Raw genomic sequence first — 62,739 nt, 5'->3', positions numbered from 1 at the left:
TTCATTGTGGTTTTGATTTGTATTTACCTATTAGCTAGTGATATTGAGCATTGTTTCTATGTTTTTTAGCCATTTGTATTTCTTTTTTAATTGTGTTCATCTTTGTTGTTGAGTTGTAGGATTTCTTTATATATTCTGGATATTAAACTCATTGGATATGTGGTTTCCACATATTTTCTCCCATTCAGTAGGCTGCTTTTCACTTTCTTGGCAAAGTTCTTTGAGGTACAAAAGTATTTAATTTTGAAGAGGTCCCATTTATCTTTTTCTTCTTTTGTTGCTTGTGCTTTGGGTGTAAAATCTTAAAAACTACCTTCTAGTACAAGATCTTGAAGATGCTTCCCTACATTTTCTTCCAATTTTAAGTCCTAGCTCTTACATTTAAGTCTTTGATCCATTTTGAATTAATTTTTTTATCAGGTGTGATGACATGGGGGACTGCTTTCATTCTTTTGGATATGGATAGCCAGTTCTACTGGCACCATTTGTTGAAGAGACCATTTGGTCCAAATTGAGTGGTTTTGGCAGCCTTGACAGAAAGGATTTAAACAAAGAAAAATGCATTTATTTTCTATCCTAGGTGTCTTAGTTTCCTAAGACAAACACCACAAACTGGATGGTAAACAATAGAATTTTGTTTTGCAGTTTTGAGGACTGGAAGTCTGAAATCAAGGTGTCAAAAGAGCCTGCTTCCCCTGTAGTCTTGGGAAGAGTCTGTTTCTTGCTTTGGCCTGGCTTCTGGTGGGGATTAGCAATCCTTGGCATTCCTTGGCTGGTGGCAGCATAACTCCAGTCTCTGCCTGTGTCTTCATATGCTGTCTCCCCTTTCTGTCTTTGTGTCTTTTCTTCTTTTCTTATAAGGACCAGTCATTAGGATTAGTTCAGTATGATGTCCTCTTGATTACTTCTGCAAAGACCTTATTTAAATATAAAGCCACATTCATAATTATGGGGGCTTAGGACTTCAGCAGGTCTTTTGGGGGGGACAAAATTCAGCCAATAACACCAGGAGACTGAAGAGGAAAAAAAAAAAGTTGGGTATAAAAGTTCTGGAATGTTTACTAGAAAAATTATTTACAGTCTAATCATGCCCTTGTAAGTATCCTCTACAGGCAATCAGAGTTTCAATAAGCTCTACCTTTGAGGGCCTGAGAAGTGTCTGGACTATCAAGAGTGTCTGGAGCCCTAGAAATTAAACATTAAAGTTGTCACAGTTATACTCTTTCTACTTCTACTATGTGGAAGCAGGGCTCAGCATGGTACCATTTGAATTTTATATATGGGATTTGGTTATTCTGTTTCATATACAACTTTTAATTCTAATGTAGAGACAAAATGTTACAAAGGGTGAAATGGAAGTAAGGGATGAAGAGGTCAGTGTGGAAAAAGACTTGGTTACAACTGGAGAAATGACCACAAAAACCAGGCTTCACCTAAGTGCTTCGGCAGAAGAAATTACTCCTTTGCAGCCTAGAGCAGTGTTTCTCGTAATTTAATGTATATATGAAACACCTGGGGATCTTCTTAAAATGCAGATTCTGCTCCAGCAGGTCCAGAGTAGATTCTGAACTTCTGCAGTTTTAGTAAGCCCCCTGGTGTTGTTGATTGTTTTGAGTAACAGGGCCCTAGGCCCTAGAGTTCTAGGAGGGAAGTTCTACCATCAGAAACAGCAGTCCTGGTAAATTTAGTTAGCAGGAAACACAAACTGCACATCCATTAGTAATTGTAGAGGGCATCATTGGTTTACAGTTGAATATAGTAAATATATTTAAATAATGACCTTTAGTTCCCCTGAGGAGATTAAATTAGGTTTGCTAGCTTGTTTACTGATGTAGCCAAATACAAGTAATTTTAGAATATTTATATTCAAAAGATTTTAATTGGTGCTATAAAACGGTTATCAATTACCAGATTTATTCAGTTGGACCTCATAATTTCAGTGGTTTGCTTGCATAAAAAAGTTGCTGATAAAATAGAGATTAGGGATCAGTAGAAATGTCTCTATAGAAATATGTTTCAAGCAGCGTAAAACAGACATCGCTCTTTTCTACTCTTATTTTTCTGGTTTAGAAGTCACACATACTTTTAGAAAATTGGGAAAGGAAGAAAAGCAAAACATAAAAAATAAAACTTTTTTTATCTCACCACTTCAGATAGTGATCTTAAATATTCTAGTATATTTACTTCTAAATTGGAGGGAAAAAACACCACTTTTTTTTCCCCTGTATTTTACAGTTGACTATTTGGCATCATGTCCCATCACTCCACTTTACATTTTGAGCATTTTTCCTTTATCTTTCAATGGTCTTAAGAATAAGAATTTTGATTAATAGCATACTATTCCATAATTGGGTATTACATGTGCTAGTTAGACCTGGAGAATAAGACTCTTTCCCTCATAGTGTGATCTACCTCTGGCAAATATTTCAAGCAACCCTCTTGCCTGTGCCTTTTCACCTCAACCTCCATCCTCTGGCAGATACATTCTTTTGTGGTGTACTCTCCTTACTCAATAGCCGTCCTCTGGCAAGTACAGGCAGCCCACAATTTTCATTTTGCCAGTGGAAAACTTGATCCCCTAGTTTTGAAAGCTAGCAAATAGAAACTTACCTAACCTTTGCCTCCAACCCTCCAACCTTCAGCCATAAAAACCCTATCCCCTGCACCTTGGTGCCATTTCCCTCTCTTGAAATGCTGCCTGGGCAGCTCTGTTTCTTCCTGAAATCGAGCCTTTGCCTGAATTCCTTTGTTCTGTCTTCTTCCTGGTGAATTTGCCAAGTTTGCCTTTCAGTATGACTATTCAGCCAATATTCTATTTTGTATATTTAAATTGTACCCCTTATTTTGCTCTTATGCTACTCTATCTGACTTTTCTAGTTCTTTGAGTACTAATATGCCAAAATACATCCCTACTCAGAAACAGAAGTCATTCTAAATTTCTTGACCCTAAATCTGGGAATGGACAACCTGGTTCTGGTCTTTGATTTGTAATCCCATCAGCATACACTCTAAAGCACCATGTGGCAGGTACCTGGAAAATGTATGAGCTAATCTTATCTGCAGTTATATCTATTTTTCTGTTTTCACTAGGTCGTCTCACAATGCAAAAGTATTAAAGTTTTGACTTGGGTGGCATCCATTTTCAAAAGTACTCTCTAAAATTAACTTGTGATTCCACAGAACTCTACAATTAATCTTCACTGTCCAGTAGCAGACTGCATTCGAAGCTCTGCTTTCAATCATGAAATAGCAAATTCAAGATTTTGAATGCTGATGCAACACTAATCATATGCTGTCCATTTTCAAATTTCACCAATATCCCAGTAATGATCCTTAGAGCAATTTCAGCCTCTGATCTAGGATCCCATCCAGATTCATACTTTACATTTAGCAGCCATGTCTATGTTAATCTCCTTTACTCTGGAACACTTCTTCAGTAACTTGTATCATTCAAGGAATGTGTTCATTTCATCTAAATTATTGAATTAGTTTGGATACAGTTCATGTTATTCTCTCATTTTCCCTTTGTATCAGGTCTGTAGTGATAAGTCCTCTCTCATTTTCAATTTTGATTGTGTACTATCTCATTTTACTTGATCTCTGTAGGTAGGAGATTATCAATTTTGTTGGTCTTTTCAAAGAACCAAACTTTGTCTTTTAAAAATTTTTCTGTTGTTTTCTATTTTATTGATACCTGCTTTTATTATTTCCTTTCTTCTATTTACTTTGCATATTCTTTGCTCTTGGTTTTCTAGCTCCTTGAGATAGAACCTTTTGTCATTGGTTTAGATCTGTCTTTTCTAATATAAGCCATTGTGGTAGACGGAGCTATGAATTCCAGAAAAAAACATGTTCTTAATCCCTTTCTTGTGAATTTGAACCCATTTATAAATAGGACCTTTTGAGATGTTATTTTTGGTTAAGGTGTGGCAAACTGAGTCAGGGTGGGCTTTAATCCATATTACTGTGAGGCCTTTTAAAGAGAATCCAGAAGTCACAGAAGCCAGAACAGAGAGGATGTCACTATGTGATGGGAAGCAGAGAGACAAGCCAAGGAACCCCAAGGATAGCCATTAATCAGCACAAGAGCGTATAGACTCCAGGAGAAAGTAAGTCTTCCTGATATCTTGTATTTTGACTTCTAGCCTTAAAAATGTGAGCCTATAAATTTCTGTTAAGCCAAAACCAGTTTGTGATGTCTGTGGTAGAAGGTCAGGCAAACTACGACAGCCATTATCATTATAAACTTCTCTTTTTAGCTTTAGCTTTATCCTATGTTTTTTGTTTTGTTTTGTTTTACTTCCATTATCATCTAGTTTAAATTATTTTCTAATTTCCCACATGATTTCTTTGGTCTGAGTATTATTTACAAGCATTTGACTTTTAAATATTTGGAAGTTTTCTAGATATCTTGTTTTTTATTGATTTCTAATTTAATTCTATTGTGGTCAGAGAATATATGATTTCATCTTTTTATATTTATTGAGATTTTTTTAATGGCACAGGTTATGGCCTATCTTGTTGAGCATTCCATGTGCATTTGAAAAGAATGTATTCTGCATTCTGCAGTTGTTGGGTTTAGTATTCTACAAATAGTAAATTATGTCAAGGTGGGTGATAGTGTCTAGAACTATATTTTTACTGATTTTTGTCAAGTTCTATCAAGTGCTGAGAGAATGTTAAAATCTCCAACATGATTGTGGAATTGTCAATTTCTCCCTTTACTTCTGTCAATTTTTGCTTTCATATATGTTGAAATCCATTATGAAGATTTATGATTTTATAAGCTTGTCATCATTCTGGAATGTCTTATCTTTGATAAAATTCTTATGTTTCAAATCTGCTTTATTTGATATTAAAATAGCCACTTTGGGTTTCTTATGCTTATTGTTTATGTGTATCTTTCTCTCCATTTCGTTTCAGTCTGTCAACATGAACTACGTTGATAGTATTTTTACCACATTCCTGACTCTTGGTAATCCTTTCCTCACTTTTGTTTGAAGTTTTACTCCAAAAATATATTCTATAATTTTACTTCAACATATGTTAGTTTATAAGAGTCATTTATACTCATTCATCTGCAACTAGCTTCTAATGCTAGAAGAAGTATTTTGCTCCATTTCTGTGACAATATTTGTAGGTCCCAACTGGTATGGCCTCAGGAAAGAGCATTTACCAGTTTAGAGCCCTTTGGTAGTGATCTTAGTTTCTTTCTTTATTTGTAGAAGAATGGTGGCAATAGATATCAAGCAACTGCTTATCAAGAAAGTTAGTAAGATATGTCAATAAAATCTAGGGGCTATCTCTAAGAGGGAGAGACTTAGAGAGAGTACAAAATGAAAAAAGGGAAAGTAGGTGTTTTAGTTTCCTAGGCTGCTCAAAGCAATATCATGAAATTGGTTTAAACAATGGGAGTTTACTCGCTTATGGTTGAGGCTGGGAAAATGTCCAAATCAAGTCATCATCAAGGTGATGCTTTCTTCCTGAACACTGGCTGCCAATGATCCTTGGCTCTTCTGCCACATGGTAAGGCACATGGCAGCATCTGCTGGTCTCTCCCTTTTCTTCTGGGTTTCCTTGCTTTCAGCATCTTTCTTCGTGGCTATTTTTCTCTCTCTCTGTACTCATTCTGTTTATAAAGGACTCCAGTAATAGAATTAAGACCCACCCTGAATGAGGTGGGTCACACTGCAACTGAAGTAGCTTTATCAAAAGTTTATAATGGTTCTACACAACAGGGATGGATTAGATTTAAGAACATGTCTTTCTGGGTACATTCAACTTCAGACCACCACAGTAGAAGATTGAGTTCTATGCATTTTAAGATTGTATTATCTTGTATATATGGTAACAATAAATACATATTTTAAAAATAATCCTTGGAATTATACTATACAATGAACCTTAAGTTAAACCATGGACTATAGTTAATAATACAGTTATAAAAATGTGCTATCATCATTTGTTACAAATGTTCCACACCAGTGCAAGGTGTTAATAAGAACTTCCGATACAGGTATTGAAATCCCAAATTTTATGCATAATTGCTCTGTAAACCCACAACTTCTCTAAAAAAAGTTAGTAGAAAAATGGAGCAAAAATTGTGTGGAAAGCTGGCTCTTCTCTTACTTAACTCTGTTAGACTGCAAACGTCATTTGTTGTTTTGCCCTTCCGAACAGTTCTAGGTATAATGTAGTGCTTCTTTTACTGCTGGAAAAGAAGGCTGTGGTAGTTTGGAGACAGTATGTACCCCAGAAAGGATCATGCTCTTAATTTATTCCTGTGGGTACAGACCTTTTGTAGGTGGGACCGTTTAATTCTGTCATTTCAGTTGAGGTATGCTCTGGGTGGGTCGTAATCCTCTTACTGGAGTCCTTTATCAGAGGATAGAACACATACAGAAGAAGAAATGAAATTAAGAGAAGCTCACAGAAAAAAAAAAAAAACCCACAGAAGTTTAGAGAAAAAGCCGCAGATGAAGAAACCAGAAGCTGAAGCAATAAAACCCAAGAGTGAAGGACCAGCAGATGTCGCCATGTGCCTTGCTATTCAGCAGAGGAGTCCAAGCTTTCTACTGGTGTTTGGAGAAGGTATTGTCCTGTTGATGCCTTAATTTTGGAATATTTTCATGGTCTCAGAATTTAAATTTGTAAGCTAATAAATATCCGTTGTTAAAAGCTAGTCCATTTCTAGTGTATTGTGTTTCATCACCATTAGCAAATTCAAATAAGCACAAGACGTAAAATCTACTCTGGCTTGTAATCAGGGTTATCTCTTCTGGGCTGAATAGATACAGGTTAAAATCTCAGCAGATCAGTGATAAATCAGTTATTAATTCTAGTGTTTTGACTTTATCCATTGATAAGGACAAATTTTCTGCTCATTTTTATCATCTAGAAATCTATAGAGTTCTCAGGAGTGCTCAGGTAAGTAAATGCCTTTTCCGTGGGATTTTGCTTAGAATTTTTTTTTTTTTACAATAGATGTGTTTATTGATGGGTCCGTTTTGTCAGTGATTTACATGTAATTCATGTACAACCTGTGTCAGCAACAATAGTAATACCACTTTAATTAAAAACTAATAAACTGTTTTCCATTTTTATATGCTGTGATTATTTCATAGTCATCAAGTTTGTAGTCCTTTACAGGAAAAAAAAAAAGCCATCGCAATAAGCTACATTTGGCCACAACACACCGAATCTTAGGTAATATAAAACACACAATAAAAATTTTTTATGCACTCTGCTTTTATAGAATAACCAGATTTATAATTATTTTATTAGATTTGTCAATATACATGACAGCTTTCTCAAATCTCAGAGTAAATTCCAAAAGTGTGTAATTTTAAAAGTGAAAAATCATTTTTGTTTAGATGTCGTATTCCTAGAGAACTATTAAGACTATAAACAAGAATAATTGATTAACTTTATAAATCAGCATTTTTTAAATTAAAATACTTTTAATGAATACAAGTTGATGTCTTTTTGATTAACTATCATAGTTAAATTTATCACACAACAAAATGGCTTATCCTCATTAATTTCTTGAGTAGGTAAAGTCATTGGGTTTTACACTTATTATAGTTTTAAATGTGATTACTAGATGATAATATTTTATCAATTATAGGAAATATTCATTTATAGGAATTTCCTCAAGTCCATCAATCTGTTTAGGCCAAGTTTGAGCCCATGTCAGTCTTCAAGGTTAAGTTCAGTGTAACTAACCTACCGGTCAATTTAAAAATCTCAATTTTATTGAAAATAAGGGGAATAAACAATGGCTAAATCACTGTTCAACTGACCATAAAAGAAAAAAGGAAAAAAAACCCAAAAACTAAAAGCAAATGGCACAGTTTCAAAGAACTAATCAATTAAAAATTAAAACAAAAAAATTTAAATAGGAATGCCCAATGACAATAGGGTTTAAAATTAATGGGACAACTTTAAAACAAACAAAAATCCCATTTAGAACTAGTGAAGTCATCACCTTATTAATAAAAAAATTGAAGTTTAATAGTCATTGAAAGGGCGATAACCACTTGCAGTCTACAATTAAAAGGAATTTCAATCGTAGCTAAGAAAGATTAAAAACAATTCTATTAAGAAATAGCAAAATGATAATAAACATTTAACAACTCCTAAAATGTAGATATTAAGATCCCAAATGAAAATATTAAAGGTAAAGGGCCTTGAAATATTTTTCCAACAATTCATCTTATAAAATCAGTTTCTAAATAGCTCATATCCTTTACTTGAGTGTTTTGTCTGCTATCAACTAAACGGTAGTACTGTAGAAAATCACTTACATTCTTTTCAAATGGTTGGCATTATAACGCGACCTCATATCTTTTCTCAAATTACGTTTTGCTGTACTTCCATATGTTTACTGATGAACATTGATCGATGTGCTACTCCAACTGTTCATTGTTTGGGAATGTATGGAAGCAGACCTGGCATATAGTCTCACCATGAGATAAATGAGAAATCATGCCTTACATGGTCATGTTTTCTGAAGTTTCCTTGTTCACCAATGGAACAGATATACCTGGCCATGCCTTTGTGCATATCATTGTGCAGTCACAGTTGACGTTCTCTTAAAAACTTCTTTCCACATATCTGACAAACAAACGGTTTTTCCTTAGTATGAACAGTATAATGTTCTCTTAAATGAAATGACCGATAAAATCTTTTCCACAGAGATGCTTTCTTCTGTGATTCCTTTCATTTTCTTCCATGATGGCACTCTTAAACATCTTGGTCTAGGCAGCTGGACATATGTTCAGCTACTAAGTTTTCAGTTTCAAAACGCTGGCCACAATTAGGACATCAAAATGAACAGGTAGAATGTTTAAACTGCTCTTTTTGGATGTTGTTTATCTGGAAATGATTGTCCCTAAAATCATCCAATATTTCAGTGCAAACATATCTCTTATTTCAGAATGCTCATCAGAATTCTCTTCCATGTTCATTTTCTACTCGACATTTCTTAATCCATTCATTGTTAGATCTTGGGGTTCTCCACATCCTTGAACGTGTTCTAGATGTTGTCTTCCCTTGATAAATATTTGTCCACATTTGCCATGTGCACAGATATTTTCAGCGGGTTTGACTAAATAATAAGAAAACTGGTCCTCTTCCATTATAAGTTATGAGTCCACACAGTTCACAGGATGCATTTTCAGCATCTTCTTGCACTGAACTACTGTTATTAGGGGGCTTCATATTTTCTAAACCACCTCTTTAATCAGTACTTATTGACATCCGTAGTTTTAGAGTTTTCCTACCAATTTTTTTTTTTAATACTGACATCTTCAACATAATATCTAAAAAATGGCTCTTCGGGTTCATCTTCTAATTCATCATTGTCAGTGGATTCATTACAGTCTTTATCAGTAACTTTAATGATGTTAAAATCTTTCAATTCATCTATAAGAATATCTTCTGGCTCCATCTTGACAATGATTCTTTTTGTCTAAGCAGCTTTGCTTTTCTCTTCACTGGCTATTTCTGATTCCGTTCTGCTACTTTTTCTGCTTCCAGTGGTTGAAGTTGAATTAGCATCAGCCTGGTTTGTTTCTCATCTGTATTTGTCCATTTGTGCAGAAAATGTTTAGAAGAATCCTTTTCACGAAATTCAGCTTTGATGTTACTTTGTTTCCCATCTCTAGTATCAACTATTCTGTGATAGGCTCTTGTGTTTTTTTTCTTTTTCAACGAAAAAGTTTATAACTAGGAATGTAGTAGGGGAGCAAATAGCCCAGTGACCCAAAGTCTCTCTACCCAAACTGCAGTAATTTGGGTAAAGTTTTATTAGAGAAAAGATGGGTAGGGTTTAGGATAATGAGCACAGGGTACCAGATGATATAATTAGGGATGATCTGATTATTGAGCATGCACAGATTGATTACATTCTTAGTCACAGAATGTATGAAAGAAAATGCAGAATGAGGTATATAGGTGACTTGTAGGTTAAAGTCTAAGCCATTGTACATGTCCGGTACAGTTAGAGCCAGTCTTGGTGATCAAGATAACCTTAGATTTGGGGTGGGTTAGTTCTGAGCTGACTCAAGACCCTTCATTAATAAACATTAAGGGCTGTTTTTAGCAATTACAAGACAATGAAGTTGAAAAACTGGATAATTGGGTACAAGTGAAGGTTAGCCACAATGTTTTTACAATCACAGGGGCTGAAGATAAGGACTATACAACCATTATCAGAGATCAAGGCTGGATTACAATTTAGAGATTTCAGGAATTTCCCTCTGTCTACTCCAATATACCAGAAAGCAAAAAAGAATATCTATATAGTGATTCAGTAATCAAAATCATCCTTTAAATCCTAATTTCTCGGTTATAATTCCTCCCTCTCATTTGATAATTATCTCTCAATTTTAAGGGATATCTGGGCGACGACTCTAATTGCTTCAAGGCATTGTTATTCAGGGGCAAAGGGATGAAATGATGAAACCAGTTGTTGTTCTCGGAGAGTCTAGTATCTGAGTTTCAGAGCTCCTCTGGCATTGAAACAATCTGGAGGTTTCAGGTCTCTGAAAAACAAAATTAAAGTAAAATTTTATAGAGCACAGGATTTCAGGGTTTCCAGGAAAACTGTCGGTTGGGGTTTGCCATACTGTGGCAGTTTGCAATATCTGGCTGAAACTTGCATAAAAGTAACCTCCAGAATGTCCTCTCAACTCCACTTGAAATCCCTTAGTCTTAGAAACTCTTTTTCCCCCTTTTGGTCGGTTAATCCCACCGCTATGCTCATCCCTGGAATTTATGTCTCATCATGACAATGCCAGTTACGTCCCATGATGCCAGTGCCAGGAAATTATGTCCTACATCTGGGGGAAGCTCAGTTTGGCTTAGAGAATGCATTTGAGCAATAGCAGAGATTTTCTGGAGATGGCTCTTAGGCACTAATCCTAAGTAGGTTCAGTTTATTACAACAGAAATAAATTTCATGAGGGCAAGCCTCAAAATTGAGGCCTTGGCTTATTAAATTGGGAGCCCCTCTTGCTTAAGAAAAATGTCAGGAATTCCCCAGGTGGGGAAGTTTAATAGTTCTATTTTTTCCAGCCCCTCAAAGGATTTTGCAAATACTTTTTCATTTTCTTCCCCAAATACTCTGTGTGGTAGTTAGATTTAGTTGTCAACTTGTCCAGGTGAAGGCACCTAGTTCTCTTGCTGTGGACTTGAGCCAATGGTACATGAACCTCATCTGTTGCTAATTACATCTGCAGTCGGCTAGGAGGCTGCCTGCTGCAATGAATGACATTTGACTTAATTGGCTGGTGCTTAAATGAGAGAGCACAACCTAGCACAGCCCAAGCAGCTCAGCATACCTCATTTCAGCACTCGCAGCTCAGCCCAGGCCTTTGCAGATGCAGAAAGAAATCACCCCGGGGAAAGTTGTTGGAACCTAGAGGCCTGGAGAAAAGGCCAGCAGAGACCATCCTGTGCCTTCCCACGTAAGAAAGAACCTCAGTGGAAAGTTAGCTGCCTTTCCTCTAAAGAATTAACAAAGTAAATCCCCTTTTATTAAAAGCCAATCCATCTCTGGTGTGTTGCATTCCAGCAGCTAGCAAACTAGAACACTCTGAAATGAATCATTGCATAACATTAACTTGCACAGAACATTAAGATTTCATTCCTTATTCCAGGTTCTCTGTCAAACAAAGCTTAATTAGGTTGTTTAACTGACCAGACAGATTAAATTAGTGTAAATTTTGGACAAAATAAACATTTTTCTTTTTATCTTACACAAAAGTTAAAGCTTTAAGATACAGACAATATTATTCTTTACCTTGTATATTGATTTACCTTAGTTTTAACCAGATCAGTTTCATCACATCTTTACTCGGCGTTTGATCATTTTCAGTTTGTTTTTTTGAGCAGTTGCTGTATGGACTTATACTGACTTTCAGGGCTGGAGAACTATATCTGAATCTCAGGTGTCACACAGATGCTTAATGTTCCAAGTTACTACTAGGTTATATGAAGAGGAAATTCTTTCAGAATTTAAAGATAACAGTTAATGTTTACAATCTGAGCTTTAATTTTTATATGCATTTTTAAATGAGGCTACTTTCAGAAATAAAAACATTAGACAGTTGTTTTATATTAAGAAACCATAGGAGAGGTTTTGTTCTATTTCACTTTTACATATTTACCAGTTATGTTAATTTACAGATAAAATATAATATATATATTTGTCCTGCCTTTCTTTTAATGTGTTTCCTTGGTACAGATGGAGCTCTGACCTATAGCTGACCACATATACTTTTAGAGAAGTATAAGAGCAAAATAGTGCAACTGACAGTTTAGCTGTTTCTATGATCTGTAGCCTTTTAAGAATGACTAAAACCATGACTAACTGCATCATACCATTGCTTCAACATCATAGAGATTAGCATCAGGATGTAACATGGACAGTGAGAACACTGTTGAATTTTTAGGAATTTTATTAATCTCTAAATACATGAATAATATTTTACCTATACAATTTTAACCAGCAACTGGATAGAACATCCCTTTTAACCACTGTAATACTTCCCAAACACCTCCTAAGTAATAGGTTAAACTATTTCAGCACCTTATTTACATAAGGTGAAGGAACAAATGATTTGCCATAGTTCTCCCCTTAACAGTAAGTGAGAAGACTTGTATTCTGAAATAAAGGAGGAGGCTAAGGATATTAACAAGGGTATTATTTGGATATAAAATCTTTGTTTTGTACACAGAGTACTTGGATGATTAAGAAAAGCTTTTTTGAAAAAACTTTGCATTAAGAACAGACTAACAATCCATGTTATTTTTTTAATTTATTTTTTAATACAAAAAAACACCAAATAAACGCAAACATTCCCATTTTGATCATTCAGTTCTACATATATAATCAGTAATTCACAATATCATCATATAGTTGCATATTCATAATCATGATAATTTCTTAGAACATTTGCATCAATTCAGAAAAAGAAATAAAGACAACAGAAAAACAAATAAAACAAAAACAGGAAAAAAATTATACATACCATACCCCTTACCTCTCCCTTTCATTGATCACTAGCATTTCAAACTAAATTTATTTTAACACTTGTTCCCCCTATTATTTATTTTTATTCATATGTTCTACTCATCTGTTGACAAGGTAGATAAAAGGAGCATCAAACAGAAGGTTTTCACATTCACACAGTCACATTGAGAAAGCTATATATATATACAATCATCGTCAAGAAACACGGCTACTGAAACACAACTCTGTATTTTTAGGCAGTTCCCTCCAGCCTCTCCATTACACCTTAAATAACAAGGTGATATCTGTATAATGTGTAAGAATAACCTCCAGGATAACCTCTCAACTGTTTGGAATCTCTCAGCCATTGTTACTTTCTTTTGTCTCATTTTGGTCTTCCCCCTTTTGATCAAGAAGGTTTTCTCAATCCCTTGATGCTGAGTCCCAGCTCATTCTAGGATTTCTGTCCCACATTGCCAGGAAGGTCCACACTCCTGGGAGTCATGTCCCATGTACAGAGGGGGAGGGCAGTGAATTTGCTTGTCATGTTGGCTGAGAGAGAGGCCACATCTGAACAACAAAAGAGGTTCTCTGGGGGTGACTCTTAGGCCTAATTTTAAGTAGGCTCAGCCTATCCTTTGCGGGGTTAAGTTTCATATGAACAAACCCCAAGATTAAGGCTCAGCCTATTGCTTTGGTTGTCTCCACTGCTTGTGAGGATATCAAGAATTCTCCACTTGGGGAAGTTGAACTTTCCTCCTTTCTCGCCATTATAAATTCTTTTTTATTCACTGTTCAAATCACTCTGGGATTTATTGGGACACCACTCTGGACAAACCTACAAAATATCATGCCCTACTTAAGGTTCCTTGTACTTATGGTGTTCAATTAAGCTGTCCACATAAATTATATTAGGAAATGCACTAGTCAAAATATAAATTATGTACCAAATAAACATTTTTTTTGCTTTTTTCTCACACTTAAAGTTTTAAAATATTAATTACCATCTATTTTCAACACCCTGCAGTATTGGCATTCCTTTGTTCTTCCTCATGGGAAAAGATTTTTAAATTTGTACATTTAGTAACTATTATTATACACTCTAGGCATTCCTAGATTATACCATCTTGGTCTTTATTGTCTATCTTTCCTTCTGATTTCATTTACGCCCCCACGCCTCCTCCCTCTATCATTCTCACACTCACCTTCATTCAGTGTTCTAGCATTATATTGCAATTGTGTTATCCATTTCTGAATTTTTACATTCAGTCCTGGTACACAATCTGTATCCCTTCAGCTCCAGTTACCCAATATTTACCTTATTCCTATCTCCTGATGGTCTCTGTTCCCAATGAAATTCTCCAAGCTCATTCACAAATGTCAGTTCATATCAGTGAGACCATACAGTATTTGTCCTTTTGTTTCTGGCTAATCTCACTCAGCATAATGTCTTTAAGGTCCATCCATGTTGTTACATACTTCATAACTTTATTCTGTCTTATAGCTGTTTAATATTCCATCATACATATATACCACAGCTTGTTTAGCCACTAATCTGTTGATAGACATTTTGGCTGTTTCTATCTCTTAGCAATTGTAACTAATGCTGCTACAAACATTGGTGTGCAAATGTCCATTTGTGTCTTTGCCCTCATGTACTCTGAGTAGATACCTAGCAATGGTATTGTGAGGTCATATGGCAATTCTATACTTAGCTTCCTGAGGAACCACCAAACTGCCTTCCACAGCAGTTGTACCATTTTACATTCCCACCAACAGTGGATAAGTGTGCCTCTTTCTCCACATCCTCTCCAGCACTTGTCATTTTCTGTTTCATTGATAATGGCCATTCTGGTGGATGTGAGATGATATCTCATTTTTGTTTTGATTTACATTTCCATAATAGCCAGGGAAGTTGAGCATCTTTTCATGTGCCTTTTGGCCATTTGTATTTCCTCTTCTGAGAAGTGTCTGTTCATGTCTTTTGCCCATTTTGTAATTGGATTGTCTGTCTTTTTGTTGTTGAGTTGAACAATCTCTTTATATATTCTAGATAGTAGACCTTTATCTGATATATCATTTCCAAATATTGTCTCCCATTGTACAGGCTGTCTTTTTACTTTCTTGATGAAGTTCTTTGATGCACAAAATTGTTTAATTTTGAGGAGTTCCCATTTCTTTCTTTCTTTAATGCTCATGCTTTGGGTGTAAGGTCTAAGAAACCGCCTCCTATTATAAGATTTATAAGATATTTCCCTACCTTTTCTTCTAAAATTTTTATGGTCTTAGATCTAATGTTTAGATCTTTGATCCATTTTGAGTTAATTTTTATATAGGGTGTGAGATATGGATCCTCTTTCATTCTTTTGCATGTGGATATCCAGTTCTCTAGGCACCATTTATTGAAGAGACTGTTCTGTCCGAGGTTTGAGTTGGCTTGAATGCCTTATCTAAGATCAATTGTCCATAGATGAGACGGTCTATATCTGAACACTCTATTCAATTCCATTGGTCAGTATATCTATCTTTATGCGGGTACTATGCTGTTTTGACCAGTGTAGCTTCGTATTATGCCTTAAAATCAGGTAGCTTGAGATCTCCAACTTCATTTTTCTTTCTCAGGGTATTTTTAACTATTTGGGGCACCCTGCCCTTCCATATAAATTTGGTTATTTGTTTTTCTGTTTCTGAAAAGTAAGTTTTTTGGATTTTAATTGGTATTGCATTGAATCTGTAAATCAATTTAGGTAGAATTGACATCTTAACTATATTTAGTCTTCCAATCCATGAAAATGGTACGCCCTTCCATTTATTTATGTCTCCTGTGATTTCTTTTAACAATTTCTTGTAGTTTTCTTTGTATATGTCTTTTCTATCTTTTGTTAAATTTATTCCTAAATATTTTATTCTTTTGGTTGCAATTGTTAATGGAATTTTTCCTCGATTTCCCCCTCAGATTGTTCATTACTACTGTATAGAAACACTACGGATTTTTGAGTGTTGCTCTTGTAACCTGCCACTTTGCTATACTCATTTATTAGCTCTAGTAGTTTTGCTGTGGATTTTTCAGTGTTTTCAACATATAGTATCATATCATCTGCAAACAGTGAGAATTTTCCTTCTTCCCTTCCAATTTTGATGCCTTGTATTTCTTTTTCTTGTCTAATTGCACTGGCTAGAACTTTCAACACAATGTTGAATAACAATGGTGATAGTGAATGTCCTTGTCTTGTTCCTGCTCTTAGGGGGAAAGTTTTCAGTTTTTCCCCATTGAGGATGATGTTAGCTGTGGGTTTTTCATATATTTCCTTTATTATGTTGAGGAAGGTCCCTTCTATTCCTCTTTTTTGAAGTGTTTCCAACAAGAAAGGATGTTGAATTTTGTCAAATGCCATTTCTGCATCAATCGAGATGTTCATGTGGTTTTTCTGCTTTGATTTGTTGATACGGTGCATTACATTAATTGATTTTCTTATGTTGAACCATCCTTGCATACCTGGGATGAATCCTGCTTGTTCATGGTGTATAATTCTTTTAATGTGTTGCTGGATTTGATTTGCAAGAATTTCACTGAGGATTTCTGCATCTATATTTATTATAGACATTGGTCTGTAGTTTTCTTGTAATACCTTTGTCTGGCTTTGGTATGAGTGTGATGTTGGCTTCATAGAATGAGTTAGGTAACCTTCCCTCCTCTTCAGTTATTTTGAAGAATTTGAGCAGGATTGGTACTAATTTTTTCTTGAATGTTTGGTAAAATTCACATGTGAAGCCATCTGGTCCTGGACTTTTCTTTTTGGGGAGCTTCTTAATGACTGTTTCAATTTCTTTACTTGTGATTGGTTTGTTGAGGTCGTCTATTTCTTCTTGAGTCAAAGTTGGTTGTTCATGCCTTTCTAGGAAGTTGTCCATTTCATCTATGCTGTCTAGTTGATTAGTATAAAGCTGTTCATAGTATCCTCTCATTACCTCCTTTATTTCTGCAGGATCAGTGGTTATGTCTCCTCTTCCATTTCAGATTTTGTTTATTTGCATCCTCTCTCCTTCTTTTTGTCAACCTCACTAAGGGTCCATTAATCTTATTGATTTTCTTATAGAACCAACTTCCGGTTTTGTTGATTTTCTCAATTGTTTTCATGTTCTCAATTTCATTTATTTCTGCTCTAATTTTCATTATTTCTTTCCTTTTGCTTGCTTTGGGGTTAGTTTGCTGTTCTTTCTCTAGTTCTTCCAAGTGGACAGTTAATTCCTTGATTTTTGCTCTTCTTTTTTGATATAGGCATTCAGGGCAATAAATTTCCTGCTTAGCACTGCTTTTGCTACATCCCATAAGTTTTGATACATTGTGTTTTCATTTTCATTTTCCTGGAGGCATTTACTGTTTTCTCTTGTAATTTCTTCCTTGACCCATTGGTTGTTTAGGAGTGTGTTGTTGAGCCTCCATACATTTGTGAATTTTCTGGCACTCTGCTTATTATTGATTTCCAACTTCATTTCTTCATGATCTGAGAAAGTGTTTTGTCTGATTTCAGTCTTTTTAAATTTATTGAGACTTGCTTTGTGACTAGCATATGGTCTATCCTTGTGAATGATCCATGGGCACTTGAGAAAATGGTGTATCCTGCTGTTGTGGGGTGTAATGTTCTATAAATGTCTGTTAAATCTAGCTCATTTATTGTATTATTCAAATTCTCTGTTTCTTTATTGGTCCTCTGTCTAGATGTTCTGTCAATTGATGGGAGTGGGGAATTGAAGTCTCCAACTATTATGATAGATGTGTCTATTTCTCTTTTCAGTGTTTTCCTCATGTATTTTGGAGGAGTCTGGCTTGGTGCATAAATATTTATGATTGTTATGTCTTCTTGTTGAATTGTTCCTTTTATTAATCCATAGTGTCCCTCTTTGTCTCTTTTAACTATTTTACATTTGAATTCTAATTTGTTGGATATTAGTATAGCCACTCCTGTTCTTTTCTGATTGTTGTTTGCAATGAAATATCTTTTCCCAGCCTTTCATTTTCAACCTATGTTTATCCTTGGGTCTAAGATGCGTTTCCTGTAGACAACATATAGATGACTCCTGTTTTTTAAATCCATACTGCCAGTCTATGTCTTTTGATTGGGGACTTTAAGCCATTAACATTTAGTGTTATTACTGTAATGGCAGTACTTTCTTCTACCATTTTGCCTGTTGGATTTTCTATGTCACATCTAATTTTTCTTCTTTTTCCCTTTACTGATAGTCTTCATTTCTATGCTCTTCTCAACACCTCTCTCTACTGTCTTTTCCTATCTGTCTCTATTGCTCCCTTTAGTATTTCTTACAGAGCCAGTCTTTTGTTCACAAATTCTCTCAGTGATTTCTTGCCTGAAAATATTTTAATTTCCCCCTCATTTTTGAAGGACAATTTTGCTGAATATGGAATTCTTGGTTGGCAGTTTTTCTCTTTTAGAAACATAAATATATCATCCCAGTATCTTCTCACCTCCATGGTTTCTGCTGAGAAATCTACACGTAGTCTTATCAGGCTTCCCTTGTATGTGATGGATTGCTTCTCTCTTGCTACTTTCAAGATTCCCTTCTTCTCTTTGACATCTGACATTCTGATTAGTAAGTGTCTTGGAGTACATCTATTTGGGTCTATTTTCTTTGAGGTACAATGCACTTCTTGGATCTGTAATTTTATGTCTTTCATAACAGTTGGGAAATTTTCAGTGATAATTTCCTCCATTAGTTTTTCTCCTCCTTTTATCTTCTCTTCTTCTTCTGGGACACCCACAATGCATAATTTGTGCACTTCATGTTGTCATTCAGTTCCCTGAGACCCTGCTCATATTTTTCCATTCTTTTCCCTATATTTTGTTTTGCTTGTTGGATTTCAGATGTCCTGTCCTCCAGTTCACTAATCCTATCTTATGCCCCTTGAAACCTAACATTGTAGGTTTCCATTGCTTTTTTTGTCTCTTCTACTGTGCCTTTCATTCCCATATGTTCTGTGATTTGCTTATTCAGACTTTCAATTTCTTCTTTTTCTTCATTTCTTGTCTTCTTTATATCCTCCTACAATTCATTGATTTGATCTTTGATCAGATTTTCCATTCTGTTTGAACATTCTGAATTAATTGTTTCAACTCCTGTATCTCATTTGAATTGTTGGTTTGTTCCTTTGACTGGGCCATATCTTCAATTTTCCTAGTATGATTCATTATTTTTTGCTGGCATCTAGGCATTTAATTTCCTTAATTAAATTTAATTTCTCCTTATTGTATTCTGGAATTGTTTTCACTTTTTTTTTTTTTTTACCTAGGATTTTCTTGCTGGATGACTTTGTTATTTATCTGTTCTTTGACTTTCTGTTCAGCTTATTCTAGACCTCTAGTTTAGGTTTTATTTAATAGATCAGAATATTTCAGTTCTTGTTTTCTTGTTTCTTTCCATGCCTGTATGGTGCCTTCCACCACTCCCCTCTTAGGAGAGTCTACTTAAGTATTATAGACCCCAGCCAGATTTTCCCAGACTAAACTGGCCTCTTCTCAGGAGGAAAGAGTCACCTGCATTAATTTTCCCTGAGGGTGAGACTCAGCAGATTGAAAGGCTTTCCTGTGAAGCCCTAGACTCTGTGTTTTTTCCTATCCTGCCCAGTATGTTGTACTTTTCTGCCTGTGGGTCCCACCAGCATAAGGTGATGTGGCACCTTAACTTCTGCAGGCTCTCCCTGCTGGGGGTGTGGTGGAGACAGAGGAGAGGTTGTATGCTGGCTTTAATCACTTCAGTTTTCCAGACCCTGGGTTCTGAATTCCTTGAAGGAGGGATTCCATCTGTGCTGGGCCCCACCCCTCTCCTGGGGAAGGCACAGACTCCAGACAAACATTCAAAGAAGCTTAATTCTGCCTATGTCTGGGTCAGTTGGAACCTTAGAAGCCCTACAGCTGTATCCAAAGAGTAGTCAAGCCTTAGAAACACAGCCACAAAAAGGAAAAAGAAAAATCCTTTTCAGAGCAGGACCCCATTCCTTGGGTTTGACAATCAAGATTTTAAGTTGGCATGTTGCTTTGTGTATCTACAGGTCCCATGTGTCCCCTCCTTTCCTTCAGGGCCCAGACCCTTTCAAGTATTATGTGCTATCCGATCCACAAAAACCTCTTTTTTCTTTTTCCATCAGCCCTGCCCCTTCTGCATGGGGGCAAAAACTTGCAGCCTCAGCTTTTACTGGAGGTTCAGCTGATCTGGGGGCCTATTTTTAGTAGTCAAAATTTGTTAATTCCAAAATTGAAGCTTGGTTACACTCAACCCCTGCTGCTGGTAAAGTCTCTTTTCTATCCCCTCTAGGAAGCAGCCTGTGGGGATGGGGTGCCAGCCACTGTGGCTTGGGGAACTTACCATTCTGGGTGGGCTTGCAGCTGGTCCAGCTTGTCCAGACTGTGGTCAGGTCACTGACATGGCCCCAGCAGGTGTTCTGTACTGTTCCTGGCTATTTACTGCCTCCTCTGGAGGACGAACTAAATCCCACACCTCACTAAACCACCATCTTGGCCTCTTCATGTGCTTTTGAGCCATCTGTATTTGCTCTTCAGAAAAATGCCTATTCACACCTTTAGCCCATTTCACAATTGGGTTGTTTGTTCTTTTGTTGTTGAGCTGTATGATTTCTTTGTATACATAGGAAATCAAACCTGTGTCCTATATGTGATTTCCAAACATTTTTTCCCATTGAGTTGGCTGCATCTTCATCTTTTTGACAAAGTCTTTTGAAGTGCATTAGCTTTTGATTTTGAAGCGTTCCCATTTATCTGTGTTTTCTTTTGTTGCTTGTGCTTTGGGTGTTAAGTTTAGGAAGCTACCTCCTATTACTAGGTCTTGAAGATGTTTCCTTACATTTTCTTCTAGAAGATTTATGGTGCTAGTTCTTATATTTAGGTGTTTGATCCACTTTGAGCTAATTTTTGTGTAGGCTGTAATATAAGGATCCTCTTTCATTCTGTTGGGTATTGATCCAGTTCTTTCATGCCAAATTATTGAAAAGACTATTTTGTCCTAGTTCAGAGGATTTGGGGACCTTGTCAAAAATCAGTTGACCATAGATTTGGTGGTCTTTTTCTGCACTCTCGATTCTATTCCATTGTTCAATGCTTCTATTTTTGTGCCAGTACCATGCTGTTTTGACCGTTGTGGCTTTATAGTAAGTTTTAAAGTCAGGGAGTGTTAATCCTCCCACTTCATTCTTTTTTTTTTTTTAGGATGCTTTTACCTATTCAGGGTCTCTTTCCCTTCCAGCTGAAATTTGGTAGTTAGCTTTTCCAAATCTTCAAAGCAGGTTGTTGGAATTTTGATTGGTGCTATGTTGAAGCTGTAGGCCAATTTGGGGAGAATTGGCATCTTAAATATATTTAGCCTTCCTGTCCATGAGCAGGGACTGTCTTTCCACCTGTTTAGATCTCCTTTGATTTCTTGTAGCAATGTTATGGAGTTTTCTGTGTACAAGTCCTTTACATCTGTAGTTAAGTTCATTCCTAAGTACTTGATTCTTTTGGTTTGCTATTTTGAATGGATTTTTCTCCTAAACTGACTCCTCAGCTAGGTCATTGCTTGTGTATAGAAAGGTTACTGATTTTTGCACATTAATTTTATAATTAATTCACCTTGCTGAATTTTTTCATTAGCTCAAGTAACTTTGCTGTAGATTTCTCAGGATCTTCCAAGTATAGTATCATATCATCTGCAAATAACAAGCGTTTTACTTCTTCCTTTCCAATTTGGATGCCTTTTATTTCTTTGTCCTGTCTGATTGCTCTAGCTAGAACTTCTAGCTAGAACTTCTGGCACAATGTTGAATAACAGTGGTGACAGTGGGCATCCTTGTCTTGTACCTGGTCTTAGAGGGAAAGCTTTTAGTCTCTCTCCATTGAGTACAATGCTGGCTGTTGTTTTTTATATATTCTGTTTATCATATTGAGGTAGTTATCTTTGAGTCCTATCTTTTGGAGTGTGTTTTTTTTTTTAATCAGAAAAGGATGCTGAATTTTGTTGAATGCTTTTTCAGCATCAATCGAGATGATCATGTGATTTTTCTCTTTCAATTTGTTAATATCCTTTGTTAAAATTTTCTTTAATTGAGTTTCTTGCATTGAACCATCCTTGCATTCCTGGGATAAACCCCACTTGGTCATGGTGGATAATTCTTTTAATATATTGTTGGATTCGATTTTCTAATATTTCATTGAGAATTTTTGCATCTATGTTCATTAGGGAGATTGGCCTGTAGTTTTCCTTTCTTATAGCAGCTTTACCCAGTTTTGATATTAAAATATTAGCTTCATAAAATGAGTTAGGTAGAGTTCCTTTTTCCTCATTTTTTTTGGAAAAGTTTGAGCAGGATTGGTGTTAGTTCTTTTTGGAATGTTTGATAAAATTCCCCTCACCCTGGGCTTTTCTTTGTAGGAAGATTTTTGATGACTGAGTGATTTTCTTTACTTGTGATTGCATTGTTGAGATCTTCCATTTCTTCCTGAGTAAGTGTAGCTTGTTTGTGCATCTCCAGGAATTTGTCCATTTCATCTAAGTTGTCTAGTTTGTTGGTGTATAGTTGTTCATAGTATCCTCTTATAATTTCTTGTATTTCTTCAGGTCTGTGGTAACGCATCCCTTCTCATTTCTGATTTTCTTCATTTGTATCCTCTCTCTTTTTTTCTTTGTCAGTCTTGCTAGTGGCCCATCAATTTTGTTGATTTTCTCAAAGAATCAACTTTTGATTTTATTGATTCTTTCTATTGTTCTTTTGTTCTTCCATTCATTTATCTCTGCTTAATTTTTGTTTTTTCTCTTCTTCTATTTGCTTTATAGTTAGTTTGCTAATCTTTTTCAAATTCCTCCAGGTGTGCCGTTAAGTCCTCAATTTTTTCTTTTTCTTGTTTTTTAATATAGTCATTTAGGGCAATAATTTCCCTCTCAGCACAGCCTTTGCCACATCCCATAAGTTCTGATAAATTGTATTCTCATTTTCATTCATCTCCAGATAGTTACTGATTTCTCTAGCAATTTCTTCTTTGGACCACTGGTTGTTTAAGAGTGTGTTATTTAATCTCCATATATTTGTGGTTGTTCTTGTTCTTTGGTGGTTATTGAGATCCAGCTTCATCCCATTGTGATCAGAGAAAGTGCTTTGAATAATTTCAGCATTTTAAAATTTATACAGACCTGTTTTGTGCCCCAGCATATGATCTATCCTGGAGAATGTTCCATAAACACTAGAGAAGAATGTATATTCTTGTGCTTTGGAGTGCAATGACCTATATATGTCTGTTAGGTCTAATTCATTTATCAAGTTATTTAACTTCTCTATTTCCTTGTTGATCTTCTGTCTGATTGTTCTGTGTATAGAGGAGAGTGGTGTATTGAAGTCTCCTACTATTATTGTTGAAACATCTATCACTCCCTTAAATTTTGCCAATGTTTGTTTCATGTACTCTCGAGCTCCTTAATTGGGAGCATAAACATTTATGATTGTTATGTCTTCTTGGTGAATTGACCCTTTAATTAGTATATTATCTCCTTCTTTGTTTCTTATTATGTCTTCATATTTAAAGTACTTTACCTTATATTAGTATAGCTGCTCCTGCTTTCTTTTGGTTACATCCTATGTGGAACATCTTTTTTTCTATCCTTTCACTTTCAATCTATTTGTATCCTTGTATTTAAGATGAGTCTCTTGAAAGTAGTGTATAGCAGGGTTATGTTTCTTAATCCATTCTCCCAATCTATATATTTTAATTGGTAAGTTTAGTCTGTTAACATTCATTATAATTATTACTGAAAAGGTGTTTCTTGATTACACCATCTTATCTTCTTAATTTTATTTGTCAGCTCTTTATATTATTTCCCCTCTTTCTCTTTGTATTCTTTAAATTTTGTTTAGTGCTACTCTTCACTTCTGTGTCTTCCTCCAGACCTTCCTCTCCTGTCTTTTTTTTTTCAGTTGGCAGGACTCCTTTTAGTATTTCTTGTAGGGCTGGTCTCTTGTTGACAAATTCTTTCAGGACTTCTTTGTCTGTGAAAACTTTAATCTCTCCCTCAGTGTTTGTTTGTTTGTTTGTTTTGCATGTGCAGGTACCCGGGTCTCTGGCATTGCAGGTGAGAACTCTGCCTGCTGAGCCACTTGGCCCACCCTCTCCCTCAGTTTTGAAGGATAATTTGGTGGGGTACAGAATTCTTGGCTGGAAGCCTTTCTCTTTCAGATACTACTCCCTTCTTGCTTCCAGGTGCTAATTGAGTAGTCTGAACTCTATCTTATTTGGTTTCCCTTGTATGTAGTAGTTTTTTTTAACCACTTTCAGGATTTTCTGCTTCTCTTCAATATTTAACAGACTGACTAATATGAGCCTTGGGGAAGTCCTATTTGTATTTATTCTGTTTGGAGTTCGTTGGGCTCCTTTGACTTATATATTTATGTCCTTTATGAGGGTTGGGATGTTTTCTTCTATTATATCCTCAATTACTGTCCTTAGCCCTTTCTTCCTCTCTTCTCCTGGGACACCAATGATTCTTATATTTCTGTGCTTTTTTGTTTATCATTTCCATGAGTTCCCATTCAGTTTTTTCCATCTTTTTTGCCATTGGCTGTTTTGTGTCTTCAAAGTCAATTATCCTGTACTCTATATCACTTATTCTTTCTTTTGTCTCTTCAAATCTAGTGTTGTGTACCTCTGGTATATTTTTTATTTGGTCAGCAGAGTATTTAATCTCTGCGATATATGCTATTTTTTCTATTTATTCTCTCAAATTCCTCTTTATGCTTTTCTACTGTGTTTTCTTTAATTAATTGATTTTATTTATTTATTTATTTTCAATTTACTATTTAGAGCCATTTTAGGTTTACAGAAAAATCAGGCAAAGGGAACACACATACGGCTTTTCTCCAGCGTGGATTCTCTTATGAGCCCACAGGTTGGTTTTGTGACTGAAGGACTTTTACATTTACTGCACATAAAGGGCTTTTCTGCTTCATGAATCTTATGGTGCACATGTAGGTCTGATGTTTGATTGGTTTTTATAGAAATGTTGCTGAAACCTTTTATATTCATATCCTTGTCCTGTTTGAAGAGGAATATCTTGGAGATTCTGGAAGGTGGTCCTCATGCTTTCTCCTCTTGGGGTTCCTGCTGATATTCATTCCATGAGATGAAAAAGAACTTCTCTTAAGGGTGTATTCCAAGAAGAGGGCTTCCTGTCCCTTCATGTGGACATGGACAAGGCCAGGTGACTTCATAGAATCATTGGTGAGATCTTCCATGAGTTTCTCCAGGTTTCGTCCATTTGAGTCCCATTTCACTATCAAAGTGTACTTGTTTCTTCAGTGTCCATTCATCACACACTGTTCTAGGACCAAATGAGAAATAATTTCTTTCTTGCTGTCTTTTTCAGGCAGAAGCCACAAGTGAAATATCTGATGGAATCTTTTTAAACTTTAAAGCCTTGCAAATGAGCCATTGTTGGTTTAATGTAAGCTGAGCTGAGGTTCCAGGAACTTACAGGTTGTCTCTCCCTCCTGGACACCAGGTTCTTGGGTGGGTTCAAACTGTAGAACATCTGACCCAGGATCACTCCTTGCTATAGTTTTCTAGCTGCTGAAATGCCATATATCATAAATGGAATGGCTTTTAAAAAGGGGAATTTAATAAGTTACTAGTTTACAGTTCTAAGGCTGAGATAATGTCCCAATTAAAGCAAGTCTATAGAAATGTCCAATCAAAGGTATCCAGGGAAAGATACCTTGGTTCAAGAAGGCTGATGATGTTCAGGGTTTCTCTCTCAAGTGAGAAGGCACATGGTGAACACAGTCAGGGCTTCTCTCTCAGCTGGAAGGGCACATGGCAAATATGGCATCATCTGCTAGCTTTCTCTCCTGGCTTCCAGTTTCATGAAGCCCCTTGGGAGATGATTTCCTTTTTCATCTCCAAAGGTCACTGGCTCATGGACTCTCTGCTTCGTGGTGCTGCAGCATTCTCTGCTCTCTCCAAATCTTCTTCCTCCAAAATGTGTCCTCTTTTATAGGACTCCAGAAACTAATCAAGATGCACCCAGATGGGTGGAGACATGTCATCACCTAATCCAGTTTAATAACCACTCTTGATTAAATCACATCTCCAGGGAGTTGATCTGATTACAGTTTCAAACATACAGTATTGAATAGGGATTATTCTGCCTTTACAAAATGGGATTTTGATTAAAACATGGCTTTTCTAGGGGACATAAATCCTTTCAAACCAGCACAGTCCTGGATGGGTCACGTTAAAAGTAGGTTCTTTAGATCTAAAGCTATGCCTAGCCTGATTTCTCAGAGAGACTCAACTTTGAGGATTCAGACTCTGCTGACTTGTATCCCTAGGGATCTGCTTTAAACAACTGAGGGATAGTTAAAGACTGCAAGCTCTTCCTGGGTTGACCCTTCAGGCTAAGTGATCCCAGGCTGAGTACTGGTCAGAGTGTGACTTTGTGTCTGCACTGGGTTCATCTGACCAGATAGTATTTTGCAGCTAAAATTCAAGTATCAAATACTGTTCAGTGCAGGAAAAATTCGTAGCCCATTTGTCTTAGATCCCATGGTGAAGGCCTGTCAATTTTGTGTCAAGAATAAAACTCTTACCTTTATTTATGCTATTTGTGCCCACAAGAAATGGAATATATGCTTGTAATTACACAAATATGTTTAGATTTCACATGTTTTTGCATTTTGTGAGCTCCTTGAAGCCTGAGCCAGGTCTTATATGCCTTTAAATTCTTGCAGGTAAGCACAGAACCTCATCTTTTCATCAGCAACAGCAAGAACAGTAGGCACAGCAGGTATGGCATATAATTCCTGAATCACTTATTCCAGTTTTCCCCATCTTCACTGAAGAAAGACCAGTGAAGTTCAGGGTTTCTCTTTCTACTGGAAAGGCACATGGTGAACGTGGCAATGTCTGCTAGTTTTCTCTCCAGGCTTCTTGTTTCATGAAGCACCCCAGGATGTTTTCCTTTTTATCTCCAAAGGTCTCTGGCTGCACAAGTTCTGTAGCTTTTTCCAAAATCATTCCCTCTTAAAGGACTTCTACTGTCTTCTTAATCTCCTTTATGTCATTTTCTATCCCACCTATTTTATTAAGTAGAGTTGTATGAACATCTTTGATTAGTAGTTCTGACATCTGTGTCTCCTCTGGTGTTTTAATTTGGTCATTAGGCAGGGTTATATCTGTCTGCATGGTGATATATAGTGACCTTCTGCTGTCTTTGTGGCATGTCAATATCTTGATTGATTTACTTTGGGTGTTGATTTCTTTCAGCGGTCTAAGGCCTTGTTTTTGCAGGATGGTTATACAGCAGGGAGCAGGGCACAGGGTGGGGCACTCAGTGCGGTGATTTTTCTCAGGGCAGGTATAGATGCAGGTTGGGGATGTTATGCTGATGCTTGTGAATGTGGGCGCCCAGCAGCCAGGGAAGATGTAGCTGTGCAGGTGCACCGGTCTGGGGGTATGTAACCCTGGTGTGCACTGGTCTAAGGCTCAGGGCCCTTTGTGTGCATGTGTAGAGCTGTGGCAGCAGGTCAGCATTATGCTTTTGTGGATTGGAGGCAGATGTGACCTGGCTGTGCAGATTTGCCCTTTCTCAGAGCTGGGAAGTGAGGCTGAGGGCCATGCACATGCGTGGGCCTGGATTCCCAGAGCTGAATGATGTGATTGGGGGCCTGTGCACTTGCTTGGGCCTGGGAGTGCTGCAAATGGATGAGCAGAGCCCAGGGGATTTGGAGTGAGGCTGTGTGACACTATGGGCAGGGTTACAGGAATAGCCTAGTTATGGAGGTTAGTGTCTGCAGCCTTTATGTGCTGACAACAGCCTGCAGGGAATAGGGAGGGGGCAGTAGTGCTCAGGAGAGGTGTAGGAGAGGGTGGGCTGGGCTGCACTTGGGGTGGGGGTATGCGGTGGGTATATGCACTGGGGGCTGGTGGGGTGAGGGTGCCTAGAGCATGGGGCTGCTCATTCTCTGCAACCAGGTCTGCCCCATGTGGTGTAGAAGGCTCTCCCAGGTCAGCTGCACACCCGAATCACTGCCTTAGTTGCCCTCCTGTCCCTTCTCTAACTTTTCTGTGGAGCAGGGCTGATCTTGAGCTACTCTATTTGGCCATCTTCCCGGAAGTCCCCACATTATTTTAACGAGGACTAAAACTAAACTTTAGTTTTGCATGAATATCAAGTCTGACCACAAAAGCTTTCTCTTTTTTAAATCTTTGGTACACAAAGCTTTTGAACCTGCATTCTTCCTTCCAATAACAATATTCATGAAGGGAGAAAGAGACAGAGATACTACAAAGTAATGGAAGAAGGAAGAAATCTATGCTTGGGTTTAGAGCACAGCCAGGCATCTATATACTTTATACTCAGAACACAAATGATTATTTACAATATGCCCAAAATCTCTCAGTCTAATTCAGCATTATCCTCAGAGGTCAGAAAGGCCCCAGGTTTGAAATATCATCAGTTTTTTTTATATTTAAGAGATTTATATCCAGGAAAAAACTCAAATTTTTCTCAACATTCTTTCCAAATGCTAAATAATAGCAGGACTATGTTAGTTTATAAAATTAAATTATAGTTTCTAAAAACTAGTTAAGAGTTCTATTTTTATTTAACTGCTACTTTCTTGCAAGAGTCATCTCTTCCATGAGGTCTTCTTAGGTCATTCTTTATCTGCTTTTTAAATTTTTGCAGCATTTTATTCCTTGTTATCACTGTCTTATATTATACCCTGGTACAAATATATTCTAACTGTAATATAAACTCTTTGAAGTAAAGCTTAGGTCTTTCCTATCCATGACAGCATTTACTAACAACAGTACACGGGTTGATGTTAGCGGAGCCACTACAAATTCAAATTCCTTCACATACTGAGGTAACAAATGACTAAGCAACAAAAAGCCAGATTCTTTGAAATCCAGGAAATCAAGGTTATTTAAAAATCCATTTATATTTCTTACTAAACTTAACCGATTTCTTAGAGTATATCTGAAGCATTAGCACATTTTTAAATTTTGTTATACTTTATATAAGTGTTATTATCAGGTACATTGCTCAGTTTATGTAATTTAACCTATCTAATTAGGCTAGCTTACTTTATCATTAAGCTTGTATAAATTTAGGGAGAACATATCCACGCAGAATAAAATCACATTTGTTCAATTCAAAATTTATCATAAAATTCCTTTTATCAGAGGTTGAAAAAAATCTTAAAGTTACAAGCAATTTTAAAAGTACATTGACTATTAAGTTCTGGAAAATATGCTGCAATTGTTTAATTTGTCCCATGCCTAAATCCTGGGAAACTTTTCTATATCTCTCAAGGATCTTTCATTTTACTTACTGAAATTTGGTAATTAGATTTTATTCAGTTACTTCTATCTCAAGGCTATTTATATATTAATAATGATCTGATTACTACAGTTACCATTGCAAAGGTATTATTGAAAAAAAATACTTTTAACAAACATAGCCAGTTTACTCCAGGCCCAGTGAAAAGAATTCTAAATCACACCTGGCCATATCTTTCTGTGCCTAGCCCTCCCCCATAACCACTTTAGGTGGCTGGGCCTTAGGGCAGGGATAGGTTGCCAGACAAGAAAGATACCAGGCTTGTTGAGTTTGGATTTGAAAGTTTCAGGTGAGGGCCCTGGAATTTTGAGAGTTCTTATGGCCTTCTTTAACTATTTCCAATTATTATATTTCTTTTAAAAAGCTGTGACCAGGACCGTTGGAAAAGGTCTTTGCTTTTCCCAGAGCCAGCCCTTGGCAGTTATTGCTGCCTTAAGGAAATTCCAGTGGTGGTTTCTTTTTAATGTCCAGGTTTGCTTACAGTAATTACAAACCATATTAAGATGAGATTTTGTTACAGAAATAAACCCTTTTTTAAATAGACTCATAACCAAAATCTTTTTAGTTTTCAATACAGTCCAAAGGTTCCCTTTTTAAAAGAATTTCCTTTATCAGTAACCTATTAGGAATATTTGATCAATACAAATGCAGGAACATACCAATCAGCAAATTCAAACAGGCACTTAACACTTATATTTAAGTCACACCAGCTAATAACTAGATTAAACACACCAACTAACAGGCGTTAAATGCTTAACACACCAGTTAACAATTAAACAAACATCAGCTCTTACTATACCCAGGTAACACGCCAACTAGCATTTAAACAAGCTTACTTAACTTCATTAAATACCAATTAATTGTTGGATTATTCATTTTTTAGGAGTATAGTCAACAGACAAATTTAGGCTGGGGCCTCAAATCCTGTACAGAACATACAACAAATACATCAGTTAACAATTAAACAGGCATAAAACATTGAACACACCAATTTAACAATTAGCCAATACCTAGGTAACACACCGGCTAACACTTAAGGCTCCTTAGTTTCATTAAACACCAGTTAACTGTTGGATTATATTTGGGCTTTAATCTCGGTACGGTATGGTACTCCAAATCAAGAAGGTGTAGAGGTCAGAACATAGGGGATTGTTGTGGAAGCATGACCCTGGCCTAGGTCAAGGGGACACAAAGTGCCTATTTAGTCCCTGATCCACTTTTACCCTAATGACCCACTCACGTCAGTCAGATGTCCAGACATGGAACTGGAAACAGTTTTTCTCTTTGAAGCTTTTCAAGGTGCCAAAAGTCAGGAGTGCCAACAGAACAGAGAAACCCCATGTGCTGAGCCTCTAGACTAAATTCAGTCCGGCCACTGCAAAAGGCTCTGTTAGATGGCTTACCTGCTCTGCTGGGGCTCTAGAGATTCAGGCTTTTGTCCCAGAGGGTCGCCATTCATGGATTCTTTTACCTGACGCACTCAATAACTAATTTCTGAGACACCGGGGTTTCAAAGAGAGAGTTTATTACTAGGTGCCTAGTAGGACAGCAGATGACCTAGCAGACCAAAAATATGTCTCGGCTCTTCTGTTTTGATATGAATGTCTGATAGTGCAGGCTAATATATGCCCATCTAATAGTTTTCACAGTTAAAGCCATATCCACAGCTACAACACGTAAAGCTCCGTCCAAAGTGCTGTGACAAACGTTCTTTTGGAGTAGGTAATTTGGACACAGAACTTTTTTTGCATACATCAAATACTGGTTCAGGCAAGTGATCAAATTGTAAAGACTCTTCATCAGGCTCTCTATCATGTGGTATATTTCTGTTGAACTTGGCTCTGCACACTACCTGTTGGCTTCATTACCATTTCTAGCAACGTCTTCATATATTCTTACCCAAATATCATCTTATTGTTCTGTTTCTTGAAGCAGATGAACATTTTGAACTATAGCATCTACATCTGTATGTCTTCTAAGCAAGTCTGGAACATTGTGCAGCTGTAGGTAGTTCACTGCAACTTTAAACTGCCTAAAACTTGAGGGAGTGGTCATTATTTTTCCTAAATACATGAACAGCAAAATGAGATCAAAACACTCAGCACTAATGTTCATGTTGCTGAGATTCAGTTGCTGATGAAAAACATTCTAAAATAGGAGCTACAGGCAGCTAGAACTGCTTAATTTGCTTGAAAGTAAATGTCATCAGGTGCAATACAACAGTCACAGGGAAAACGCCATTCCTTTTGGTTGTTTAGCTGCTGAAAGACCTAGCTGCTGTGGCTTGGCTTTGCCATCTTCTATTAATTAGAGACCAGCCGCAGCAAGAACCAGGGCTGCAGAGATTTTAGGGAGTTTAAAGCAAACCAGCCGTGGGGAAAGCGGACTGAGGCCAAGGTACCGCGAGTGGTAGCGGCGGCAGCGCACAGAGTTCAGGCTTGGTTGGCTATGCCCAGAAGTTCTGTCTCTGTCAGGGCTGCAGAGGACTCTCCGCTGCGGCACAGCTGTACAGCCCTGAGCTCCTCTGGCTTAAGAGGTGATTCCTGGTCTGCCCACTACTTTGCTGCAGCCGCCGCCAGCCTTTGCCTCAGTCTCGCCCTCCCATCCACTCCTTCACTGACTTCTAGGGGCAGCCGCAGTCGCATGTTTGTTGCAATAAGTTTCTGCATTGGGCTCAGAGGAGGCTGGCGCAACCTGCAGGCAAGGGCCAGCGAGGCAGCACGCACACCCATCTGGCTCCTCTCCCAAGGGTAGGTTTGGGACCTCCTCTAGAAAGGATCTTTATAGAAGCTTGAGTCAGAATTTATATTTGTGCGGGAAAATGGAAAGGTATCAAATGTTGTGTAACTTCCCTTTATTCTACTTCCCGACCGCCCCTCCCCCCCACCTCCCCATCAGTATTTCTCCCTCTTTTAAAAGACTATTTTGTAGAATGTTAGGGAAGAAATCTTATTCTGGGAAACTCAATTGTGGTCTTGTTTATTTTTATTTGATGTATAATTTTCTTTTAATGTAAGATTAATGATATGTTAGAATTATATTCTGTGAAAATATTTCTTAAAGGTTGACTGCATAAATCATTTTTATTTATGCAATTCAGAAATGCTTTCTGGTAGTAAAATGTTATAAATTGGAATATGAAGGAAAGGGTGATGACATTTGAAAGCAAGTATAAGTTGAACTAAAGTTAATGACTCTTCAATTAATTTCTTTCTGTTTGGGTACACTGGCTGATGGATGTGATACTTAAATAGAAGCTTAATGGCTAATGGGCAGAAGGAGCAATAGACCTTAAGTTTATTTAGAGCGGAGACTGTGCTTAATCCTCCCAGTAGCCCTTTATAAGTTCTTGTTGAACTACTAAACAATTTGACTAAAAGTTGTAGATAGAATTCCATTCCTGACTCTGACATGTATTTCTGTGTGGCCTTAAGTACTCAATTTCTTGAGTAATGTAGTAAGAGAAACATGGTACATTTGAACTGTAAAATCACTTAATTTTAAGCTTCTCTGGGAACAGGAATAATGTCTTATTCACCACCGAATTCCTATTCACAGCACTTCTATGTAGGCTCATTCTTAGCAGCATGTATTCATGCCTGTGTCTTTTTCATCTCAAATATATATAACACTCATGAAAAATGAAATAAAATGTTAGTAGATACTGCTGCTGCTTTGCCCATATCCCCTTCCAAATCCCCTTGCCCTAACTGCATCAGTGCACAGGCCTGATTCCCAAATCCAGAGCCTGGATATCTCTGCGTGATGGGTTTCTTTGGCTTTTATAGCTATTTTGCCTCTCAGCATGGCAGGCCAAAAGTGAGGAGGAATTAATGTACAACCTCATCCCCCATAACCAGGAGCAGCCCTCAAGCAATCAATGATTGGATATTTCTCACTTTTTCTATTAATATTTCCTAGAATCCTCTTAAACTATTTGCACTTGTTTACCTGTCTCAAAGTTTGCTTCTAGGAGAACTCAGATCTTGAAAGCCAACTCCTTGACCCTCTCTTCAGCTATCACCCCATTTCTCTCCTCCTTGAACAATTAGTTTGTTATATTCATTCCTCAACCCTACTCTGTTTCTTTTTTTTTGTGCCTTTTTTTAGAGAAGTTGTGGGTTTACAGAACAATCATACATAAAATACAGCATTCCCATATACCACCCTGTTATTAACACCCTGCATTGGTGTGGAACATTTATTACAACTGATGAGAAAACATTTTTTATCTAGAACTATGTTCATGGTTTAACTTAGGGCTCACTGTGTAGTACTCTTCCTTTTAAATTGTATTCTGTTACCATATATACAATTTAACATTTCCCCTTTTAATCACATTCAGATACATGTTTAAAAAGTGCTTTTAATTACATTTACAATGTTGTGCTACCATCACCACCAATCATTACCAAAACATTTCCATTATTCCAAACAGGAATCCTCTACATTCTAAGCCCTAACTTTCTATTCCATAACCCCACCCCATCCGCTGGTAACCTACATACTAGATTCTCAATTAATGAGTTTGCTTTTTCTAATTATTTCAAGTCAGTGATATCATACAATATTTGTCCTTTGGTGTCTGCCCTATTTCACTTAACATGATGTCTTTAAGGTTCATCCATATTGTCACCTGTATTAGAACTTCATTCCTTTTTATGGCTGAACAATATTCCATTATATGTATATACCACATTTTATTTATACAGTCATCAGTGATGGGTACTTGGGCTGTTTCCATCTATTGACAGTAGTGAATAATGCCACTGTGAACATCAATGTGCAAGTATCTGTTCAAATCCCTGCTTTCGAATATTCTGGATATTTACTTAGTAGTGGGATTGCCAGGTCATACAGTAGTTCTATACTTAGTTTTCTGAGGAACCACCAAAGGTCTTCCACAGTGGCTACACTGTTTTACATACCTACCAGGAATGAATGAATTTTCCTATTTCTCCACATATACTCCAAAACTTTTCCTTTTTCTTTTTTTTTTTTTGATAGGAGCTATTCTAATGGGTATGAAATGATTTATCATTGTGGTTTTGATTTGCATTTCCCTGATTAATAATGATGTTGACTGACCATCTTTTCATGTGCTTTATGGCCATTCGTATATCTTCTTTGGAGAGATGTCCATTCTCGCCTTTTGCACATTTTTGAAATGGCTTGTTTGTCTTTTTGTTATCTAGCTGAAGGATCTCTTTATATATTCTGTATATTAAACCTATATTGGGTACATGATTTTCAAATATTTTCTCCCATTTTGTAGATTCTTGTTTTACTTTCATGATAAAGTCCTTTGAGGAAAAAAAAATTTTAATTTTGTTGAAGTAGGTCCAAGTTTTCTATTTTTTGCTTGTACTTTTAATGTAAAGTCTAAGAAACCATTTGTCTAGCATAAGGTCCTGAAGATGGTTTCTTACATTTTCTTCCAGGAGTTTGATAATTCTGGTTCTTAAATTTAGGTCTTTCATCTATTATGAGTTGATTTTTGTATACTTTGTGAGGTAGAGATCATCGTTTTCTTTTTTTTTTTTCAAATAGAGACCCAGTTTTCATAACACCATTTGCTGAAGATATTATTCTTACTCAATTGAATGGTCTTTGCCCTGTTGTCAAGTATCAGTTGGCCATAAATGTGAGGATTAATTTCTGAACTCACAGTTCTATTTCATTGCTCTATCTGTCTGTCCTTGTACCCTTTTGATTACTTTGGCGTTGTAGTAAGTTTTAAGATTGGAAAGTATAAGTCCTCCAACTTCATTCTTCTTTTTTCAAGATGGTTTTAGCTATTCAGGGCCCCTTATCCTTCCATTGTTTTATGATTGGCTTTTCCATTTCTGCAAAGAAGATTGCTGGAAATTTGATTGGGATTGCATGGAATCTATAAATTTCATTGAATAGGATTGATATCTTCATGGTATTTAGTCTTCCAATCCATGAACGCAGAATGTCCTTCTATTTATCTAGGTCTTCTTTGATTTCTTTAACAGTGCTTTGAAGTTTTCTCTGTACAATTCCTTTACATCCTTGGTTAGATTTATTCCTAGATATTTGATTATTTTAGTTGCTATTGTGAATGGATTTTTTTCTTGATTTCTTCTTTTGATTGTTCATTGCTAGTGTATAGAATCACTATTGATTTTGGGGTGTTTATCTTGTATGATTCCACTTTGGAGAGTTTAGAAATTCTAGGAGTTTTGTTGTGGGTTTTCAGGATTTTCTTTATATAGAATCAGGTCATCTGGAAATAGTGGAAGTTTTACTTCCTCCTTTCCAATTTGGATGCCTTTTATTAGTTTTTCTTGCCTAATTGCCCTGGCAAGAACTTTCAGTACAATGTTGAGTAACAGTGGTGACAGTGGACATCTTGTTCCTGATCTTAGAGGGGAATCTTTCAAGTCTTTCACCATTAAATAGGATGTTAGCTGTAGGCTTTTATTATATGCCCTTTATCACATTAAAGAAGTTTCAGCTTGTTCCTAGTGTTCTAAATGATTTTAACAAGAAGGGGTGCTACATTTTGTCTGACGCATTTTCTATATCAATTGAGATGATCATGTGTTTTTTTCCCCTCATTTTGTTGGTGTAGTATAATACATTAATTGATTTTATATTGAACCAACCTTGCACAGCTGGGATAAATCCCACTTGATCATGGTATGTAATTCTTTTAATATGCTGTTGGATTAGGTTTGCTAGTAATTTTTTTTTGAGAATTTTTGCATCTATATTCATAAGAGATAATGGTTTGCAGTTTTTGTTGTTGTTTTTTTCTTGTAGCATCTTCATCTGGCTTTGATGTGAGGGTGATGGCCTTGTAAAAGGAATTAGGGAGTGTTCCCTCTTCTTCAATTTTTTGGGAGAGTTTGAGGAGAATTGGAGTTTAGTCCTGTTGGAATGTTTGGTTGAATTCCCCTGTGATGCCAGCTGGTCCTAGGCTTTTCCTTGTTGGGAGATGTCATGGTTAGGCACATGTGTCAACTTGGCCAAGTTGTGGTAGCTGTTTATCTGATTGGGCAAGTACTGGCCTGCCTGTTGCAATGAGGACATTTCATAGGATTAGGTCATGATCACCTCAGCTGCATCCACAGCTGATTCCATTTGTAATCAGCCAAAGGGGAGTGTCTTCTACAATTAGTGATGCTAAATCTAATCAAGAGAAGCCTTTTGAGGAGGGCTCAGGGGAGACAGGCCCCATTCCTGCTTCAGCTGGTGAGCCTCTCCTGCAGAGTTCATCCAGACCCTCCATTGGAGTCGTCAGCTTCACAGCTTGCCCTGTGGATTTTGGACTCTGCGTTCCTGTGGTCACGTGAGACACTTTTATAAATTTTTTATTTGCAAGTGTTCCCTGTTGATTCTGTTTCTCTAGAGAACCCTAACTAATACAGGAGGGTATTGATTACTGATTCACTCTCTTTACTAGTATTTTGGGTTTTGGGGATCTTCTGGTTTTTTCTAGAGTTAATGTGGCAGTTTATGTTTTCTAAGAATTTGTCTATTTCATCTAAATTATCTAATTTATTGATGTGCAGTTGTTCATAGTTTCCTCTTATAGTCCTTTTTATTTCAGTGGGATTGTTAGTAATGACCCCCTTTTCATTTCGACCTTCATTATTTGTATCCTCTCTTTTTTTTTTATCAATTTAGTTAAAGGTCTGTCAATTTTATTTATCTTTTCAAAGAACCAACTTTTGGTTTTGTTGATTGTGTCTATTGTTTTTGTTTGTTTGTTTATTTTCAGTTTTATTGACCTCTGGCCTACTCTTTGTCAGTTCTTCATTTTGCTTGCTTTGTGTGTAGTTTGCTTTTCTTTTTCTTGTTCTTCTAGTTTTGAGGTTAGGTCTCTGATTTGAAGTATTTTTCTTTCTTAATGTAGGTATTTAGAGCTCTAAATTTCCTTCTCAGCACTGCCTTTGCTGCATTCCATAAATTTTGGTATGTGGAATTTTCATTTTCATTTGCCTCAAGATATTTCCTGCTTTCACCTGTGATTTTATCTTTAGCCCATTGGTTGTTTAAAAGTATACTGTTTAATTTCCATATTGTTGTGAATTTTCCATTTCTTCCTCTATTATTGATTTCTAGCTTCATACCATTATGGTCAGAGAATATATACTGTATAATTTCAATATTTTAAAATTTTTTGATGCTTGTATTGTGACCCTACATATATGATCTGTCCTGGAGAATGAAACATGTTCACTTGAAAGGATATGTTTTCTGTTTTTGTTGGGTGAAGCATTCCTATGTATTTCTGTTGGGTGAAGTTGTATTAGAGTATCGTTTATGTCTTGACTTTCCTAATTGATCTTCTGACTAGATGTTCTATACATTATTGAAAATGGTATATTAAAGTCTCCTACTACTCATTTAGAACTGTCAGTTTCTCCTTTCAAATCTGTCAGTATTTGTCTCATATATTTTGGGGCTCTGCTGTTTGGTGCATATTAATTTATAATTGTTAAATCTTCTTGTTACATTGTCCCCTTTATCAATATATAATGACTATCTTTGTTACTCATAACTGTTTTTGACTTGTCATGTATTTTATCTGATATTAATATAACTACTCCAGCTTTCTTTTGTTTATTACTTGCATGGTACATTTTTTCCATCCTTTCACTTTTAGCCTTCTTCAGTCATTGATTTTAAGGTGAATCTCTTGTAGACAGCATTTATATGGGTCATGCTTTTTTATCCATTCTGCTAATTTCTCTGCCTTTTGACTGGAGAGTTTATTCCATTTATATTTAAAGTCACTACTCATAATGCAGGTCTTTCTTCTGCCATTTTGCAATTTAGCCTTTGTATGTCTTACATGTTTTTTGTCCCCCAGTTCTTCCATTAATGCTAATTTGATATTTATTTGATTTTTTCTGCTGTACCACATTGAATGCCTTCTCTCTGGATATATTTTTCATGAATTTTCCTTGTTACCATGGGATTAAAATTTATCATCCTAAATATATAACAGTCATATTGGTTTAAGACCAATGTAACTTCAATAGTATACACATATACCATTCCTATACCCCTCCACCCCCACATTTTTAAATTTGTATTACTGCTTATATATTTGTATATATCCAAAACTATATATTTATCATTAATTTTTATGCATTTGTATTTTAGCAATAAGAAATAAGAAATGGAGTTATATGTCAAATAGTCTACAATAATATTGGCATTTATAATTACCCATATGGTTACTTTACTGTAGGTCTTTATTTCTTTATGCCACTTTAACCACTGTCTAGTGTTCTTTTCTTTCCTCCTGAAGAACTCCCTTCAGCATTGTTTGTAGGGCAGGTTTAGTGGTGATGGACTCAGCTTTTTTTTTTTCATTTGGAATGTCTTAATCTCTCCCTCATTTTGAAAGAATGTCTCATCAGATATCAAATTCTTAGTTGGCTGTTGTTTTCTTTCAGCACTTAAGGCATTTCAACCCATTGCCTTCTTTCCCTCATGATTTCTGATAAGAAATCAGAACTCAATGTAATTGGGACTCCTTTGTATGTACACATTGTTTTTCTCTTGCAACTTCATGAACTCTCTCCTACTACTTTGCATTCAGTAGTGTAATTGATATATGACAGCATTTGTTTTTCTTCATGTTTTTTTTTTTTTTTGGCATTTTCTGGACTTCTTGGATGTGCATATGCATGTCTTTTGCTAAGCTTGGGAAGTTCTCTGTCAATATTTCTTTGACTATTCTTTTTGCTCCTTTCTGCCTTTCTTTTCCTTTGGAGACTCCCATAGAACATATATTGGTGTGCTTAATTGTGTCCTACAGCTATCTTTGGCCAATTTCACTTTTAATACATATTTGTTTTCTGCTCCTCAGCCTGACTCATTTCAAATGTCTTGTCTTTAGGTTCACTGATTCTTTTGCCAGCTCCAATCTGCTCTTGAAATCCTCCTGGAAAGTTTTTATTTCAGTTATTGTGGACTTCAATTCCTGAGGTTGTGTTTGATTCCTTTTGAAAATTGTATCTCTACTAAGATTTTCACATTGCTCATTCGTTGTTTTCCTAATATCCCTTGGTTCTTTCTTTGTATTTTCCTTCATCTCCTTGATGAAGTCATTTTTCAAAGGCCTTTAAGTGATAAAGACTATTTTTTAAAAGGCTTTTTTTTGTATGTCAACATTCTGGTCCTCTTTATTGTTGTTTTCTGGATTTTGATCCTCTTCCTTTGGTTGGGCCATCATTTTGTGTTTGTTTGTCTTGTACTGTTTTGCACATTGTACATTTTAATATTTTAAAGTATTAACTCTGGGATGTATTCCCTGGGATGTCTGTTTCTTGATTTTGTAACCAGCTGGTGATAAGACAGAGATTTTCTTGAGCTTCACCCTTCTATCTGGAAGGTCTGCCTAAAGTGAATGCAGTGTGCAAGATTTTACCTTTCTGGGTCTGTATCTTGTCCTGGGTTTTGGCTTGTTGGTTATTTTGGAGTTCGCCTGTTTACAGGAGTTTGGTTGCAACCTCTGTTTCCTAGAAGTTAAAGACTTCCCTCTCCCAGGTGTTTGAAGCTGGCATGCTTTTGCACCTGATGCCTGCTTCTATGGTTCCCTTCACTCCTTGCATTGTCTCAAACTGCTTTTACCTGGAGGGAAAATTCTGGGAGGAAGAGCATATTGGAGAGGATTTTCCCAAGTCAGTTTTTCTCTGCTGAGACAGGGCCAGGAGCCTACACAGAATGGTTCCATAGTGCTCTTGGAAGGGATTCAGGGAGGGAACTAAGAGCTTTTTCCACAGTTCCCCGAAGGTGAGCTTTCTTGGCCTGCCCAACAAATGTAGCCCTTCAACTAACTGCCCCCTGCAGGCCTGAGGAAGCATAATGTCTTTAAGTCTCCTCTGCCACTGCCTTTGTTGAGGGTGGCCACCCTCAGAACCAGGCCTCCAGTGATCTGGAGTCACTAATCAACCGTGATCAGTGATCAGCCATGCTCACTGCTTGTCTTGGGGAAGGGGATTTTTATGCTCCTTTCTCTCACCAGTGAGCTAGCCAGGGGATGGACCCCATGGTGGCCAGCTGTGAGAATAGGGGATGGGCACAGAAAGCAGCCAGGAAGAGAGAGCAACTTACTGTTCTTCACTGTAATTTATCAGCCTCTTCTTCTTGCTTTTCTCTAGGTGCTGTACAGTGTTCTTCTGGCCTCAGGAGTTTCAAAATGGTTGCTCAGACTGTTGCTGCCTATTCAGTAGTTGTTCTGGTGGAAGAATTGAGTCCTGGAACTCCCTACTTTGCTATCTTCCCACAGTCCCTCTTCTCAACCCTACTCTTACTAGATTCTGTCCTCACCCTACCACCAAACCTTTGTCCAAAATTCATCAGGATTAGTATATGGTATATTCAGTGGCAGTTTCAGAACTTAAGTTGCTTGGATATTGAGAATGGACTGTAATATCTTCAAAACAATCTTCCTTTTAGCCTCTTTATTAAGACTACTATACCCAATTACCACAAACTGAATGGCTTAAAACAACAGAAACTCATTCTCTAATAGTTCTGGATTTCTGGAGACTAGCAGTCTAGAATCAGGGTATCAGCAGGGTCATGTTTTCTCTGAAGAGTCTAGGAGAGGATCCTTCTTTGTCTTTCCCTGGATTTTGGAAGTTACCAGAAACTTTGGTGCTCCTGGACTGTAGCAGCATTACCCCCATCTCTGCCTCCATCTTCACATGGGGATCTTCTCTGTGTGTCTCTGTCTCTTCCCCTCTGCTTATAAGGATTCTTGTCATACTGGATTAGGGCCCACCTTAATTTGGAATGACCTCATCTTAACTTGATCACATCTGAAAAGACCCTATTTCCAGATAAGGTAGTATTCAAAGACACTAGGGGTGAGGACTTCAACTTATCTTTTTGGGGACACATTTTAACCCAAAACAGTCTTCTTGACACCACCCTCCTGATTTTACTTGTAAGATACTTGGAAACACCCCCAGAGAATTTCCTGCTTTCTTCCTCTTCAACCCATTTTGTAGTAGCAATCCAATTTTCCCTTGATAGTCTGGATCATTGCCCCAAGAAGTACAGCAACTAGTATCTTTGCATGTTGATTCATTGGCATAAGGAGCTCCAGGTAGTTGGCAATCTCAATTTCCAGTTCAGTGGAAGCATTCTTCCTTTTGGGTCTTTGATTTCTAATCCAAATTGTGGGGATGGCAAGGAAAATGTTGCCAGTGTATCACAGGGCATAATAGTAAAAGGAGTCACTCCCATCTGTTCACCTTAATTCTCTTGACTCATGAATCTTAGGTATGAGAGAAACAATGCAATTTATTGGATGATGATTTAGAGCAATTACTGCATCCTGGATGACATTGCCCCAGCCTCATAAGATATTTTCATCTAGGGACACTGTAACTGAGCCTTCAAAAGGCCATGACATTGCACTATTTAGCCAGCTGCTTCAGGGTGATTGGGAGCATAGCAATCCCAGTGAATTCCATCATATGAGACAATTGGCCCATTTGCTGCAAAATTAGTTCTTTAATCAGAGGTGATGCTGTGTGGATAAGGCAGAAGTATGTTCATGAATGGTAGTTTTGACAGCAGCGTTCCCAACAGAGAAGACAAATCTATATCCAGAATAAGTTCCTATTCCAGTAAAAAATAAAATGCTGTCCCTTCTATGATGTAAGATAATCAATTTTCCACCAGATGGATGACTGATTCTCAGTTGGTTCTCTGGCTGGGAACTGATGGTTGTTCTAGTGGGACAGAATTTTAAGGCTGAGTTATCAGAATTTGTTCTGTGTTTTCCTTAGTGATTCTCTGATGTGACTGATTTAAAGGCATTAATGGCCCTTTTCCATTGATAAAGAGGGCATTAATAGTTTATGGCATACAATGACAAAACATTTACTCACATGATCATCTGGAGATACTTGCAGCTAAATGCCTATAGAAGACAAGACTTCAGGCTTGAACTGAACAGTGGCACCCAGAATATGTGTCCCAATCCCTAGAATCTGTGAATATTACATCATTTGGCAAAGGATTGAATAATATCTTATTATGGCAAAAAGTGTGAGTAAATTAGGGATATTGAGAGAAGCTTATCCTCTATTATCTTGATGGGACCTAACTGCAATCACATATAAGAGAGAGGCAGAAGAATATTTGACACAGACAGTGAGAAGACACATAGAAGAGAAAGAGGCAATGTCATCACGGAGGCAGAGATTGGAGCTATATGATCACAAGGTAAGGAATACCTGAAGCCACCAGGAAGTGTAAGAGGCAATAAATGGATTCTCCCTTAGAGCCTTCAGAGGGAGTGTGTCTACTCTGATTTCAGACTTCTGCTTTCAGAATTGTAAGAGAATGAGCTTCTGTTGGTTTAAGTCACCCAGTTTGTGGTAATTTGTTACAGCAGCCCTATGAAACTGGATAAAGGAAAAATAATACCTAGTCACAGTTGTTAAGAGGAAAAAATTCACAAGAAATTAATATAGTTACTATAGAACATTTTAATAAAAATTAATATGGTGGGATTGGTTTGGTGTTTCTAATTCTGCTGGAGAACTTAGAAAAAGAAAATCATGAGCTCAAGTCTTTCAGTTCTCAGCTTGAGAATTGCATGTCTGAACCAAAAGCACCCATGACCTCAATAATTATCTTCGTTATTTTTAAAGTAAACTTTTAATTTTGAGATTATTGTAGATTCACATCAGAGAAATGCCATGTACCCTTTAACCTGGTTTCTCCCAATAGAAACATCTTGTGAAATTTTAGTACAATATCACAACCAGGATATTGGTATTGATACAATCAAGATACAGAGATTTCCATCACCACAAGTATCCCTCAGGTTTTTCATTTATAGACACTTCCCTTCTCCCACCCCTCCCTGACCCCTGGCAACTGCTAATCTGTTCTCTATTTCTAGAATTTTGTCATTTGAAGGCATAAATGAAATCATAGCGTATGTAACCATATTGTATATATCTGATAGTTCTTTCCTTTTTATTGCCAGGTAGTATTCTATTATAGTTATTTTAAAGTTTGTCTCATAATTTCAACATGTGGGTCATTTCTGTCTCTTCCTACCGATTGTTTTCTCTCAGTCATGGGTCAATTTTCTTGTTTCTTTGTACACCTTGACATTTTTCATTGTATACTGGACATTTTGTATAAAAGAAAAGTAGATACTGAAATGAATAGTATTTACCTCTCAAGAAGGGCATACCCCAATTCTGTCAGAATGTTAGTATTAGAGGCTGAATCAATCTGGTCTGTAGTTGATGCAGGTCTGAATTTTGTTGTGGCTTTATTTGATTAAGCAAACTGCAGGCCTCAAATGTTTTTGTGTGAGATGAGGCTGTTCTCATCACAAGGGCCTAAAGTCTAAGCATTGATAAACTTTGCGAAATATCTTTGTTTATATATCTGTTGCTACCTTTCCAAACTGTGGAACTTTTCTCTCTGATATGAAGTCTCTCTATAAGGAGAGTTTCCGGGAAGGTTTATTTGCTCTGCAGTCCCCCTTTTGACTTTCTGAACCTGGGGAGATTTCTCTCCACTCTGCTAATTGGTCCCCATTCTTTGGAAGGGAGCTGCCACTACCTCAGATGTACCTTTTTCAGCTCTTGTCAATGTTCTAGTCTCTGATGTCCTGTTCCTAAGAATAGGTCTATGGTGAAGACCTATAGAAAATAGTTGCAGAAGGGGAAAGACGCTGTGGCTAGGGTTTCTTAGAATTCTAATCTGTCAAACCAGTTCATACACATCCATTGAAAGTAAATTCAGATTTCTGTTAAAGTTTCCTTATTTCTTGTTATAGCAGTTTCTTTCTTCTGCTGCTCTGTCATGGATGAAATTCTTCACATAGAAGAGAAAGTTTCTTCTCTTCTGTGAAGTGCTTGTCACTTGTTGGAGTTTAATTCATTTAGATTCTTTGTGTTCTCAGCAATTTGATGAGTTAAGGAAACAAATAAATTTATTTTATACGTTATCCAAATGGTTTGGGTTGTTAGAGCTAGAGTAATGGTCACTGTTACGGCTTTCTCCGCTGTAACCTAAAGGAGAAGGGCATTCCTTCATTTTTTTTTTTTTTTTTTTTTAATATGAGCGGGCTCCAGGAACTGAACCTCGTTCCCTGGCATGGCAGGTAAGGCTTCTGCCATTCAGCCACCATTGCCCTCCTTCATTTTAAGAGTGAAATTTTGAAAGGCTAAGCAGGGCTTTTACTTCTCAGCTTCAAGTTTTGCTTAGGACTAGGAAAATCTTAAATACTAAGCCGTATATTTTTTTCCTCCAGAGCAGGGATATAACATCATCCTCCCTGCTCTCTCCATGGATTTTATTCATATTCTTTTGTGAAGATCTCTACTTTTCCTTCTCTTGGAGCTAAGCTTTTGGATGTCTTATATTCTGTTTGCAGGAGTTGGGGGTGGGGGTGGGGAGATTAGGAGTAGTCAACTATTCCACAAATAGATACTCAGTAAATCCCCTTGCTTTCAACCTCATATCTCACTCCTATCCTCTTTCTTTTGATCTTTCAAAGTTCTATAGGGCATAATGTGCTCCCACCTTGGCTGCATTGACACCATTCACACACATTTTTGGCTGCTGCTCCCTCAACTCTGGTATATTAATTATGGAAAAAAAAACTTCTACTTCTAGAAGTTTGTTAAGAGTTGGTATTAGATTTCCTGGGCTGCTCTAACAAATACCACACAATGGGTTTTACTTAAACAGTGGAAGTTTATTGCCTCACAGTTTTGAGGCTGGGAGAAGTCCAAAATAGAGGCATCAGCAAGGCAATGTTTTCTTCCCAACTTCTGTAACGTTCTGTGCTGGCTGCTCGTGGCCCCTGGGATTCCTTGGTTTATATCCCTGCTTTGTGTCAGATGGCAATGTCCTCTCCTTTTTCTTCCAGGTTCCTACTGACTCCCTGCTTTTGCCTCTTCCCCATGGCTTTCTCTGATTATGTCTGAAATTCTTCTGCATATATGTATATGTATATATATATATTTGTTCCCCCTGAACCCAGGTCTCCTACATGGAAGGTGAGCATTCTACCACTGAACCACCTGTGCACCCTCTTTTGCTTATAAAGGGCTCCGGTCATCCGTATAAATTCCTGATCTCATTCAGCTGGGCCACACCTTCATCTTCAAGAAATACTATTTACATTGGGTTCGCATCCAGAGGAATGGAGGTTAAGATTAAGAACATGTCTAAATTGCGGTACATAATTCAATCCACCACAAAGTTCTTTTCCACTGCTATCTCTACTCTCAGGTGTCTTGCACTAGAAAATTGGACTGGATATTTACTAAATAATTGAAGAGAGTTAGGGCTGAATCCCAAGCAGTTTGATTCGTGGTCCAGTTCACCTTTTCTCAACCGCATCACCTCCTTATTTCATTCCCCTTTATTTCTTTCTGTTCTAAAGTTTTACTGAAGACATTCCAGAAGAATCATCCAGATTGCCACACTGTAACAATGATTCAACTGACAGCTACTCCCCTAAGTGCCCTTGTTGATGAGCCAGTGCATATCCGAGCTACAGGCCTGTCTCCTTTAGAGGTGGTACTTTTTGAGGCATCACTGGAAGATGAAAAGGGGAACCTGTTTCATTCTCGAGCATACTATAGGGCTAATGAAGCTGGAGAGGTGGACCTGGATCATGCTTCTGCACTAGGAGGCGACTATGTGGGAGTCCACCCCATGGGGCTCTTCTGGTCTCTGAAGCCAGAGAAGATACTGACTACACTGGTGAAAAGAGATGTGATGAATAGTCCCTTCAAGGTCCAGTTGAAACTTTATGACTCATATTTCCTACTACTACTACCCATGCTCACTCCAAAGGCTAGTCTGACTGTGGAGAGGTGGTACGTGGCGCCTGGTGTCACACGGACCCAGGTCCGAGAAGGTCACATTCGGGGAGCTCTCTTTCTCCCTCCAGGCAAGTAGAATTATCCTGTTAGTTGTCATTCTGGTTTATGTTCTTTCTGAATGCCTCAACTTCCTCTTAGATGTTTGATTTAGATATGAATATTACATATCCACTCATATCCTGACTTAGAATCAAGTTCGTGGTAGGTTCAAAGAAAGAGTATGGTAACAAGCCAAGTCCATTTTAACTTTCATCTTAATGCTTTTGAAGCTGGGATTGGGCAGAAGTATTTAGAATTCCCTAGGTTTTGAAATTTCCCCAATATTAACATAATATGAACTTCATTTTTCCAACTCTTTTGTGGGGCTCAGCCATGTCTGAGTTTGAATTTAGACAAAAGTTATTAGGGGGTTGCTTCATTATATGTGCTGGTGATACAACAGTCTGAAAAATCCCAACAAAAAAAGGGAATATATAAAGTTTCTAAAATTGTAAATTACAGAAAAGATTTCAGAAATGCTCAGATAATATAGCACACTTTCAAGTAGTGCTTCTTTGGACATTCAAAGTACCTCACCATGTTCTTTGCATCCTGTTAATTCATGTGAAATAAATGTCTACATATTTCTGAGTGATTACTGAAAGCTTAATGAAGTAAAGTAAATTTTTCAAAAGCAGTTGTCAGCAAGCTTAGGTGTCTGAAATCTGTTTCAGGCATGTATTTTGACTTGGGATATGGCTAGCAGCATACCAGAATGTATTCTCTTCATTTTTCCAAAAGTCCCCTACTCGAAGTTGTGAAAAGATGGAAGAAAGGAGGAATTAGAGGGTGGATCATGGTCACATTGGAGTTATAGATGGCTTCTATAATAGTAGCTGGAGGAATTAAAGGCTAGTCTATACACATTCTTCCTGCCCAAGCCATATGGGCACATAAAATTGAGTGTTTTTAATTGACACCAAATACTCGTTAGGAAATACAGCATCCAGCTGATTGAATCAGAGATAAAAGAAAATAAGTGACAAAATCTTCTGTACTCTTGTTCTCCCACACCAGGGCAAAAATAGGATATTCTTATAGTCTAATATTACATCTTGGGAAAATGCTCTAGTCTGAAATATCCTGCTACTGCATCCTTCTGGACAGTAACTCTGTTGGGCTTCCTACTTTTGTTGTTTCAATCCGAAATACAAGGAAGCATATTTCAACCAGTTGGGTGTGCATTGTTATTTACCATTCCCTGATGAGGAACTTAGTATGCTTTTGGCCCTAAGAAGAGGGGATATCACCTTAAGGCATCTTTCCTTAAAGTTGACTATAGCACAAGTGAAGGTTTACTTTCTAATAACATATCAAAAGGGCTAGAGTTTAATTATTATTTGCACAACCATTTTATTTTGTAATTTTGTTAACTTTTAAAGGAAAATGCTTACATGCAAGCCTGTATACCAGTACAGAATCATTCCTAATCATTAATTGAAAATAGTTCTAAGTCAATATAGTCACCATGATGCTTCCTTTTTTTCTTTTTGCAAGTTAAGATAATTATAGCAGCATTCTACAGAAAATTTTCCATAGTCCCTGAAATCACATAGCTCCTTTCCAATACTCTTAGAATCAGTCATTCTTATTTAAAACAATTTACAATTCAATACTTCAATAAATTGCATCAGAATTCACTTTTATGCTAAGACTCTGCTTTATTCTGAAAAAAAACTCCATATATAGCTAGCAGAAATGGATTGTCTTGGCCATCATGAATTTCGCTATATTTTGACAGCAATGAAAAGCAGACTATAGCACAACACTTATATCTTCTTAGGTAGAGACTGTCACTGGATGGCCAGATAAGTATATTAAATCACTTATTTTGGGATTGAATCCAAAATCAAATTTTTATAATTTTGTACCATTTCTAGGTCAGATAACTTGGGAATCTGATTAAACTTATGGAACTCCTCCCCCCCCCCCACAAAAGCCACCTATGAACATACATGCTCTATTTTGCATATAATTTCAAAGGTTTCTTCACTTACTGATGTGATTTGTGTACCATTTGCAGGTTAAGAAATGCTAACCTTCTTATACCACTTGTCCATAGGAAGTGGACTATCTGGAGTCTCCATTTTCCTTGTCTTTAGAGAATTATATATAACAGTTGGTCCAGTAAAGTGTCTGGACACAGTTTTATTCTGCACCAGATCTAAAGCTGAAAACAGTGGAGATTTTGTTTGGCATCAAAATTGGGGATGCATCCCTTTTATTTTCAACATTTCATTTATCTTCCTCATTTTCTAGTCACATAAAATTGTCTTTTTCACCCCCCAGGAGAAGGTCCTTTTCCAGGATTAATTGATTTGTATGGTGGTTTGGGTGGCCTGGTCGAATATCGCGCCAGCCTCCTGGCCAGTCGTGGCTTTGCTTCTTTGGCTTTAGCTTACTTTAACTATGAAGACCTGCCCTCCCATTTGAAGCAAGTGGATTTGGAGTATTTTGAAGAGGCTGCCAACTTTCTCTTGAGACATCCTAAGGTAACTTTTCTCTCTTTAATAGATTTCAGACCCTTTTCCTTATGAATTGGAACATTCATCCTTCAAATATGATTTCATTTTGGTGACCAAGATTCTCTATTATGGGAATGTCTGTTTCTCTGGAATATTTCTTAGTCCCAGTATTTTCTGTTCAGAAAGATAACTTACATAGGAAGGTTAGCAATTTTTACAGCTTGGTGGCTAAAGGAATAGGTGCTGGATCCAATCAAAACTTGGTGTGTTTAATTTCTGGCCCCATTACTAGTTGCATTATGTTTAATGTTTGGCTTCACCACTCATTGGTTTTGTTACTTCGTAGGAGTTACCTATATTCTCTGTTCCCAGTTTCCTTGTGTATAAAATAAAATTATTATAGGGTTGTGGAGGATAATAAAATGGAGATACTTCTGACTTTATAGAGTAACTCAAAAATTAAGGAAGGCAATCCTTATAAACTACTTAGCATGGTACCATTACTATGTATAGTTACCATTCAATAAACATTATTATTTTTGTTTCCTCATTATCAACCTCAACAGTTAACCTAATTTTATTGAAGGCTTAATCTGAACCTCTAGTTACTTTACAGAATCTAAATCAAATATTGTTGATCTTTCTAACCCATAAACCTTTGAGTCTTCAAATATATGCCTAATATTTTTTTCACTATATGCCTAAATATTAACCTTGTTTTGTAGTAAATATAGGTCAAAGTTAAATTCAATATTAGCACCACTTTTTTGCAGGCAAGTATCCTCCAGTATCAAGGTTGCCATTTAGCATGAGCACAATTTAATATAACAAAATCTATTCCCACTGGCTTCTGCTATCCAGTCAGGCTGGCAACCCTTTTGCCTTAGAGCATTCATCATGTTGTTCCCTCCGCATTAAGTGCTTCTATCACACCCCCACCACTCCTTGCTATCATCAACTTGGTTCGCTTTTTATCTTCCTTTAAGTGCACTTAGATTTAACCTTCTTATTGAAGTCTACCTCGTCACATTATATAGCACTGCTGTACATCACTACTTCCTGTACCTCACTACTTCCTATTCTCTCAGTCCTCTTTACCTCACTCTAGTTTTTCTTAGCCCTTTCTAGAATATCATCTCCTTTACTTACTGTTATATTTATTATTTATGATCTGTCTCCTCCTGTTTCATTCACTGATGTCTCTTGAGAACCCAAATGAAATCTTTGGATCACTTGATACTTGTTGAATAGCTGAAGAAATGAACAAAACCAGCACAGCAGTAACTAAAACAACAAAAATAAAAGAGTTTCCATTTGCTTTGTGTCATTTATATTGCTGGGTGCTTTGCATATATTGTTCATTTTATCTTCACAGCAGCCCTGAGAGATAGGTAGTATTATGGAATAAAATATTAAAGCTTGCATAATTTGTAAAGTATATCATTAAGTCCCAGAAAGAATAAAGTAATTAGGTTTAGGTCACAACCAGTATATGTTGATGCAGGGGCTCAAATCCCTGGCTTTGTGGATCCATATTTCATGCCTCTTTTATTCCATTTTCCTTGATGTAACTTTAGAGTCTCAAGGAAGATCTTACTTTTCTCATTTGTATACTAATACTGTTAGATTCAAGGCCTCTTCTACCTCTACACTATAATTTTCCATGATTTGCATTTTTTTTCAAGAAGCACATTGTTGAGTAGTCATGGTTTCACCTTTTAAGAGTGACTGTTAAATAATCTGGTGTTCAACCAGTTGAAATGTTAGAAACCACACAGAAAAGTACAGCATTGTTATATAATCCCTTCACTACTACCATAAGTCTTGTAAAAAATGAGTTCTGGATTCAGTGGTGTGTTAGTCAGGGTTCTCTAGAGAAACAGAACCAACAGAAGAGATCTTTAAATATGAGATTTATAAAGGTGTCTCATGCAACCATGAGAATGGAGGAGTCCAAAATCCATAGGGCAGAATGTGAAGCTAGTGATTCCGATAAAGGGTCCAGAAGAACTTAACAGGAGAGGTTCACTGGCTGAAGAACCATGAAAGAATTTCTCTTCTTCCATAAAAACCTTCAATTAATTGAATTATCTTGTTGTGAGAGACATGCTATAGTTGATCACAGATGTAATCAGCCACAGATGCAGTCAACTGACTCATGATTTAATATATCAGCCTTCCAGTTCATTGGGCAATGGCAGGAGTGGCTGAGGAAAGAGGATGACTCGTGTCCACAGAATAGTTCGTTTTATCCACGTGATTATTAAAAACTTCCTCTGCTGAAATCACCCTCTGGTGAGGATTCAGTGGGACACAAATATCTTCAAGTTCTTTGCCCACTCAGAAAGCTCTATCCATGTAACTTCCACAGACCTCTTTGTCACCAATTTTCCAATCATGCCCCTTCCAAGTCCCTGACCATCCAGCCAAACCTGTAGCAACAGCCCGTGAGTCAGTACACAGATGCACCTTTTGCTAGTTCTCCTTCAAAGCAAAATGAACAACCAGGTACACTGCTCAACGTTCTGCCCACTGGGAGGAGTTCTTTCTTTAAGGACATTGCAGAATGGGTTTGTAGTGCTGCAGCTGTCCACTTCCAGGTGGTCCCTGCATATCATGCAGAACCATCTGTTAACCAGGTCCAAGTTTTCTCTTCCTTAGTCAGCTGACTGCAGGAAACTCCCCAAGATGCCATAGCTCTGGTCTTGGAAAGAGAAGGTAATTTGGCAGGAGAGGGGGCAACAGACGTTGGCCCACTTCCTCTGTAACTTACTTGTACATTCCGGACCTGCTTGAGCCCTATCTCTAATATACCATTTCCATTTTATTGTGGAGTGCTGCTGTGCACACCCAACTGTATGGCTTGGTGGGTTAAACAATGCCTAGCTCATGATAGACAACTCAAGTCTTATGGTAACTTGGACCCATGGTTAGGTGTTTAGTCCCTACTAAGGCCCTGTAGCAGCCTAAAGGTTGTTTTTCAAAAGGAGAGTATTTTTCTGCAGCAGATGGTAAGGCTTTGCTCCAAAATCTTAAGGATTTGCATTGTGATTCCCCTATACAGGCCTGACAAAGGCTCCAGGCCACATCTATTTTTGCCACAGACTCTTCTAGCCCCATTGGGTCTGCTGGATCATATGGCCCAAGTGGCAGAGCAGCTTGCATAGCAGCCTGGACATGTCGCAGAGTCTCCTCTTGTTCCAGTCCTCACGCAAAACTAACAGCTTTTCTTGTCACTTGGTAAATTGGCGAGAGTAGCACACCCCAATGAATATGTTGTCTCCAAATTTCAAAGAGGCCAACTAGGCGTTGTGCCTTTTGTGGTCCTAGGAGGGGCCAGATGCAACAGCTTATCTTTCACTTTAGAAGGGATATCTTGACATGCACCACACCACTGGACACCTAGAAATTTCACTGAGGTGGAAGGCCCTGTATTTTTGTTGGATGTTTCTCCCATCCCCTGACTCTCAAATGCCTTTCTAATAAGTCTAGAGTAGTTCCCACTTCTTGCTCACTATGTCCTGTCAGCATGATATTATCAGTATAATGAATCAATGTGATGCCTTATGGGAGGAAGAAAGACCAGGGTTCCTGCGGGGAAGATTGTGACATAGGGCTGGAGAGGTGATAGACCGCTGAGGCAGGACAGTGAAGATACCTGGCCTTGACAGCTGAATGCAAATTGTTCTTGGTGTCCTTACTGACAGCTATTGAGAAAAAATACTGATTTTCCAGATCAATAGCTGCATACCAGGTATCAGGAAATGTGTTGATTTGCTCAAGCAATGATGCTACATCTGGAACAGCTGTTGCAGTTGGAGTCACCACCTAGTTAAGCTTATGATAATCCACTATCATCCTCCAAGTCATATTTATTTTCTGCACAGGCCAAATAGGAGAGTTGAATGGGAATATGGTGGGAATCACCATCCCTGTATCCTTCAAGTACTTCAGAGTGGCACTAATCTCTGCAATCCCTCCAGGAATATGGTAATGCTTCTAATTCACTATTTTGCTAGGTACGGACAGTTCTAGTGGCCTCCACTTGGCCTTTCCTAACATAATAGCCCTCATTCCATGAATCTGAGAACCAATGTGGGGATTCAATCAGCCAGTTGCTGATTCCAACTATGCATTCTGGAACTGGGGAAATAACCACTGAATGGATCTGTGGACCCACTGGACCCACTGAGAAACAGACCTGAATTAAAACTCCACTGATCACCTGCCTTCCATAAACCCCTGCTCTAACCAGTGGACCAGAGTGACGTTTTGGGTCTCCTGAAATTAGTGTCACTTCTGAGCCAGTGTCCAAGAATTGCCAAAATATCTGATCATTTCCTTTTCTCCAGTGCACAGTCATCCTGGTAAAAGGCCATAGGTCTCCTTGGGAAAGGCTGGAAGGAATGTTAACAGTAAATTTTGGGCAGTGTAAAAGTGTCCTCCAGATGTAACTGCCCACCCCCTCATTTGTGGGGCTCTGTGTCTGTAAACCATCTCAAATCTGGGAATTGATTAAGGGGCCATGACCCTGTTTTTGTAATTCAAGTTATACTTCTGTTCACTTGACCTAGAATTCTTGCCCTATACAGCTCAAACAAGAATTTAATAGACTGCACATCTGTTTTACTTCTAGGTACCCCATGATCTAATAGTCAATGCGAAAAGTCTCTGCGAGTCAGATTATTTTGACTGCTGCTTTGAGTCTGCTGTCCATTATGTTGGCCATGCCCACTTTTTCTCTGGTGATTAACTGTCATCATGGCTTCTGCCAACTCAGGATCCAGTCATCCCCATTGTGTTGCTCAGTGACAGCAGTTCCCACAGTAGTATCTGACCCTCAGAGAAAGGCAAGTGTAGAGCTCCTCAGGGATAATGGACAGCAGATTTATTTCTCAAGATTATGGTGAAAAATGTGTCCTCTGGACACTCCTGGGATGTGTGATCAGGTCTTCCATGATAAATTCACCCTAGCATTCCAATCTCTTTAAGCCACTGGATCCCCTCATCTAAATTATACCAGGGCAGTTCTGCCATGTTGACCTCAGTTAATGTCGGTCACCTTTTCATCCATGTTTCAGCCAACTGTCTAAAGAAATTGTTAATGTCCTTTATAATACCTTGAGCTACAACATTGAGTGCAGAATCTTTGCTTTTGGGCCCATATCAATAAAATTCAGCTTTATACAATTTTTTATTCCAACATTATACCACGCCCTTAATATCCATTCCCACATATAATACTCTGATTTCTGTCTAAATAGAGTGGAAAGCTTATGCAGTTCTTTTGGAGTATAGCATACCTCCCTCATGGGTGACACTTTATCTCATTTTTGGAACCTCTTGAATCTTTAGTTATAGGCCTGGGAGAAAAGAGGTGGTGGGTCATGAAAAGAGAAGTATCTTTCAACTTACCTCAGGGCATTCTGTTGCACTTTCGTCTGGTGAAACAGGATTAGTCACTTCAGACAGAGAAGTGAGGGCTGTGTCCCCAGGAGAGGGTTACAGGGTTAGCAGGCAGTGAAAGGTTGATCTCATTAGGTGGAGGTTGGATTGCAGACTCCTCTGGGTAGACTAAAAGACAATGAAGCTCTTTTCTCAAGGCAGGCTCAAGGTCAGGAAGCTCTTTCCTCAGGGCAGTGCATTACAGGTCTGTCTAGCAAAGGCCCAGCAGATTCCCAGGATCCCATCTCCCCATCACCATCATTATCAAGCTGTATATCATGATCCCACATTTCAAGATCCCATTCTTTTCCAGTCAAAACCCTTACTTTAACAGGAGATACCCTGCAAGTTTAAGATTTTAGTTTACATTGTAAATCTCACACAATGGAGGCTTTGTGTCTGGATTTCAGAGATCTCAAGTCTGTGATGACAGGAAGTAAGGTTTTTTTCTACAGGACACACATGGAAATTTTTACATTATTCATAGGGCACTTAAGGTGCAAATTTGAAGCCTTCAGTGCATTCCTTTCCTTCATTGCTGTTTCCAACATGTCTAACAACAACCAGCCAACATCATTATGCCATTTAATTCTAGAAAACTCCATATAGTTGTCAAAGACATTTTTACCCAGAGCCTTACCTCATGTAATCATAAATTAACAGGGTGTAATGATGATATTTTGAGTATCTCCTTTGCCAGCTCATCCCATGGACTGTCAGTGCCATCTTGATTATTGGAAACAGAGTCATGAGAGTCGCAGAGTCTTGTCAGTGTAGAAAACCAATTGTAAAACCCATTTTTAAGATTCCGTTTCTTAAGAACCACTCCTGGTACCAAACTGTGTTAGGGTTCCCTAGAAAAGCACAACCAATAGGAGAGATCTGTAAATATGAGCTTTATAAAGGTGTTTCATGCAACCATGGGAATGGAAGAGTTCAAAATCCATAGGGCAGGCTGTGAAGCTGGCAGCTCTGATAAAGGGTCTGTGCAGATTTCACAAGAGTGGCTCACTGGCTGAGGAAGCAGTGAAAGTCTGTCTTCTTCCTTAAAAGCCTTCAATTAATTAGATTATCCTGTTGGAAACATGCCTTAGTTGATCACAGATGTAATCAGCCACAAATGCAGTCCAACTGACTGATGATTTAACACAGCAGCTTTCCAGTTTATCAGCCAGCCAGGAAATATCCTTGCAGCAATGGTCAGGCCAGCACTGGCCTCATCATTTGGCCAAGTTGATACCAGAACTGAACCATCACAAGTGGAGAACAATGCTTTGATTTGTTATATTGTTGGTTCTTATGAATTGAATTGTGATCCTGCAAAGACATGTTGGAGTCCTGATCACTGGTATATAATAATGTGAGTTTATTTGGAAAGGCAGTCAATACAGATGGAATTAGTCAAGTTAAAATGAGGTCATACTGAGTAGGGTGGACCTCTAGGCCAGAAGGACTGATATCCTTATAAGAAGAAAAAATTTGGAATAGGCAGAGGGGAGAACACCAGTAACGGCTGAGTCTGAGAATTGCATGGATGGCCAGCAAGCCACTGCAGAGGCCAGGAGAGAGGCATGGAACAGATTCTCCCTACAGACTTCAGAGGAAGAGTGGCTGTGCTGACATCTTGATTTCAGACTTTTAGTCTGCAAAAGTAAGAGGCAATACATTTCTGTTGTTTTAAGCCACCAACAATGTGGAACTTTGTTATGACAGTTCTAGGAAACTAAGGCAGTGGTTGAAAAGAGTAAAAAGCGATTGTCTGTAATTTAATAAACAGTAAGATAACACTTTAACAACATGACCACATCACTATAACATTGCTACAATACTTCCTTGGCTTAATTGGAAACAGAGAGTTTATATGATTTCTCCCTTGAACTGGCTAACCTCTCCACTTGCTGCATGACTTTTGCCATTGTTGTCACCCACTTGTTGGACACCTGAAAAAGTGTCCATCCATCTTTTACTGTGATATTTAACTTTCTGCTGGATAAATAAGAGAGGCAGTTTTTAAGTTGGATTGCCAGGATTGCAAATAAAAATATGGTGTGCCCCATTTAAATTTGAATTTCAGATAAGGTATGAACAAGGTATTAGTAAAAATATGCACCACACAATATTTGGACATATTTCAATTAAAAAATATTCTTTATATATCTGAAATTCAAATTTAGCTGGTGTCCTGTGTCTTAGCTGGCCACCCTACTTTTCAGCCATGGACATTAACATAGAAAGCTGAAAATAAAAGGGCTTTAGTCTTCATCAGATCCAACCCTGTTATTCTGTAGTTTAGAAGCAACATCCCAGAGAAGTAAAATCATGTTTTATATGGTTGGTCACAGAGCTAATTATTGCATAAGACTGACTGGGCCTACACCAAGCTCTCCTTTCTGTGGGGTGACAGGCCTTATAGATTCACCTGTTAATTTTAGGGACTGGTCTACGGATTCTAAATTTCTATTAACCACCTTTGTAGCAGAGATTATAAAAGAAGGTGAGGGCAGGAAGTGGAATTACATAAAACCTGCACAAAATTGAAAAGGGGGAATTGGCTTGTGGGTCATGAGACCAGAGTCTGCCATATTGTGCCAAGAATGTCATTCCTATTCCAACTTCCTCTTTTTAAATCTAAGAATCTTAAGCCCCTGCTAAGTCTTCTAAGAAGCTTTCTTTACTCTCATGTCCTCTAAATTTATGCTCATATCCTCTGAATTAGGTGCCTGTCTTATGGGTACACCTGTGCATTTCTGCATCATAGCACTTATAGCACTCTGCCTTTTCTCCTTTTTCTTCCACCTGGCATTGAATTCCTTGAGGGAAAGGATTGTGTCTCATATCTTTATTTCCAGTTGCCACAAGTGAGTGGAATGTCTCTGCAAAGGAATGTCTCTTTAATGCCACACAATGATGGTAGAAGACAGAGCTTAGAGGAGTTTGAAAATACTATTTCTGGTTCTGTATTTTCATGTTTTTCCTCTACCTGTGTTGTATATTTAAGAACAGCCCCCTCACCCCACATCACCTAAAATCTCTCTCTTCCCTTGGTTCTCCATATCCTACTATAGTAACTCTGGAGTCTTCTGATTGAATTTTCCTACTCAATCCTACTAATTTTAAATTCATCCCATTTCTTTTCCTGATACCTTTCCTCTGATTATATAGGAAGCTGAGTTGATGTAAAATCTATTATTAGAATAATAATATCAAATACTTGTGCTCAAAATTGTTTTAATCCTATTTTCCTTACTATGCTGGAATTCCTTTGTGACTTTTTACACTTGACACTTAGAAGAGGGCTGAATACATATTTAGAAAGCAATAAAAAGGTCAAATTGTTGGAGAACTATTACTCAGTAAAACTGAACATATTTTTCAGAATTACACAGCAGAAGAAAATGGGTTGGGTACAATTGTTTGTTCCCATTTTTATTTGTGTTTTCATGATTAGGGGTTATAGAGTATGTTAAATGGGGAAGAGAATTACATAACTGTTTCTGTATCTTTTTCAGGTCTTCGGCCCAGGTGTGGGGGTGGTGTCTATAAGCAAGGGAGCTGTGATTGGACTCTCTATGGCTATCAATTTGAAACAAGTCACAGCCACAGTCTTTATTAATGGGCCTACCGTTGTTATAGGTGAACCTCTCAAGTATCATGACCAGACCATTCTGCCCTTGCCCTTCACTTCAGAGTTTGTTTCCATGGATGCCCTGGGGCTTTTACATTTTTGTGATGTCCTGAATGACCCCCAAGCTGAGGCCACTTTGCCTTCTCTCCTCCCCATTGAAAAGGCCCAGGGACATTTCCTCTTCATTGTGGGCGAAGAAGATAAGAATGTCAACAGCAAAACATTTACCAAGCATGCCATAGAGCAACTGAAGAGAAATGGAAAGAACAACTGGACCCTGCTCTCTTACCCTCAGGCAGGCCACCTCATAGAGCCTCCATATACCCCGCTCTGCTATGCCTCCCGTATACCCAAGACTTCCTTCTCTGTGTGTTGGGGCGGAGAGGTTATACCACATGCAGATGCACAGGAACAGTCCTGGAAGGAGATGCAGAAGTTTCTTAGGAAGCATCTCATTCCATTTAAGACCAGCCAACTCTGAGAAGAGTAGACATTCCAGGGTAATCCACACGTAAATCCATTTCTCAGAAGCTTTTCTTGATTGTCTTTGATTTCTTTTAAAAAGAGGGAAAAAATGGGTATAATTATGGAAGTTAATGGAAGGAGAATTGAGATTCTGAATGCCTTGACTTTGGTTTTCACTTTCTTTTGTATCATCCAGTGGCTATTTATAATTGGAAAGAGGAGACCATAAAGAACCATAGGTCTTCAGAATGGTCTGTTATTCGTGGAAATAATTTTAGAGATTTGCCTATCATGAGTAATCCAATTATAAAGATTCTCAAATCAGAAAACATCAACCATGAAGCACAGCATAGCTTGGCTTACAAAAAAAAAAAAACAACATGAAAGGAACTTAGTAGTGACATTTGTCAATTTCTTAAGGCTCAAAATGACTATGCTTTATTAATAAAGTTAATGCTTAGATATCTGAGACTTGAGTAAGGGCTTGCTATCTTTTTATCCCACCTGGAAAACAAGAGCTGTGTTAAGAATCTGCGTTATTTTCTGATTAGTACTGAAGATTATATCTAGGAGATAAAACCAATGAACCTGTATATGATCAATTATTTTTAATCAATTATTTAATAAAATAAAAGAAAAAAATAACTGTTTCACAACTTCTGCATCAAGTTGGGCATTTCCAGAAATAATATGGGAGCAAGTTGAGATTGACAGAGTGAAAGCTGTGAGAACTAACCCAGGGAATGTGAACAGGATGATTCTAGAGAGGATAGAGCAGCCCAAACTAACGTGTTCAAGGTAGAATCAGGCAAGTTTTTTAATGTTTCATATGCATCCCAGGTATCTCTTTGTTATAGGAGCAGGGTATATAAAAATAAGGAAGTAGATTAGGCTGCACCAGCATGCTGGGAATAGAACATGAAGGATTATTAAAAGCCATGCAATGAATTTTTGCTTCATCCTGTAGGCAGTAGAAGACAGTGAGGAATTTAGAGTTGAAGAAAGACATAATCAGATATATATTTAGTAACTATAATTTTGTGTGCCCTGACCTTTACTTATCATTTTCAGACCAGAATGCCTATTTTTTGTTGTAAAGTGTGTGTTTGTGATTTGGGTAGAACCAGTGCTTCCCAGTTCCACACTCACAAAGTGGGCATATGGCACATAAGTGGCAAATAAGAATATCTTGATGCTTTGACTACAATGGTTAGTTCAAAGAACGACATGAAAACCAAACCCAGGAAAATCATAGCATAACCCTCCCCCAGAATTTTGGAATGGGTAGCTACATGGATGACGAAAACCTAGAGCTGCTAGCATCCATCCAACCCACCATGTATGAATGTACAAGAGAATAAAACAAAGTCAGAACAAGCCAGTTTTTAAAGATGGAGAATAGAAAGTGTTGTTGTAATCAGCAATGCATGGATCCAACAATGTTTATAGCTAATTTTGTCCCATGAATATATTTCTTTTTTCAGCTGATGCATTCCTATTTTCATTTACCAAACTTCAATCATTCTTGAGTAACTTTCAATATTTTTCCATATCCCTGTTTCACCTCTATTTTGATAAAAAAATTTTATGCAAAGCATAATACACATAGAGAAAATATGGCAGAGTAGGCATTTGTCCTACTACAGTAGCATTGACATATCAAGGAAAACAAACAAACAAACAAACAAACGAAAAGAATCAAGAAAATCTGTGAGAATTACATTGTCAGATCTCTGGAAAACAGTCAGAGGATTATGTCAAACAAAGAAGATCATAATCAAGACAAAGACAACTTAAAAATGGTCAGAAAGCATTGTGGCATTTTTATTTTCCCTTGCCTCAACCTCCTTCCCAGCTTAGCAGGGGCCTTGAAAACAGCAGCTTGCATTCCCAGTGCAAGACCCTGGTTACTGGCTCTAGAAGGAACAGCATAGATGGTAGTCACAAAGAATTGTATTCTTCTGTTCTAATGTATATGGGCTCCCTGAAAGACTGACAAAAGGCACTTGTTTTCATTGCACCTAACTGAGAACTCACTTAATGTGGAAAATAGTAGGTATCCCTTGGAAATATTTTAAAGCAAATGAACAACCCACAGGCACCTGGGACAAAAGATTACAGATGAGGCATACAAAGAAGGACTGAAAGTCTGGGAGGAAATGATGGAGAGAGAGTTTCTTTGGAAAATTAGGGCATTCAAAAGCTACCACATTTACTGATGAATTTAGAAAGCCACATGCATCCCTAGGTCAGGATGCATGCTCAGAAAACACCTGGCAAGAGTCAAAGCTTTCACCTCTGGCTGATCTCTAGACTCAGGGCAAGGAGGAAGTGAAGACTAAGGCAGAGTTGTCAATGATTCAGAAAAGCTTTGAAGAGTGTCCCAGGATGGAGTCAATCTGCAAAGACTGGGGGAGGTACTTTTCTCTTTCTTTTCTCAGTTTATCTATATCTATCTATCTATCTATCTATCTATCTATCTATCTATCTATCTATCTATCTATCTGTCTGTCTGTCTGTCTGTCTGTCTGTCTGTCTGTCTGTCTGTCTGTCTATCTATCTATCTGTCTCACTACTAGAAGCTCTCTATCAATCATATACCTTTTTTGGCTACAGATATTTAAAGAAATCTCTGTTAAAACACAAGCTAAGGAACAGACATTTAAAAGATCACAAATGAAAAAGAATAAAGATTTAAAAATGAGTTAGAAATGTCAGAAGTCAAGCTACAGGCCTCATCAATCAGAAAAATCTGATTTCCAGATCTACCACATTGTAATACCCATTTTCCAATAATATTTTGAGGCATATAAAATAATAAGAAAGGCTGCCCCCTTTTTAAGAATAAACAAATTGATTTTGAGGAAGCATAGAAATTGAATTTACTAAGCAAAGACTTTAAATCAACGGTCTTACATATGCTCAGAGAGGTAAAGGAAATCATGGACTAAGAGTAAAGAAACCAGATGACCAAAGTATGAGCAATTAGAGAATATCAAGGGATAGAAATTATAAAAAGGAACCAAACAAATTCTGGAGCTGAAAAGTACTAAATTAAGCTATATAACTAAATACTAAAATGAAAGTTTCATTAGAGTTATTTGAGCTGCAAGAAGAAAGAATCCGCAGATTTGAAAATAGGTTAATCTAAATTATCCAGACTGAGGACCAGAGAGAAAAGAATGAAGCATGAATAGTACCTAAGAGACCTGTGTAACACCATCAAGCATATCACCATATGCATAATAAGAATGCCAGAATGAAAACAGAGGCCGAAAGAATATTTGAAGAAATAGTGACAGAAAACTTCCCGAACTTGATAAAAGACATGCACCTACACATTCTAAAAGCTCAGTTAACTCCAAGAAGGAACAAAGCTCTCAAACTGTCAAGAGCCAAGGTCAAAGAAAGAATCTTGAAAGGAGCAAGGGAGAATCGACTCATTGAGTACAAGGGATCAACGATGAGCTTATTGCAGATTTCTCATGGAGGTGAGAAGGGAATGGGTTGATGTTCCTAAAGAGCTGAAAGAAAAAAATCTTCAGTTGAGAGTTATATATCTGGTGTTTTAGTTTCCTGGCTGCTGAAACAAATGTCAGGCTGTGGGTTGACATAGCAACAAGGACTCATGAGCTCAGAGTTTTGAGGCTAGCAGAAGTCCAAACTTGAAACATCAGCAAGGCGAGTCTTTCTCCCCAAAGACTGTGGCATTCTGGATCTGGCTCCTGGTGACCCTTGTTCCTTGGGTTTTCTGTTACATGGCAATTCATATGAAAGTTTATTCTTCCTTTTTCTTCTGGGTTTTATTGACTTCCAGCTTCTGGCTGCTCCCTGTGGCTTGTACTTCTCTCTGGCTTTCTCTGTAAGGCCGTCAGTAATAGGATTATTGCCCATCTTGATTCAGTGGGCCACAGCTTAACTGAAGTAGCATCACCATTGGTCCTATTTACAATGGGTTCAGACCCACAGAAATAGATTACGATCGAAAATACATTTTTTCTTGGTTACATAACTCCAAGCCAGCACTTCTGGCAAAATTTTTCTTCAAAAATGAAGGAGAAGTTAAGATATTCACAGATAAGCAAAAGCTGAGGCATTTCATTGCTTGAAGACTGACTCTACACGAAATACTAAATATAGACATTCAGTCTGTGATTTTAGGATACTAGACACTAGCTCACAGCCATATGAATAAATAAAGTACTCCATTAAGGTAACTATGTAGGTATATATAAAAGCCAGGATTATTGTACTTTTAGCTTATAATGCTTGTTTTATTTTCTATATGATTTAAAAGACAAGTACATAAAACTATAAGTTAATGGGCACACGGTTGATCAAGATGTAATTTGTGACAACAACAACATAAAGGCAGGGGAACAGAGATGTATAGGAGTATAGTTTTCATATTCTATTGTA

General features: G+C 37.5%; 1 protein-coding gene and 2 pseudogenes across 1 annotated transcript; 1 reads left to right on the top strand and 2 right to left on the bottom strand.

The window, feature by feature from the left end:
• Positions 1–8,272: 8,272 nt before the first annotated feature.
• LOC143666901 (zinc finger and BTB domain-containing protein 1-like) lies at positions 8,273–31,710 on the bottom strand (annotated as a pseudogene).
• Positions 24,898–30,872, bottom strand: LOC143664969 (zinc finger and SCAN domain-containing protein 4 pseudogene; annotated as a pseudogene).
• A 12,815-nt stretch (positions 31,711–44,525) lies between the features above and the next one.
• LOC143666909 (bile acid-CoA:amino acid N-acyltransferase-like) lies at positions 44,526–58,899 on the top strand. The gene is made up of 4 exons (XM_077140504.1): positions 44,526–44,546; positions 45,837–46,349; positions 48,610–48,812; positions 57,740–58,899. The coding sequence occupies exons 1-4, from the start codon at positions 44,540–44,542 to the stop codon at positions 58,334–58,336; spliced, it is 1,320 nt and encodes a 439-aa protein (XP_076996619.1). The 5' UTR covers positions 44,526–44,539; the 3' UTR covers positions 58,337–58,899.
• The last annotated feature ends 3,840 nt before the right edge of the window (positions 58,900–62,739 follow it).

Source organism: Tamandua tetradactyla, chromosome 2 (genome assembly GCF_023851605.1).
Source record: "Tamandua tetradactyla isolate mTamTet1 chromosome 2, mTamTet1.pri, whole genome shotgun sequence".
NCBI classification, from domain to species: Eukaryota; Metazoa; Chordata; class Mammalia; order Pilosa; family Myrmecophagidae; genus Tamandua; species Tamandua tetradactyla.
This window is presented reverse-complemented; position numbering and strand designations above follow the sequence as displayed.

Bases quoted from the DNA above. Each gene is read 5' to 3' on its own strand.
- LOC143666909 (XM_077140504.1), top strand. The intron at 46,350-48,609 runs GCAAGTAGAATT...TTCACCCCCCAG, and splicing joins AGCTCTCTTTCTCCCTCCAG to GAGAAGGTCCTTTTCCAGGA. The intron at 48,813-57,739 runs GTAACTTTTCTC...TATCTTTTTCAG, and splicing joins TTCTCTTGAGACATCCTAAG to GTCTTCGGCCCAGGTGTGGG.